The sequence below is a fragment of the Phyllostomus discolor genome, chromosome 1, assembly GCF_004126475.2.
Source record: "Phyllostomus discolor isolate MPI-MPIP mPhyDis1 chromosome 1, mPhyDis1.pri.v3, whole genome shotgun sequence".
NCBI lineage: Eukaryota > Metazoa > Chordata > Mammalia > Chiroptera > Phyllostomidae > Phyllostomus > Phyllostomus discolor.
Window position 1 is genome coordinate 206,425,604 of NC_040903.2, and position 72,089 is coordinate 206,497,692.

A 72,089-nucleotide genomic window follows, 5' to 3' on the forward strand; every position below is an offset into this window, starting at 1 on the left:
ATAACCCCTACAATTTCTATACTGGGTCACAGCATTAACACCCCTCAAAATAAACCTGATCGGGAATTCTCCAAATTAGAAGCCTGGAAGAGGTTATCTGATATTATACAGCTGAAATCTACTAGAAAATAAAACAATATAATATATATAATTTGTTACATTAAAATTAATCTATAAAGATTTTCTTTAATTCACTTCATTTGCTAATTTATTCCAGCTCCATGTATTATAAACTCTGAGTTATTGGTGGTACAGTACTTACAAGGTCATTATAAATACATGACCAAAATTTTTGTACAACTATCCAAGGAAAAAAAGTGATCATTCTGGTTAACTACTGAGTATTCTTATTGTTCTAATAATTTTCAGCCAATTGTATCAAAATGATTTCAAGTATAGTTTCACAACAGGGGACAGACAGTGGCATTGGAGTTCGACCAGCCTGGGTTTAACCCATGTGATGTAGTTTGGCCAAAGAAATTGACCCCTCTGCATTTTATTCTGTCATCGACACAGTGAGGACAATAATCTTACCCTATAGGGATATTTTAGAAACAAATTAGAGCATGAATAACAGCTGCTTGGCACGTTATAGGCCCTCAGCAATGATCAGTTTCATACCCTGCCTTTCCCATCCCCTGATACGCTTCGTTTTGTTGCCAAGATAATGGGATGTCTGCTCTGGGGATACAACATATCTTTTAGTTAAAAGGCACCATTTCTGGCCAGAAAACATATGGCCAACACACATGAGTAACTTGAATTGCATAGGCAATTTTTCTAATGAATACTTCTTCCTTGCCCAAATTACATTTTAGGCCTGTCCGGAATTCTAAACAGTTAATAGTGTGAGATCTGACTGATTTAAGGAGGTGGGTCAGAGAATGGTGCAAAGAGTATCCATCCGAATGGTATCCCATATAATCTTCAAAAAGATAAAAACAACTCTCATGCTAATATAAAATAGCCATGTGCCTAGTCATTTATTCAGCCCATTAATGAAAGCTAGAACCAGTAAGATGATAAAGGTAGTTCAAAGCATCTTAGGAATGCTGATGTATGCAGTGAGTCAGTCAAAGAAATATTGAATATGATTTGGTGATAGATGTAAAATTGATTAATGCCCTACACAGCAATAAAACTCTAACTTTTGAAATCAACTATTTTATTGGAAGACATCCTCAAGGTAGCATAACTTTTTAGTATCTGGACTCTTACCAAATAGTAAATAGTAAAATCAGACAAATTATCCTAGATAATTAAATAAACTTTGTGTGAGCCTGGTTTAAAAAAAGTCCCAACACAACATTGTAAGGACGTGGAGTCATCTTTTCTTCTTTGTTTCCATGTTGAAGATAATTTTTCTGAACAACAATAAGCCCATCCTTGATTGGCTGTAACACCTAAATATAGGTACTCACTAGCTTTATTTGGTTTATTCAAACACAATCAACCGTACACAGCACCGCTTCCAACTTTGAAATTAACTGATGCAAAATAGTCAAGTATCACGTTTACCACTCAACCCATTTTTCTGAGGACGTAACAACTACCTCTTTCTCTGCCCACCCCTTTTCTTGATCAGGAGTTCCCAATTCACTAAAAGCAAAAGAGCATATGGGCAACAGATTTTTTGAACAGTAACAGAAATTCTTCAATTTTCACAAAGTCATTAATATTAAGTGCCCCCAAGAACTGACATGTGCGAAAATTCTCACTTGTCCTCGGTGCCCACAGAAATCATTGCAAATGAAAACGAGTATATATTTTAAGTTTCCCATTCTTATAAACTAGGATTCAGACTTTAAATGACAATCAGGCTGTCAGGTAGCTACTGGGCTGGCCTGAGGCAAAACCGTAAAACCTGTGAAGTGTGGTTTCTGTGTTATTTGTATTCTTTCTGGAACCTGCCGGCTTCCCTCTGCCCCTGGTCCTTGACAGTGTTCACGCATCTCAAGTGTTCAGTCTGATCTCCCTGACACCCTGCTTCTGAGTGTCCTTTTCAGCCAATGCTTCAGATGCAGAAATACAGGGTCTGGCACAAATAGCGCCCCACATTTTATCACAAAATCATAAGCATCTAATTCTATAGTGTAACAATATCACACTCAAGCACACCATAGAACATTTTAGGTGAAATGTTCAAATTAAAACTCTACATTATTACACCTATATTATTGCCTTACCAACCACACTCAAACAGGCATTACTTCTGCCAGACCCTGTGCTCCCAATTCAGAGAATAACAAACCCCGTGCCCTCGTGTATTTACTTTATGGTACATGCAGAAATCCTTCTAGAAATGATTTCTGCTAAATGTTAGAAACTGCTTGGTGCTGATTGGTCCATTGGCTACTCAAGTAATGGTATGTGCGTATAATTTACCTAGCATCTGATGGTAAGAAGCAATTAATGACATGGCATTGTGGAGGCAGGCAGGCTTTTTCCGGGGTCCGCTCAGACCGCACCTGGAGTAGCCTTGTTGGGTGGCCCATATCAACTGACCCAGGTGGACTGTGTTCAGGTTAATGTTCCTTTCACCTTCATTATCGATGTCTTGATTCATCCCTGAGGCTATTAGGTCACGTATCCTTATTCTTTTATCTCCTCAGATATTGAAGAGTCTGAATATATGGAAAGATCTTCTTTTAGAAAAGTGGCATGAAAAGGTAATTTAAGAATGCCCTATATCTTGGGCACTCTATGAAACCAAAACCCATCACGCAGTGACATTTAACAACTAGTGCACTTATCACAGAACCACGCATGCTTAGGGGTCCGGTGCTGGCTGTGTTTGCATTTTGAAATCTTTCATGTGCTTTATTTACATCAAGTGGAAGCAAAATTCTGTTTAAATAAACTCACTACTATACCATGGGCATAAATTATTTTGAATAAAAAAGTATCTGTTGAATGCCTGCTCTGTTAGGCATTCTAGGATTTGAAAAGCACACACATATCGTGCAATATGTCAGAAGTTTCCGAACGTTCTTGGTTCAAAGCATCCATAGGCTCTGGTTAGGTTTATTTTTATTTGTTTGATAGCACTGAGTGAAAAGAAAGAAATAGTGAACAAGTTCATTTATTAAGCAGTTAGGTCCTCCTAACTGATTGACTATTTCTATCATTACAGGTTAACAGCCATTTGAAAAATAATACACAGAATATTGAGAGAAAACATAATGTGTTTTATTTTATTCGTACTTACTAACGGGATATATGTGCCTGCTGGACACAGAACATATAAGGATCAGATCAGATGCCATCACCCTCATTTCTTGCCACACGTTAACTTTTTGCACTTTATATCACTGCAATTAAAATAAAAACTGTGAACCCCCTAAAAAGGAATATAGCATGATCTAATAATACCAAATTGGGAACCTCTTCAAGCTTGTGACCAACAGATGTCAACTGTCGCTTTTTCCCTTGAACATTCAAAATGCTCTCATTACTAACAGCCTCGTGGGAAATACCAACCACTTCTCCGACTGCGTATGTTACTGTAGAAAAATCCAGAGCAGAATTTGTTTCCTTTAATAGGAACCTATCAGATTAATGAGCAAAATTTCCAAACCAGATGAACAAATTATCGTGAAGTTGAAGAGAAAAATCCTTACTCTGTTTTTATTCATTTCCCAAAGGAATCAAATTTCCCAAACTATTGCTTTCTACTTTTTGCCAAACCAAAATAAATGTGTAAGTTCTGGCATAGAAAATATTAACAATTTGTCCCAGATCTTTTAAAAGTGCTTATGTAATACTAGCAAATGTATAATCTAACAGCTGCTGGCTGATATTGTTTTAAGCTTAAATAGAAATTTTAAGCTCATATATCTAACTTATACTGAGACTTATTGGAAACCCACACAGACTAGAAACATACATGCACTGGCCAAGAAATTAAAGGAGTCCACAAATATCATAGCACTTCACTAAATATACTCCCTTTAAGGTGTTATTATCCATTCATCAACTGAACTGTAATCCACAGTAAGCATGACAAATTTATTTGTATGACTGTCTTAAATTAGGATGAAGTATTTGATGGATTAACAACTTCCAACTGATTGTACTGAAAAGATATGCATAGAAATTCCAAAACTGACATTGGGGATTCTGGCCCTAAAAACAGAAAGGTTCCACATTAGTAACAAACACTAGCATAACTAAGGTAGGTATGGATCATTTCAAATTATAAGTGTATAGCGAGATCTAATCTCTTGCCACCATTCACAAAGATCTTAGTGATTATACTCCTTTAATTGAAGAAGAAACTAAAGCTCAGAGAATTTAAGTGATGGCTGAAGACCACAGCCTATAAAAGGTACCAATAATCTAGGGCTTCTGACTCATATTTTTTATGCTTTCTAATAACTATATTACCAGAGACAAAATATATGGTAGACCCCAAGATGTGATTTGAGAGGAGGTTCTATCATGTTTTTTTAGCCAATAAATTCACCATCTCCCCCGGCTAGGAGCCCAGAGACCTGCCATTTTGGCCATTCTCTTGGGTTAAATCATTAGACACCTTTCAAAATGAAAATGTTAACTTGGTTGGAGATAATATATGTGAACGCTTTTAATACATTTCCTGACATATAGAAAGCATTAAATAAATGCTTGTTATTATTTTTTAATGAGTGTGTCCACATTCAACCTATTACTAAGGAGTCATTTGTCAAATTAACTGTCACTTAGGACAGCAGAATCAGGGACAGCAGGAAAAGGAGAGATAAATTTGGGGATGGGGATGGGGAAAAAGGTGTATCCCAAACTGAATACTGACTCTGGGACACTGGCAGATGGGTCACTGTGGTTTCAGTACTGGTGTTCTTAAAGAGAAGGGTATTGCAGGCATACTGAACTTGCATCAGAAGTTTTCACCATAATTTGTCCTTGGGGCAGCCACAAGGATTATTTTTATCTTTCTGTGCTCTCTTCAACATTCTAGGGCTGGTAATCTGCTCTTCGCTGCTGGCTAGGTATTACAGAAAGTAGAAATATCAAGGCATCGTTAAACTTGAAAGAAAACATGAGAACATAGTACTAGTGTCAAATCCCACTTCTCCATTAGATCGTCTATGGCAGCTTTCAGAGTTCCAAAATGTCGCCCTGAGAAGCCAGATGTCAAGTTCTGTGTGTTCCTGTCTTTGTTCTTCTTTTCAATCAGTGTAGCTGTATCGGCCTCCATTAACTCGCACTCAGCCCACATTTTTCAAGGGAAGTTCATAATCTGTCTTCAGCTGCAATCTCTTCCGTGGTTTGCAATTCCTCACCCCCAACTGTCAGGGCCATCTGCGCGCTCTCCATTCCCAAGGAAGGGCCCCTTGTGCCAAGTCTTCCTCTCCCCTCCCATGCCTCCCTGCATGGAAAGAACACACAGATATAACTCTGACTTGGCAGGCAACTTTAAAACACCAGAGTTTATAACAACTCTACATAAGATGTTCCAAATCTGGCTTATTTTGAATCACACAGAGCCAGAAGAACTACTGATGAGTCATATAACGCAGCACTGTGAGCTTCACCAGGCCATGTCCCCTGCAGACACAAGGCGACAGAGACGAACCTTCTAATAATGAAGGATGTGATTACCTCTGGGAGTATTACTACATCCTTCTTCAAATTCAAGTAATAAAATCCTCTTCCAAAGGGCTCGTCTCGCTGATTTTAGGACTTTTACATTCCTAGGGAATATGTCCTTTAATGTCTAAAAAATTTATTTTCAGTGCAGAATCATTAGATTTCTCTCCTTTCCATCTCGGATCCATCCCACCCCTGAGCACTTAAAATACTTACTTTATCACAGTACGATATGTGATGAGTCACAAGATGTGATGTGAGTGGGTGCACATAAAACACTAAGCTTGGTGATTTTATTTAGAAACTGAATATCTCACCTGGCAACCTCATTCTTCGCAGTGACCCTCCAGAGTTACTGAGGTATAAAGGAAAGGGAAAGTTTCCAAGTCAGAGACCAAATTTAGAGATTCTTAATATTGACTGCATATTGGGTCATCTGAGAACCTTTAAAAAATGCAAATGCTCTGGTCCCTCCCTAAAAGATTCCAGTGCAACTAGACAAGGCTGTGGCCTGCGCATATGGACTTTTACAAGCTCCTTAGTGATGCTCATACACGGCCAAGGGTTAGAGCCACCGCTTCAGAGGGAAAAACCCTGGCCATGTGTCTTTCTTCCCATGGTGGACAATGACACATATCAGACCACCATTGGCATGTTACATGTTACAAAAATGTATGTCGATTAGGATGTATACCTACTATGGGCCAGCAACTGGGCTAAGTACATTGCATTGCTTCATTTCAGTCTCAAAACCACTCTATAAAAATGGCACTAAATTGCTGTTTTCAGATAGTGAAACTAGCATGTTCCTGTCAAGAAGATGAACTAGCAACAACTATTGGTTGCTTCCCCTCAAAATCAACCCTGGACAAACGAGGGAAGCAAGAGGGGGACATGGATCTAAAGAATGAACAGTCATGGCCATTGTGGCTCAGTTGGTTGGAGCATCATCCTGCAAAGCAAAAAAGGTCACCAGTTCGATTCCCAGTCAGGGCACATGCTTGGGTTGTGGGTTCAGCCCCCAGACAGGGGACAGATAGGGATGCGTGTGAGAGGCACACAATCGATATTTGTCTCTCACGTCAATCTTTGTCTTCCTTTCTTTCTTCCTCCCCCCACTCTCTCTAAAAATAAATAAATAAATAATTTTTAAAAAAGAATTAACAACAAAACTGCCAAAAAATGTTGAGAAATCTGAAGACTCTTGTGAGCTAGAGGATGTCTAGGAAGGATAAACTGAAGGGACTGTGCTGTGGTCTGAAGCCAAGAATGGGCTGAGAAAGAGGAGGGAGGAGAGTTTGGAGTGTCTGGTTCTGCTTTTGCCTCTTTACTAAATGGTCCCCCTCCACCCACACTCAAGAGAGATGATCATTGGCTGTGCCATCACCTCAGTGATTGACAGCCACCAGAATCTGCAGAGTAACATCAGACCAGAACGAAGATTCTGTTGACCTGGCACATTGATAAAACAGATCTTGGTGGTCAGTTACTCTTGACCTTGTGTTTCTCCACCTCCAAACTTCCAGGGCTATAGAAAATGATTCTGTACCATCCATTGCCGAATCTTTTGTAGAGGTTAAATAAGCATTCCCAAACCAAGCAGATGCCCATTATCTGACAGCAAAGGGTGTCAGTAAGAGTGGCCAATGGTGACCAATATTTGGATCATTTTCTTTCCTTAAACTAAGAGTTCTTTGCCTAGAATTCAGATCCTTTCCTTCATGATGAATATGAAAGCCACAATACCATCAGCAGTACCTGTGACTTTGTCACCAATTTAATGACAGATATTTTCTTATCATATTACAGTTGCAGGTATCTTGAAATAGCCAGTATACTCATCATTCCTTCAAAGTCATGACAATTATTTATTAGGCATGTTGCTAAATTTTGACAGTGTATCAGCAAAAGCATAGTAATTGTATGTTACTATTTTTATAACTTATATTCAAAGTTATTGGTTTCCTTTGTAATCACATAAATTTAATTTTACACATTTAAAAATGATACCCTGAGAAGGGCTCCATAGATTCTCCCAGGTTTCCAAAAGGGACCATGGCCCAGAAGAATTAGAAAATCCTGCCTTAATGTCATCAAAAGGAACACAGAATGTCTTTGGGCCTTTCATGATACACGTTACTAGACGGGGGTCTACATTCAGTGTTTGTTCATGTCTCCTTCTCATTCGCCTCCCTATAACAGCAAGGCTGGAATGCTATATACTTACATTGCTTAGACTTCAGCAGAACAATTACAAAGTCATAGGATATGCATGTGAATGCATATGTGTATATTTCTACATCTCCTATCATCTGTTTCTATAATCCTCTGCTGATGCATGTGTGTGGCACATACACATACACATATATGAAGTCTGTCCAGAAGGTATTCAGCCATGTAATATGAAAATAGAGACATTTATTGAGGAAGGTATAAGATACAAGAAACATTGTACACAAGACAATGATGCCTCAGTCCCCTTCAAAGTAGGCAACTTGGGACCTCACGCAGTTCTCCCAATTGCCATCAGCTGCCCTGTTGTATTTTCTGGAATCTCATCAATGGTCTGAAATCTCTTTCCTTTCAAAGGTGATTTGAGTTTTGGGAATAGCCAGAAGTTGCAGAGCAACCAAATCTGGGCTGCAGGGAGATGAGTCACCTGAGTGATTTGATGTTTTGCAAAAAAAACTCTGCACAAGAGGTGATGCATAAGCAGCCATGTTGTCATGATAAAGCTGTCAGAGTTGCCCAGAGTTGCGGCCTTCTGAATCATCTAAATAGTTTCTGAGGAGGAATGTTCAATCATAACGCAAAATTTGATGTAGATTCATTCACTGGTCTACTCACTCAGTTATTTGGAATGTGACAGACATACAGAACAGGTTGTCGCAAAACAGCATCTACTTCCCCCACTGACTGGTACAATGAAGTTGTCATTTTTCATGCATGCACACTCCAGTCCACTCTCCTTGGCTGTCAGGTTATGCCGATGTCACGCACACTGTTCCCATTCCGTTAACAATGGCTGGACTTTTTCCTGACAGACCTTGTATATGTCTTCATGTGCGTGGACACACGTGAACACACACACTATTCTCAAAAGTGAACATATCCACCTTCCCTCCCACTGCTGATGCATGTGAGTTCTATATCCCTATCACTTGGAAATGTATGGTTTTCTAATTTCTGCCAGTCCAATGGGAGAATTGGAGGCAATTCAGATGTCTATAACTGTGGGAATGAAGCAGCAAAATATAGTAGAGGCACACAAGGGAATAAAATGTAGACTTCTATATACACAAAAGAAAGAACATTTAAAGCATAGTGTTAAGTGAAAGATACAAAAAATGAAACCTGTTGTAAAATATAAACAAAGAAATGATACATGTTTTACAAGTAAAAAAATACACATTAAATTAGTGTTTCAGTTTTCTTTGGATAAATTCCCAGAAGTGAAATTGCTGGGTCATAAAGCAGTGCCATTTTTAATTTTTTGAGGTTATCTCCACAGTGACTGCACCAGTCTGCATTCCCACTGACAGGGCAGAAGAGTTCCCCTTTCTCCACATCCTCTCCAGCACTTACTGTTTGTGGATTTATTAGTTAGTCATTCTGACTGGTACGAGGTGATATCTCATTGAGGTTTTGATTTGCGTTTCTATGATGATTAGTGACACTGAGCATCTTTTCCTACGTCTATTGGTCATCCGTTGCCCTCTTTGGAAACGTCTCTATTCAGGTTCTTTGCCCATTTTTTAATTGGGTTGTTTTTTTCTTGGTGTTGAGATTTATAAGTTCTTTATAAATGTTGGATATTAACCCCTTATCAGATGTATTAACGAACAGGTTCTCCCATTCATTGGGTTATCTTTTTATTTTGTTGATGATTTCCTTTGTTGTGCAAAAACTTGTTAGTTTGATAAAGATCCATTTGTTTATTTTTGCTTTTATTTCCCTTGCCTGAGGAGGTATATCAGATAAAAGGTTACTATGAGCAATGTCCAAGATTTTGCTGCCTGTGTTTTCTTTTAGGATTTTTATTGTTTGGGGGCTAACATTTAGGTCTTTCAAAAGAACATAAGCACACCTGTGTTCATTGCAGTGTGATTTACAATCATCAAGATACGGAAGCAAGCCCAATGGCCATCAGTAGATGAACGGATAAAACAACTATGGGACTTTTACACATTGGAATACTACTTGACCATAGAAAAAAAGAAAATTTTACCCTTTGAGATTGCATGGGTGAACTTGGAAAATGTTATGCTAAGTGAATTAAGCCAGTCAGAGAAAAACAAGTACCATATGATTTCACTCATGTGTGGAATCTAATGAACAAACTGAACAAGCAAAATAGAGACAGACTTGTAGACAGAGAGCAAGATGACAGCTCTGGGGGGCCTTAGGGGGTGAAGGGACTGAGTAAATAGGAAAAAGGACCCATGGACATGGACAACAGGGTGGTGATTGCAGGGGAAGGGAGGTATAAGGGGAACTAAATGGAAAAAATACAATAAAAATAAATTTTAGAAAAGGATACACATCAAATGCATTAAAAGCTTAACCTATGGAAAGTAAGAGTAATGGGACTGAATAATAAGGATAAAAATGAAATTAATAAACATAATTAAGGGAACCTTGCATGGACCAATGACAATAATATCCAATGAACTGGGGAGGGGCATTAGCTCAATTCTGTTCGCGTGAGCACCAGGCTCCACACAAAACAAACCAACTAACTCAAAAAGTAAGTAATTTCCCCAAATTTGTATAGATAACCTATGGTGGAGATAAGTTCAAGGACAGATCTTGCACCTCGAGCCACGTCCGGTCAGAAGGTAAGGAAGCATACATGGCACTAGATTTGCTTACATTTATTTTCTCCATTCGGTCACTGAGACTACTGCCTCAGATATGGATAAGTGCTCCTTTGGTCTAGAAGAGACCAACGAGGTTCCTAGATGTCACTTAACAAGTCACACAAGCAGGAGTTTAAGCCAAGTTTTTCTGACTTCAAAGCTCATGGTTTCTGATGTACAATATGATCTCGATGAATTCTGCCCACTGCCACATTCATTGCTCAGTTCCATTAGCATTTTATATAAGGTGTGATTTTTTTTCAAGTAGCTACACTGATAATTAAGTCTCTGCAGACCTGTAGAGGTAACGCCAGACAATAGTTGCCTATTCTCTGTTTCTAAAGTGTTCGCCAGTGGCAAGAATTCGTTGTATTCCACATTAGAAGTGAACTGTCAACTATGGTTGGAGAAACGTTTCTTTTAACTGCTATGGTGTGTTCATACATTTTGTATGGCCATTAACGTTAAAGAGCAGTCAACTACTTTTAGGCAGAGCACTCAGAGAAGGGTTTGGGGGCACTGATGCAGGAACATTCATCTTTATAAATGTAAAGTTGAAAAATCAGGCTTTTTATTACACAAAAAGTAAAAGATCAGAAGCGAATCAGAGGCCTCAAGTGCATTGTGAATAAGAAAAAAGAAGTGAGAAAAAATGAGAGGAAAGAAAAAAATTAAGTTTAATAAAATGCTTTTAACAATTAAAAATCCTCTCCAGAAACATTTATGAAGACCCGAGGGCAGGAATTTCAAAAGTAATGAGCCACTTTCTGAATTTATTGGTCTGAAGAAAGTGACATTCTGAAAGTTCCTGCTATTCCTCTGCTTGCAGAACACATTGGCTGTTATTCACGGAAGGTTTCAGAGCCTTCTAGGAAGGGACCACAAGCCACCTGGGAAAGTGAATATCCCCTCTTCTCTGATTAATGCAAAAGATACCGGCAATTTCCAAATCTTGATGGAGTAAGAACAGTTCCATTTGGCCAGAAATAGCTCTCTTCATTTTGGTGTTAAAGGAAAATAGATCCAGAAGGACTTGATTCTACTGTTACCTTCAAAGGATTTTCAAGGCAATGGATACTACCGCACTACGGAAAGAAACCAAGAGGATGTGATTTTTCCAGTCTGCTTCACCCTTCCTGATGCCTTCTGACTACTGGCCCAGTTTTCCTCTACCAGCAAAGACTCCAGAGTTTTACCGTAAATGGAGAACAGGTTGAATTTCTCCAGTTCTAAAAGGAAGATTACATTTGCTTTTCCCAGGTGATACTTCTTCCCTTCTTGGAAGAAGAGATATTTTATTTTGAGCAGATGGAAAGAGTCCAATAGCCAAATCTAGGGCATTGCAGGATCATGCCTGGCTTCTCCACAGCCTTCTTCAATGCTATTCTTAGCAGGAACCAATCCCACACTTCATTTAAACTCCCAGGAAAATAGAAACTAAAATTATTGAGATAATTAATTAAGTCCATAAATACCAAAACAATAGGTATAGATATAGTTCTTATCTTAATTGAGACTACCATCTAGCAGAAAATGAAATAATTACACAATTAAAATCTTAATAAAAATTTTAAGGTGTCTGTTTTATGCCAGAACTATATGCGAAGTACTCAAGGTCAGCTTCTTTAATTCTCAGAACAGCCATTTTGTAACAGGGTGCAGCCAAGAGGGGGGACCCCAAATAGGGATTTGGAATGGGGTCCAGAACTTGGGGTGTCCAGGAAATATTAGGATGTCCTCACCCCACTTCCCAGGTGTGGGATGGGGGAAGGGACACATGGACCACAGAGACTGAGGGCTGTTTTGCATAGCAACAGCTTTGCAACTAACCTCTGGTGTGGTCATTTAACATATCCATAACCTTTAACTGGTTGGCATAGATATGTTAAATAGCTGTGGCCATGCTCTGAGGGTGGGGGGGATGGAAGCAACTTCCCCACCAAGAAATAACCTGGGGCAGGGCAGGTCCCCCAAGTTATAGTGCCTGCGTGGGAGCTTGGAGAAGATTGCCTCCATGACATGGGGCCACGCCTGCCCAGGCTCACAATGGCAGCCCAGTAAAGCTGGAAGGATATGAGAGTGCTGGCAAGTGTAGCTGATTGTGGGAGGAGTCAGAAATGGGGCTGCAAAGGAAGATTGGCCAGGGATTTAAACCCAGACACGGCAGTGATTGGAGGGAGAACCACATGGTTTTGGCAGAGTGGGGACTCCCACGGCCATTGTGCAGAGAGGACCACTCGGCTGTGGCAATAGAAAGGAGAGCCATGTGGCAGTGGACATGTAAGAGAGCCACACAGCTTTGCCAGAGTGGGGACCCCGCAACTTTAGTAGGGGGAACCACCATTCGACTTTAGCAGAGAACCGCCACTTGGCTTTAGCAGAGATCCCAGTGACACAGCTGATGGTGCCGAAACCGAGGGAGGCCTACCAGCCGAGATGGATTACTGGGAAGAACCGGGGGCTGCCTGAGCCACAGACTTCTATTTCTTTTCCTGAGATATGGTACCCCAGACTGGGCAAAGGAGGGAAGTAAGGACTGTGTGTGTTGGTGGGTGTTTTAAAGGACTTTGGGATTTTGATGAAAACATTAGGTCACTACTTTAAGTCTATATAGCATTAAATAAACATTTCCTTTCCTTTTCACAAATCTCTGGCGTTGAGAGATGTCTTTCCTATAAGGCGGTGGACAAGAGAACCTGGGGGGTTCCTTTCGGTAACAGTACATTGCCTTTGGCCCCCCTTTTATTCTGTAACAATTTGAAATCGATACTATTTATCTACCTTACAAATAAAAAATTACAACTCAGGAAAAATAACTCATTTTTGCAAGGCTTCAAAAGTAGTAAGCAAAAGAGTCTGAAATCCTACGTGTCTGCCTGAGTCCAAAGCCTTCCCCCTTTTGAAGAGCAGTCTGTTGTCTCCACGGGCAGGGTTCTTTTATCTCTTGCCTGTGTGTTGGTTTGTTGAATTTAAGCCAGGAGGGTTTATCCCTGTAGAGTGCACCCCCCTTTTTTAGCTCACACTGTCTTAGCACTATTCTCTAAAACTCCATTTCAGTGATGGCAATTCATTCTCGCAGGCTGTCATTCCATGGTCCACCTGTAGGAGCTGTCAGAGTAGCGTGTATGCCTCTGACACAGAGGAGATTCTCTCCATCTAGAGGTAGAAACTAGCCTGCTCAATTACCATGTCGCATTATGTTCTTGGACATTATTTTATTTCCTCAGAAAAATGGTAATCTACCACTAAATGAAGACAGTATCAAGAGTTTAATTTGATCTAATACTGGGAACCTGGTTATATGGTTCTGGTAGAAATCAACTGTTATTCCTTGTAGAAAATCCAAGGATGTCAAGGATGGTCTACCATGATCTCATCTACACCATTCCAATGAGTAAAGAAAAAATACTGGTCCTTTTTTCATCCAGATGGGCAATGTAAATCGAAAAAGAGTAATGTGTCAGGGATTCAAATAAACATGCTCTCTTAAATCTGCCTTACAAATGCAAAGTTCTCTGCAGGCTTTGAACATAATCCAGCAGTGGGCAGGCCCACCCACTGCTTTTTCTCTTTGTTGATCTAGGAGAGATGACTTATCCATTGATCAAGAAAGAAACAACCATCCGTCAATGTAAGAGCTTTGGCTGCACCAAACATCAGCAAACCCAGCCCGCATGCTCACTGCATTAAAGTATTCTAGAACATTAATTTCAAACCGGCTCCCTGTAGATATATTTGGAGCAGTCTTGAGCTACTGATCTACAGACAAATAAATCACGTTTAATAGGTACTGTGAAGCACCTAATATTATCCACATATACAGTTCTTATAAATCATCATCTTGGGGCAAATATTTCAAGCACACTGAACCTGAGAAGGGAAAACAAACACATACAAAATAGCAGTGTTAGCAGTAGTGTTAATACAGTAACGTGAAACCCCAGCTGGCATAGCTCAGTGGATTGAGAGCAGGCTGTGACCCAAAGTGTCGCAGGTTCGATTCCCAGTCAGGGTACATACCTGGGTTGCAGGCCATGACCTCCAGCAACTGCACATTGATGTTTCTCTCTCTCTCTCTTTCTCCCTCCCTTCCCTCTCTAAATATGAATAAATAAAATCTTTAAAACAAAATACAGTAAGATGTACAGTTGGGAGCACCACTCAGACATTTATTTAGAAAAATCATAGACTATTAATGATGGAAAAGAACTCAGAGCTTCTTCTTACTTGTTTTCTACCCAATTCAGGATCTCCTCCTGCAGTAGTAAAACACAAAGATCACTTGGTGTCTGGTTTCACTTTCTAGAATTGGCAATAAAACTGTACTACAAGGTACTCCATTTCTTAAGAAGTCTGTCAGAAATTTCTTCTACATAATAACCCCAAACTCATCTTTACTATCTTTGATACAAAAGCTGTAGTTATGGAAGGTTACCACAATCATTACTTTGGCAATTTTTCAAGGCCTTTCTCAAGGTCACTATTACCAGAAATTCTAATGGCCTTGCTCCAAAATTTGACACTTCTAACACACTTCCTACTTCCTCCAAAATGTAGCCTCTCTTTTTCTACAGTGTTACCTGGTTTACCCAGGTTTAGGCTTAGCTTTGTTAACATACTCATCTTCCACAGCTGACAGGAATTCAGATCTCAATAGCAAGAAGAATTTTTAAAAATTATCCATTTTAAAATTTTTTCAGACTTACAAAAAGGTTTCACAAATTGCACAAAGAATCTTTTTATACTATTCATTCAGATTCTTCAAATGTTAGTATCTTACATAACTGAAGTATAATTTTCAAGTTCAGGAAATTATCATTGATGTCGTATTACTATCTAATCTACAGGCTATTTTTTCAAATTTCATCTAGTATTCTATTTCCTGTTTCTGATTCAAGAACCAATCCAGGATCATTCATTAAGTGAGGAATTTCAAAGTTCACAAATAGCCCATAGTCAGTGGAAATAATTTTATGTACCCTGCTAATACTTTTTCACTTTACCCTGTCTCAAAACAAGAACAACAAAAAAAAGAGTTCTTCAGCAAAAGTTCCGTTTAAATAAAACATCACTCTTATAATAAGAATGAGAAATTAGTCCAGAGCAACTGGCAAAGCCAAGGTGGTAGTCATGATAAGCAGCTTTTTTTATGAGAAGAAATCAAAGGCTATTTCATGAGTAAAGTCAATGTCCCCCATCGCCCCTGGAACTAATTCACACAGAGGATGCGATGTTATCATGGCTGTAGAGCAGAGCAAGGGAATTTTAAAGAAACTCCAGGCATTAATTACTGTCATTAAAATTCCCCTCTTCTACCATAATTAAAGGGGAAAGAACAGCCTTCTTTCTTTGTGTGTGCGCATCCTTGAGCCACTCCTCCACCTGAACCTACTGGGTAAGGCAGGTGTGCACAGGTAATAGTTCCATGCGTGTGCTTGAAGATGAAGTGTAGAAGGCAGGTCTTCATGCAGGACACTCTCTCAAAGGTGGGTCTCATGAAACTTCCTCTTACTTTGTTCCGTGATGAGGCCAATCCCCCTCCGCAGTCAACTGATTGAGTTACTATACTATCAAGATGTGTGGAGCGGCACCTACAACAAGATGTGATTCACATTATTTACGGCTCTCATCTAAGTCAGGACCTGGTCTCAAAAAATGATAGGGTGCGTCATTAGCTCACACCAAGCATTATAAAGGCTCCTCTAGCAACTCATCCTAAGGCAATTAATTAAAGAAAACCAATCAGTGTTTTCCACTCTCACAACTTAGATTAATTCATAATTAATAAGGCAGTAGCAATCTACTAGGCTAAAGTCATTTAATCCAGTAAAGCAGGGTAATCATAATCAAATAGTGAAGACATCTTAGTGCACAGTTTATTCACGTGACAGAAACATGGTCAGCAACCTATAGGGAGTGGATGTAGGAAATGAATTAATCTAACAGATCCTGGAAATAGAAATTTTCTTGTTTAAAAATCAAAATGGGTCTTTCTTTAGAAGGAATTGGCATCCCTATTCTTTTATATGTGAATATAGATTAATAATGAATAGCCCACTGCTGCTAATCACCATCTCGTTACCGAACACAATGATAGAATTTCTATAGTTCAGGATTTAGTGGAGGCACAATCTGTGTTACTATGAAAAAATAATTTGGGAAGAGCTGATATCCTGCAAATAAAGAATTATACAATTTTATCTGAAACTGCTGCATTTAAGAGCAGAAGGGTGATAAGGATGTCCATAAAAAAAAAGCCAAATTCACAGACACACAGAGTAGGATAGTGGTTATGAGGGTTTGAGTAGTGTGAGATGTTGGTAAAAAAGTACTAGCTTCCAGTGAGAAATGATTAAGTTCTAGGAACCTAGTGCATAGTATTGTGATTATAAATAAAAATACTATACTGTGTACTTGAAAGTTGTTTAGAGACTATATATTAAATGTTCTCACCTCTAAAGATGGTGATAATATGATTTTTGTTCCAGGCTGGAGCAAGAAAACAATTTCTCCTTTTATAATAGCTTTATTAGGATATGATTTACATACTATAAATTTCATGCAATATAAATAGGGCTTGGATTTTTAGTAAATGTATACAGTCGTACATAGCCTTCAACAAAATCTAATTTTAAAATAGTTTCATAACCCCCCAAAATTTACTTGAGCCTGCCCCCGGTCAATTCTCATTCCTTCCTCCAGCTCCAGGAAATTACTGATGTGCTTACTGTCTCTACAGATTTACTTTTTCTAGCTGTTTCATATAAATTAAATCATTGAATATGTGATCTTTCCTGTTGGCTTATTCTACTTAGCATAACAATTTTTATATTTATGCTGTAGCATATATCAGTAGTTAATTTCTTTTTATCGCTGAATAGTATTTCATTGTATAAATACACCCCATTTTGTTGATCCATTGTGGGCATTTAGATTGTTTCTGGTTTAAATCTATTATGAATAATAATGCTAGAAATATTTGCATATCAGCCTTTGTGAGAAAAATGTGTTTTCATTTTTTCTGAGTAAATTCCTAGGAGTGAAATTGTTGGGTTTTATGGTAAACTGTATTTATCATCCGCAGTTGGGAAGCCATGTACGTGAAGGGCCAGTTTAAGTTATACTCAGATTTTTAACTGCCAGCCATCGACGCCCCCAACACTCCATTGCTTAAGGGTCAGCTGTATGTGTTTAACTTTGTAAGAAACTGACAAACCGTATCTAAAGTGGTTGTATCATTTTAGTTTCCCAGCATCAATGTATGAGGCTTCCAATTTTTCCAAATACCCAAAGCCTGCCCCCGGTCAATTCTCATTCTTCAGTCTTTTCAAAAATATCATCATATCCATTTTAGAGAGTATATAGGTGAATGACATATTAGTTTTAATTTGCAAATCCTTAAATCTAATGACTTTGGGCATTGTTTTGTGTGCCTATCATCAATTTTTATCTCTTTATATCATCTTTGGTGAAGTATCTATTCAAATTATTTTGCACAATTTTTAATTGCTGGTTTATCTTCCTATTAGTGAGTATAAGCTCTTCATGTTTTACAAATACAAATTATTTTTCAGGTATACAATGTTCAAATATCTTCTCCGCATCTGTGGCTTGTTATGAATTTCCTAGGTATTTTTTTAAGGAAAGGTTTTAATTTTGCTGGTGAATTTAAATGTATCAATTTCTATTTCACGAGTGTTTTGTCAAAGAATTTTTTCCTAGGCCAAGGTCAGGAAAGTTTTACCCTATGTTTTATTCTAAACATTTTATAGTTGGTAGCTCTTATATTTAGATTTCTATTGTATTTTGAGTTAATTTTCAACAAGGTCTGATTTACAGACGAAGACTCATGTTTTTGCAACTCTGTTGAAAAAACTCATTTCTCCGTTGAAGTTTCTTTTCACCATTTTTGAAAATCCATGGACGGTCTGTGCGTGGATCTCTCTCTGGACCCCTTGTTGTGCCCCTCGGATCTATGTGTCTATGCACTGTCCAATACCACAGTCCTAAAGCGGCTTTATAGCAGATCTAGAACCGGGTCCTGTAAGTCTTCAGGGGTCCACTGCATATGCATGCAAGTTTTTCATCAGCCAGGGCTGTGTGGGCAATTTGTCTAGTCCCCAGTTACTGGGGGTAGTTAACTAATTATTTTTTAAAGATTTTATTTATTTATTTTTAGAGAGGGAAAGGGGAGAGAGAGAGAGAGAGAGAAAGAGAAACATCCATGTGCGATTGCTGAGGGCCATGGCCTGCAACCTAGGCATGTGCCCTGACTGGGAATCAAACCTGAGATGCCTGGTTCGCAGCCCACACTCAATCCACTGAGCTATGCCAACCAGGGTGATAGTTAACTAATTATTGACGAGAAAGGTGATCAAAGAGAATTTGCCATTGAGCTTAATACACTAGGGAGCTAAAACTGTTTGCTTCACCAGGAAACTACGGCATCACGCCCCAGGGAATCAGAGAGTCACTCTGCCAAGGGGATTAACGCTCTTCACTTCCCACTCTCATACCGGATTGCTGCAGGGGAAGGTGCTTGACCAGAGAGGCCTGTCATCCTGAATAGGGGGTGTGGACCCATCTAAAGCCCATGAAAGCTTGGGAAGTTGATTGGTTCTTTTCAAAAAGCACCTGGTTTGTCCTACCCCAAGCTAATAAAATCCCAGGGAAACAAAGGATCTCTCTCTCTCTCTCTCTCTCTCCCCTTCTCTCCAACCTATACTCACCCTTTCAATTGTGCAGTCTCTCACCTCTCCCATGAACACACGACCGTGTGGGTCTAGCACCTACCAGGACCTGTAGCAGACAGCATGGGCTCCAAAGGGCTAACCTTCAGCATGAAACAGAAACTCTGGACACTGGCTTTTGTTCTGGCCTTGCTGAGGACAGGTTTGGACTTGTATTGTGGTGAGATGAGGAGAGCTGGGATCTTGGAGACCCAGAGGGCAGTTTCTCTTTCCACCCAAATAAATCATTTTGCCCCAGTACAGTCTCCCTTGCGTGGATCTTTGGAATGCTTTCCTCTGGGTCCCATGGAAGAGCCTGACTTCCACCAACATTTGTCCACCGACAGCACTCCTGTAGCTCTCTCAGCTTCTGGACCTCTGTTCTTTTTGTGGTTAGTCCAGAACCCTAAGAAAGTCCACAATCTCAGGCTAACAGAGTTGTGTTTTCAGTTTTCTAACAAATTTTCTACTCTTCCAACCATAGCAGCAAGCATCACTTTTCATTCTCTGCTTCAAATAAAATTCAGCCCCAGTGGCAACAAAACTTTTTGTTTCTACAGCCCAGCCCACCCTGATAAAACTACTTTGGAAGCTGGGTTGCGAAGGAGGGAAATAAGAGGTGCCTTAAGCAATACGTCTGTAGACTCCCACACTTCTTACTCTCAATTTTAACAGCTTTTCACGAATAAACACTTTCAAATTTTTTTGTTTGCCTAAATTGATTCCTGAAGCACTGCAATGGTTATTTTTCACAAATCTATCCAGATTTATACTTATTTTGTGTGTGAAGAAGATTCACTGAACTCTTTACATTGCTATGGCTGAAAATACAAGCTGAAGAAAAATATTTTTAAGATATATTTTTTAAAATTGAACCATTTATCTAGAAGGTTTAAGGATGCTACATAGGGTTCCTGGGGCCCATTCTTGTTATATGTTCAAGGTGCAGACTGTGCTCCCCACTCAAGCAACCTAAAGTATAGCCTGATAGTATAGCAAAGGTAAGCCTTGTCTATAAAATCAACAGTGTCCCATTCATAAATAGGAACACATAATGGTTAATTGTTAAAAAGCAGCATTACAACTAGAAAGGACAAATTTATTTCAAAAATGAACAAACCAAACAACTTTCCTCAATAATAATAGAGAGGAATTAGATATGTTCTATTCACATCCCTAGAAAGGTTAGAGAAGGCACTATATTCGTGAAACAGGTTGTTATGGAAATGGACCATGTAGGGATAAAGATCTTATTGTTCGAACTCAGTAGGATAGAAAAATATCAGAACCTGAAGAAACAGGATGAAGGGAATGATAACATGACAGAAAAGCAAGAATATAAAAGACCAATGTTCATTGAATAAAGTTTCAAGAATAGAGAATGGAAGAAATGGAGGAGAGATACATAACCAAAGAAATGATAGAAGACCGTTTCCAAAGTTGAAGAAATGGATCTATCTGTTGAAAGGGCCCGTGCGGGCTGAGTGGAATAAAGGAAAACAGACCCATAAATTGTACGACATTGATAAACTTATAGAACAGAGTAGAATAAAATGTTTCTAAAAGCTTCGAAAACTAAGAGAGGGCCAGTTATCTATCTACACAAGGGGAAGAAGGAGGTTAATACCTGTTCTCTCATCAGCAGAAGACCAGATTCTGCCTCTAAGTTTCTAAAGGAAATTAATTTAAAATGTTAAAACCCAATCAAGCCACAATAAAGAGTAAAGGCAAAACACACGTCTGAACATCCAAGTGCTCAAAATTTCCTTCTGCTTTAAAGGCTCTAGGTTTGGATAGATGGCTTTGTTTTCACTGTCCACACACCCCAAAGAGGAAATCAGGAAGGTCAGCACTCAGAAGAAAATTTGTATTTGTATCCATTTTCTTCTTTTGATTCATTTCACGAATCTGGCCAATCAGTCTTTATATTTTCCATGGCCAGTTTTTCTCCGAAAATAGGAGGGAAAATACATAAAGACTTCATAAAATTCTTATTTTTAGGAATGCTGATGTGGTATTTTTTTCTCTTTTAAATTTTGTTTCAGACATCAACCAAGGATGCAATTCTGTTTCGAGGCAGAAAATAAAGGCACTAATGAAGAGGATCACTTAGAGAGCCGCACTTCATCTGGCCACTTTCAAAGCTATTGAGATTATGCTAATGGAGACCTAAAATAGCCTCGAAGTAGGAGTACAATGCAGGCCAACCTCATTTTATTGTTCTTCACTTTATTGCCCTTGCAGTTACTGCATTTTTTTTTACCAATTGTAGGTTTGTGAGCACCTGAATCTAGTAATCTGTTGGTGCCATTTTTCCAACAGCATTTGCTATTTAATGTCTCTATGTCACATCATTGTCATTCTCGCAGTAATTCAAGATTTTGTTAGTATTATAGCTGTCGTGGTGATCTATGATGTGACTATTGTAATTGTTTGGGGGCACCATGAACCACACCCATGCAATATAGCAAATGTAATCAATCAATGTGTATATTCTGACTGCTCTATTGATTGTCTCTTCCCCCATCTCCCTCCCCCTCCTTGGGCCTCCCTTTTCCCCAAGACACAATCGTGTTGAAATTAGGCCAATTAATAACTGTACAATCTCCTCTAAGTGTTCAAGTGAAAAAATTGCACTTCTCTCACTATAAATCAACATCTAAAAAATGATTTAGCTTAGCGAGGAAGGCATGTCAAAAGCTGAGACAGACCGAAATCTAGGCTGCTTCTACAAAATAGTTAGCCAAGTTGTGACTGCCGAGGAAAAGCTCCTGAAGGAAATTAGAAGTGTCGTTCCAGGGAACAAATTAATCATTAGAAAACAAAATAGCTTTATTGTTTATAGGGAGAAAGTTTTAGTGGTCTGGATAGAAGATAGAAATGTTGAAACCACCCTCAACATTTCCTTAAGCCAGAGCCTATGTCAGAACAAGCCCTAACTCTTCAATTTTATGAAGGGTGAGCAAGGCGAGGAAGATGCAGAAGACAAGATTGAAGCTAGAAGAGGTTGGTTCATGAAGTTTAAGGAAAGAAGTCACCTCTATAATACAGAAGTGCAAAATGAAGCAGCGAGGGCTGCTGTAGAAGCTGCAGCCCGTTATTCAGAAGATCTAGCTCAAATAAATAATGAAGGTGGCTACACTAAACAACCTGTTTTAAATCTAAGTGAAACTGCCTTCTATTGGAAGAAGATGTCATCTCGTACTTTCATAGCTGGAGAGAAGTCAGGCTGGTTTTGAAGATTCAAAGGGCAGGCTGACTCTGGTTACAGGTGAATGTGGCTGGTGACTTAAGTTGAAGCCAATGTTCATTTGCCATTCTGAAAATCCTAGGGCCGTTAAGAATTATGCTCATTCTATTCTGCCTGTGCTCTATGAATGGAACAACAAAACCTGAATGACAGAAAATATATTTGCAACATGGTTTATGGAATATTTTAAACCCACCGTTGAGACCTCCTAGTCAGAAAAAAATGATCCTTTCAAAATGGTACTGCTCATTGAAAATGTACCTGGTCACCCAGATGCTCTGATGGAGATATGCAATGAGATTAATGTTGCTTTAATGCCTGCCAGCACAAAAGCCATTCTGCAGCCCCATGGATCAAGGAGCGAGTTGGATTTTCTAGTCTTATTATTTAAATCATACACTTTGGAAGGTTATAGTTGCCATACATTGTGATTCCTCCAATGAATCTGTGCACAAGGAACTGAAAATTTTATGAGAAGGGTCTACCATTCTAGATGCCATTTAGAACATTCAAGAGTCTTTTGAAGAGGTCAAAATATCGACCTTAGCAGAAGTAGAATAAGTTGATTTCAGCCTTTATCAGTGACTTTTAGGGGTTCAAGACTTCATTAGAGGAAAGAACTGCAAATGTGGTGGAAACAGCAAGAGAACTTGACTTAGAAATGGAATGGGAAGATGTGACTAAATTGCTGAGATCTCATGAGAAAACTAACAAAGGACAAGTTGCTTCTTATGGGAGACAATGAAAGTGGCTTCTTGAGATGAAATCAACCCCTCATGAATATATTTTGAATGACAATAAAGGATTTAAAATATTACATAAATGTAGTTGATGAAATAGTGACAGGTTTTGAGAGGATTGGCTGCAATTTTGAAAGTTCTATTGTGGATAAAATGTTACCAAACATCATTGCATAGTACAGAAAAATAATTCATGAAAGGAAGAATTAGTTGATGAGGCAAACTTTATTATTGTTTTATGTTAAGAACTTGACACCAATTTTCAACCCAATCTTCAGCAAACACCACCCTAATCAATCAGCAGCCACTGATATTGGGGAAACACCCTCCTCCAGCAAAAATATTATACGTCCCTGAAGACTTACATGGCTATCATTTTTAGCAACAAAGTACTTTTAACTGTCACCATATATTTGGCCCCCTTTACCCGGGTACCACCCCCACCCACAGGTATAAACACTGTTTAATTAGACATAACGCTATTGTACACTTTAATAGATTCCAGTGTAAACATAATTTTATATGCACTGGAAAAGCAAAAAAGTTCTCTGAATTTCTTTATTGTGGTATTTACTTCATTGTAGTGGTCTGTGCTCTGGAACTGAACCCACAATGCCTTCAAGGTTTGCCTGTACAAAAAAGGTTTTAAAGCATCCTATTGATAAGTCATAGCCTTTGGCTCATTTGGGAGGAAATCTATGTTAACTTTATTTCATTTATTTCATTTTAGTTTCATGAGTACTTTCAAATCTGTGCAGAAATATCACCTTCACATCTGAGAGGATCATTTTTTACATTTTATATTTCAGAAATGTATTTGTAAACTGAAGTGGTTTTGCCACTTTTTAGTTGTTAGAACTTATAAAAGATCATTTTTCTTAGGGATACAAGTACAAAGGGAAAATGCTACCGAGCACCCTGAAAAAGAAACAGAAAGCAAAGATTGGTGGCACTTGGCCCTTGTCAACCTTGGATTCCCAAGAAACATGTCACTCACATTCTGAGAAACAGTTAACATCTAAACTAAAAAGAGTTTCCATTTTGAAGGTATGCAGTCAATATTCAGTAACAGTTTAATTTAATTTTGCTCTGCAAGCATCTTTCAGGCTAACATGAACCATGAGATACACATACAAAGAGTGTTCTTTGTATTTGAGGGAAAGGAAATGGAACTCCATTAGATTTACTGGAGATGGTAGAGACGGGGCTTTTCACATATGCTGGCTTAATGTCTATAACATTTCTGTCAGATAGGGCTAATGTCTTTGTATTAGTCAGGACTCTCCAGAGAAATAGAATAAGTAGCATATGGTGATCTCTAACAAAGCTCTAATTATAGATATAGATATTATAGAGAGAGTTCTTTTAAGGAATCAAGTCACACATTTGTGAAAGCTTGGTGAGTCCCAAATATGATGGAAGAGGCCAACAAGCCGGCAACTCAGGAGTTTTAGTTCAACTCCGAAAGCAGACAGAAAAAGCCAACATTGCAACTCAAGTCCAAAGGTCACTGCTGCAGAATTTCGTCTTGCTCAGGGGTGGTAGCCTTTTGTTCTAATCAGGCCTTCAAATGATTGGATAAGTCCTACCCACATTAGAGAGAGCCATTTGCTCTATTCAAAGTCCACCAATTTAAATGTTAAACTTATCCTTTCTGAATTCCACAGCCCAGCCAAGTTTCACATAAAATTAACTGTCACAATCCTATTTTATAAAAAGGAGATTAAGGATCAGGGATTTTAAGTAATGTATCAAAAGTCATTTGAGTGACAAGGTGTGAGGTCTGGAATTCATAGCGAAGCCCTGATTTCCTTGTACTATAAATCCATTTGGCCCTCCTTCTCTATTAGGTTATCAGCTGTATGAGGACGGCAGCCACTCTGTCTTATCACTGTATTACTGTGACCCAAGACAAATGCTGACTAACTGTAACCACTATATAAATGTTTGCTGAATACACGAGGAGTTGGGAGAAAACCTATAGCTCAAAATGAGATTTTATGTGTGTACTTCTGATCTTAAATATCATCTGTGTTGGTAAATTGAACACTCCGCTATAGATTAAATCATTTAATATTTCTAGAATTAACTTGTGAACTGGAAATTCCATAACAATTTAATTGGTCTGTGTGTTGGATTGTTTTGTCCCTCCATTTGTCTTCTTTGGAGAGCTTTTACAGATTGCTGACCACAGACCGGAAGAACTCCAAGTGCTCCTTCTCCTCATGTGCCCTCACTGTCCTCCCCCACCACCCTGAAGGTCACTCCATAATGTGACTGTATCTGTATTTGAGTTTTATAGAAATTGAACCAAAATGTGTACATGACTTCTTTCCAACCACACTGTGTTTGTGAAGATGGTCTATGTTGTCTATAGCAGTAGTTATAGAAGCACTGCAGTCAGTATTGTTTAGGCTTCCCCAGCTTGCATAAGCCACAATTTATTTATCCATTCTACTGTAGATAAACATTGGAGTTATTTGCAGGTTTAGCTGTTGCGAAGAGTTTTACTATGAGCAATCTTCACCTAACTTTTTATGAGCATATGTTTGCATTTCTGCAGGCATATTCTTATTATGTGGTATCTTGGGGTTATAGAGTATACATATGATCAACTTCAAAATATACTGCTATAAGTTGTCCCAAGTGATTGCTGTTAATCACTTTGGTATAATCATATTAGCCATGTATGAGAATTTGAGGTTCTCTACATATTTGTCAGCACTTAGTATTGTCAAACTTTTCAATTTAGCTATTTTATTTGGTGTATAGTGATATCTAATTATAACTTTAATTTTTATTTCCTCTATGATAAACTATGTTGAAAACATTTTATATGTTTATTGGCCATCTGAATATTTTTGTAAGTTATTTGCCTTTTTATTGACATATTGAAACCCTTTATACACTAACAAATATTTATATACTCCAAAATCATAAATATATTTGCCTTTGTTATTTATTAGAAGCTTTATTGTGGTTACATTTCCTATTTTAATCTATAATCTACTTGGAATTCCTTTTGGTATAAATGATTTCCATTTTCTTCATCTTCACACATATTTATATGAAAGTATCAAGCAGGAAGCCTGACAAGACAAATAAATAACTAAACATGAAATAAATATAAGAACCCTATGTTAGTATAACCCTGGGTCTCTAAGGGTGGATGTACAAACATGGAATATTTTTTTTAAGTCCTTACATTTTTCTCATCTGTAAAAGAGGAAATATCACCAACTGAACAAGAGACAAAAACATTAACTTATAATGACAAAAAACTTCATTGTACTCAAAAACATTTATCCAAACATATGTGCACCCTTATGTTCATTGTAGCATTATTCATGGTGGCCAAGACACAGAAACAACAAAAGTGTCCTGTAATAGAGAATTGGATAGAGAAGAAATGATACATATATACTATGGAATACCACTCAGTCATTAGGAAGGATGAAATGCTGATATTTGCAACAACATGGGTGGACCTTGAGAATATTATGCTAAGTGAATGTCAGTCAGCTAAAGCTAAGAACCACATGATTTCGCTCATATGTGGGCGAAACTGCAACTCAGAGACACAGACAACAGTATGGTGGTTACCAGAGGGAAGTGGGTGTGGGTGGTCCCAGGTAAAGGGAACCAAATATATGGTGATATAAGATGACTTGGTTTTGGGTGGTGGTCACACAATGCAATATATAAATCATGCGTCATAGAATTGTGCACTTGAAACCTATATAAGCTTATCAACCAATAGCACCCCAATACATATTTTTAAATCACATTATATAATCTTTTGTAGGAAGGCAATTATTATGTATCAATTTATATCATCAATAAACTTACAATAGAGATTGGACACAATGCCTGAGGATCTTTCTTTTTCTTTTATTCCTTTTTTAAACTATCGTTTATATTTTTATAATAAAAGTGATACAGAGCATAGTCACTTAACAAATCATAAAAATACAATTTCTAGGCTCAGTAAAATTGTTCCCCTTAGAGAAGCAGCCTGAGTTGTAAATTACAAAAAAAGGCAATTCAATATTCAACTACAGTAACACAGAGAAAGCACACCTTTGAAAGTATAATCAAACAGCTTTATCACATATGAAGAAGCCCCTTTCAAAAATAAACTAGATTCTTAGCAAAAGATGTAATGCAAAAAGTAAAACTCTTGTCCTTAGAAAGAAAAGAAAAGAGACACGTCCAATTAGCAGATGAAAATGTGTAGCTGGGAAAGGAAGACAAGCTGAGCACTCAGCCTTCTGGGAAAAGAAATCACAAACAAACAAAGTTTCGAGAGAAGATGTATTTAGCCTTTGCCTTTTAAATAATGCCTTGGTATTACACAGCATTTAGTTCTCACTGTAGAAAACTTATCTAACCCAAGTTAATTACATTTCCAATGATAGTTGTGAGAGCAATTGCCAAGATTTACTGTATAAATGACATATAAATTTAGTTGCAGAATAATTAAGTCAGAATTTGAGTCCATACATTAAGTAATGGAAGTGTAATTACATTCCGTGGAGGTTTAAAACTTGCAATTCTTTAAAAATGAGTTCAACACAGATTCAGACTACATTCGCTTTCATTTATTATTTCTTGTCTTTCAATTATAATAGAAAATAACATAACTGAGGTGGGACTTTATAAGCCACAGCACATTTTTTAATATATTGGGACATCTTTGTACATTGCACGCTCATGGCAGTTCCAAGAGGTGGCTTTGGAGTCTGAGGGGAAAGCGAAAGGTTTCAGCCTCCCAGAGAACTAACCCACCAGTGACTCCTTCTTGGCCTTCCCAAACAGCCTTTTATTTTAAAAATACATCCCTGTCACCTTAACGTGGTGGAATGATGTGTATCTTACATTTCTAACCAGATTTCTTCTCCTAAATTCCTCTTGCGTAAACAGGCAGTCAGGAGCCACCTCTAGAGTTAAGATCCCAATTAAATCTATGACTTGGCATTTCCCCCCTCATCTATCCAGAGGCTTGACTCACTTTGTTTTTTCAATTTTGCAGTTCTTACTATTATTATTATTATTATTTTCAAGATAGGAAGCTCCACTTTATATTTACCATTTTGATCCTAGAACTAGACACTGCACAGGTGGAATTCTTTTATCTCTGGTATTTCATCTTTCACAGCCTTCTGGTCCTACAAGACTGGATGGGAAACAGAGGGTTTTCATCCAAAGGAGGGGATTTTAGAGTATCCATTGACTCCTATCAGTTGGCAACCAATTAGTCTTTCATCCTCCCAAAAAAAATCTGCAGCTACTTAATTAGTGTATAACAAGATTGATTAAGCAATGCAATGTCAATTAACACAATTAATGCGGAGGAAGATGATATCTTGCACTTAATTGATATTCTGTTATTCCTAAAAGTCATATGATGAATAAGAATCAAGCTAGATAATAATTTACTTTCCTGTTCTTCTCACTTGACTACCTGACAGCTAAGTTTTCTATTTCCCCTGTGAAGTCTCATTTACTGTTTCTCCTAGCAACCAATTTACATTTAATCATGTACACGATCAGACTTACAGAGGGGAAAACATTAAGGGTGATATCTGAGTCAGAAGGAAGACAGAAAGCCCAAAACTGAATTCATGTGCTTGTTCCATATACAACTGAGTGACTTTCAGGAATTAAAGTTATTATAGCTTTGCTATTGAGAGTTGAGCCAATCCTTTTATTCATGCAGGATTCTTATTTTAAGAGTGGCCCTCAATATAGTTAGTACAGATGTCACCAGGGAGAGTCTTTGAAATGCAAAGTCTCAGACTCCACCCCAGGCCTACCAAAATATGGACTTCAATGGGATCTCCAGGAAATTCAAGGGCCCATTACATTTTGAGATACCCTCACCTGTTTGTGTCATTTTAAATGTCTTACTGTTGGGTCTTTCACCATTATCTCAAGAGGCAAAAAAAAAAAAAAAAAAAAACAAAGGACTTGATCATCATTTCCCTATCAAGAGCCAACCCACTTTGTGTCTAAACTTCAAGTCCCCAAGTACCATATGATTGCCTCACAATTTAGTCATCACAATGTGATCATTCTTTGTTTTGACATTCTCTTTGCACAATTGAAATAACAGATACTGAAGATACGACTAATTCTGGGACTACAGAAACAATGTTCGTTCCTTTGCCTTCTCCTTGATGGTCTCTGCAAAGGCACTGGATGATTCATTTCAATTTAATTTAATACTAGGGTTTAATACCAGGGTTTAATTTAAACCCTTTGGGGGAGCCTACTCTTCGCCAGGCCTTGCTCTAGTGGCCGGAGATGCTGCCCTGTGGAATTCTCTAGCTATTGTGATAATCAGCAGCCTCATCCACAAAGAATCGGGATTCAGTGAGATTAATTTGCCTGAGAAGCAGGAAAGGCTTTGCTGGAGAAGCAATATCTAAGCTGGAATTCTACAAAGCAATGAAGAGTTCAAGTAAGACTGAGAGAACATTTCAGGCAAAAAGCACTGGGCACAAAACTCCTGGGAATGTTCTGGTACCATTAAGTGCTATTAGGGTGGGGAAAGCTGTAGCTAAAGACATCAGCAAGACAAGGCCAGCCCGTGAAGATCACACGATTAATGATGTTAGGTGCCTTTGGACATTCCTCTAAGATTTTATTTTTTTCTATGTAAACAATAGCACAGAATTAAATTCTAAGCTCTTTAGATATGGCTCAGAAAGTTTTATAGTCTTCATTCCCAGAAACATCTGTGAAATCTTAGCATTGTTTGCACACTTGAAACAGTAGCTTCTGACTTTTAACCACCTTGAAATCGTTTTATTGTTAAAATGCCCTGCATGGATGTCATGTTTTTAAAGACCACTGGAGTAGAGCAAAAATACTGAACTTATTAAGCATAGCTTTTATGTCCAAACGACAGATAGTTGTGTTGCTTGCATAAGAATTTTGGAAATAATAACTGCCTTCGAAAACCACCAGGTCAGAAACCATTGATACCATCTAGTGAAATTGTCTTTGGGGTACACAATTCCCCTTTTAGCTCCTTGATCAGTTAGGAGCCTCCCTCTCTACCCCAGCTCGCTCATCCACCTCCACCGATGTGCCTGGCTGTAATTCCGAGGTTGCTCGAACATAGGCGTGTCTAGGGAAAGGGGATCGAAAGGACAGACGGTCACATAATAACATGAAGAGAAGTCGTTCAAGCAAAGAGATTCAACAAATACCTTAGTACATTTTATTTTGGTCTTTTTTATTTCATCTGGTCAGTCTCTTGCCCCAGTCATTGAGACCACTTCAAGGAAAGGTTTCTTAAGAGAAAGAATTTATTTTCGATCTATTTCTCTGTCTCTATCACTTAGCCCAGGACTTGACGGAATAACTGCTTACAACACTTGCAGTGAGTTATTTGACTAATGAAGTATACCTAGCGTTACAATTCACATCACTCTTCACTTCTGCTATAGGCATTATCGGCTAGGTTAAGTTTTTCTCTTTTTTTATGTTTGTGTCAATTTCTTATTTCCTTGAGAGAGTATGATGTTTTTATCCAAATGTATGATTAATAGTAATTCTTAGGAAAGATGCCTTTGTGTGGCCAATAAATCCAAATCCCTCAGGACCTTGCATCCTAAGAAATGGAGGCTGAGACAACAAGGAAACAGTTTCAGGTCTGGAAGAGAGATGAAACAAGAAATGCCAGGGCTCCTTTCCTACTGTGGGCAAGGGAGTGAGGCTGAACCAGGGTTCTTGGGGGAGCATGCGTCACAATGCGAAGAGGGAAGGAAAATGGGCTCTCCTGCGGGTTAAAGCATAGGGTCCAGCAGCACAATCCTGGGTTCTGCTTGGAGTTTAAGAAGGGGAATTTTAGACTGACTAAAGGAAGGCACTTTTTTGCAAAGCAAAGGTAATTTTTTTTTAATCGTTAGGCCCAGGAGGCAGGATGGGCAAAGAATATAAATAAGCTCCTGGTTTAAGATAGAGTACACATTAATAGTATTCTTCCGTTTGTGTCATGCCTCACAATCAAAATGCTTTTATGTTCATTATTTTATTTGGAACCTAAGGCTCACAAAGTATTTAGGAGATGGATATTCTTGTATTTGTTTTGCAAATGAGAAAACTTAAGCTCAAAAGAAGAAAGAAAAAAACTTCCCCCAAATTACACAACTTTTATGTGGCAAAGTCGGATGAAATTTAGTTAATTACTGTTGCATCATTTAGGAATGTTGAAAGATGTGTACAGGGAGAAGCCGTGAGCAGATCACACAGATGTGAAAAAAAAAAGAAGAACAGATTCCCATCCCACTTTCTATGATTAGTTTTGGGGAAGACGACCATTCTCAAGCTGCAAGCTAGCTCAGTGCAACCACTAGTGTCCTGGAAGATATTCACAGCGGTTCCCCTGAAAAAGTACTCTCCATCAATAATAATTATTTTAAGAAATTAAAATGATGGATTTATTAAATCATTCTCTGAAGCTTTCATATGGAAAATACAGTTTGCATCTCCAGGTGGCTGCATATACCATGGTGAGCATTTTCCAAACATTTTACTTCTGTGAATGGCTGTACACAGTTCACTATGCCCATGAAACCAGAGGAATGGGGATCTAGTGGAATGATAAATCTTAGCGTACGTGGTGTGATGCTAGAGAAAGGCGTGCAACATGGATTCAGTGGTGCTGCCCCCGCGCCAGGGTCTGCGGAGGACTGAGAAGCAGCTGCCTGCAGGATGCTCTGTGGCACAAGCTTCTCTTATTCCTTCTCTTACTGTCCAGCCCGTGGGTACTTGAGCTTGTATCAGATACCATACCTTCGACCTTCAGCCAAATCCAAATTTTCCACACTGACGGACCATACGCCCATCTATACAGTCCATGAAGGAAACAAACTATTTAACACGTCTTGCACAACTGTACAACTATCTAACGTTTATTGTGCAATGGTGAGGGAGCACTCAGAACCTCTATGCAGAGTGCTCCCTCACACACAGGAAAACCCAAGTCGGTGCGTGGATGGGTGCGTGGATGGATGGGTGATGGATGATGGGTGATGAGTGGCACTGTGGTTAAATAAGATCCAGAACAAAGTCATTAATCATTTGTGATCAGTCTACAAAGCCCAGGGTAATTTTTCTTTACTCAAAGAGGTGAAAAAGTGGCCAACAAAAAGGAAGTCACAGCTACAAGTGTAGGATGCCCCTTCACAATTCAATTTCAGTTTCATTTGTGCTTATTTTTTTGTTCATGAACAATAGCAACCAGAGACTGAGGACTGCGCATAAAAGCAGCACTCATCGGCGTCTGAAGCAGGCTCCATGCTAGTGGTGACAAGTTAGTTCACGGTCACACCCAAGACTTCGGGACTAGACCAGAGAACGTTCACCATTGGTTCTAATAGTAAAAATAGTAATGATGACCATGGCAATTATTATTGTAAGAGTAGAATCGTTTGAAGACTCACCAAATCCCAGTCACCACTCCCAGAAATATGTTATATATTAACTCATTTAATCTTCACATCAACCCTAATGAATTACTCATTCATGCCCGTATGGAGTAAAGGAAACCAGGGGTCAGAGTGGTTAAGTAATTTCCCCAAGGCCACACAGCTAGTCAGTGCAGTCCACAGGCTGATGCAGCCAGAAGCCCGATGATACAGGACAAAAAGAATCTATTACAGAGTCAGGGGACACTGGTTCTGCCTTAAGTCACCACCAACTGCTCCCAGTTTCTCTATTTGCAATGCAAAGAAGTTTCACCGGAATGCAGTCCTTAGCAATCTGAAAACCAAACAGATCTAGACTGAGGGTTCAGGACTTAATGAGTGAAAACGCAGGGGCCACCCTCATATTGAGAACTTCTGATGGGAAAAATGCAAATTTCCTCCGAGGTTTCATTTTTTATGATTATTATACTTCAGGGAGGTGGGGTTTTGTTTTCTAAGAGTCTTTTTTTTTGCAAATAAAAACAAATGAAATGTCTATTGTAACAGGTGGCCCTTTGCAGGAAAAGCTCCAAAACAGAAGTCGCAACAGCTGCGGAGGAGGGTGTTTGGAGCCACATATTAAAACGAAGCGTCATTTGTTTTCATAAAGCAATGTTTATTTTGTGATAATGGATACAATTAATAGCAACATATTCCGCAGGGTGCATACCCACCAGTAATTAATGTAGCATTAATTTAGATGCTTTTAAGAAAATGGAACAAATTTGCAAAACAACACAGCTTCGGAACTCCTCTCAAAAGTAAACTGCCTCTATTTAATCGATGGAGTCCCAGCCTTGTTTCCATATTTCACACCACACATAAGTTCTTCAGCCTGAACCTGATCCTAATAACGATGAAGAAAGTGCTTTGTGCTCCTAATTGAATAGTGTAGGCATTTTGAACAGAGATCCAAGGGAGTGAGCAGTAATTATTTAACTTCAGAACAGCTGTGAACTGACACCATTAATGTTCATCTACCTTCATTTACACCCGCAGCAATATGGCTTTTTTCAGCAAAATTTAAATGAAAGAAAACTGGATTTAAATATGAGAGTAAAGATCATTGCATGAAAAATGATGCCATAGTTGATGACAAAAGGCACATCGGAGCTGGACGAACTGGGCTTTGAAAGTGTAACTCCGCCATTTAGAGGCTACGGGGCACCCAATAACAAAATCGGGCTTGAGCAGCAACCCCAGTTTTCCCGCCAGAACCAGGAACTCACATTTGGGCTGGTGTCTACCCAGTAAACACAAAAAGCGATGTCTCTCCGCTCTGTTCTTTTCCCATTGACATTTATGTGTTACACCCAACACAAACCTTCCCTTCCCCACCACCCCAGGGCCAACTGTTCCCAGACTGCACTTGGCTGCACAAACTCAGGACTAAGAACCCCGCAGGGACTAGCCTGTATACACCCACGTCTGTTGGATCCTGTTACACTTTATACGCCTCCAGATATGCAAAGGGGACAACACGAGGTGTGGCGAGCTCTGGATTCTGAGTTGGGGAAACCAGGGGTCCTACCTTGTTCTGACCCCAGCGGTCAGTGTCTCCGGGTGGTCCCCCTCTTCAAAAGGCTGGGGCTTTATCATCTGCAGGAGGGAGAAGGAGATCCCAAGGCCTCAGAGGTCAACTTCTAGGTTGAGAAGAAATTCTATCACTTGAAGTCCAAGCAATGGACGTCTCACTGGTCTTCCCCCTCTGAGTTTTAGACTTACACCGGGGATGGGTTAATGAACACAATGCTGGACAGGGAAAGAGGAATTCTGTTCTCTACTCCCCTGATAGTCCAAGAGTGACCTGGACCAACAGCAGTGACATCACCTCAGAGCATGTTAGACATAAAGGAGCCCATCACCACCACCATCACCCGTGCCACCACCACTGAATCAGAACCCGCAAGACCCCCCCGGGGTGATCCCAGTGCACATTAAAATCAGAGCGTCACACAGGCATCTCAGCCCTGTCCCTGGCTCATGAGGAATGAGGAAGTGATACAGATCTCAAAGACACCACTGTGATGGCTAGAGGCAAGCCCTCCTGGTCTGTGCTGTCAACCAACTGAGACAACACATGTAAAAGCCCTGGAAAAACCGCACAGGGCCAGGCCATACAGGACGCAGAACTTCAGATGGGTCCAGGGATTCAACAGAGGTTAAGCCACTACAGTTGAAGCTTGATGGAAATTGACCAGTGGGGCTCGAGGAGATTTAGTAGGTTCGGTAGGTGAAGCCAGTGCCCCACTCATAGTCTCAGCGTCGTCACTACAGTGCACACTGCCCGGCTTCCACCGTCCCCAGCACCTGCCTGGCATTGCCTGAGGGCTCTCTCTGGCCACCAGAGCCAGCTTGGCCGACATATGTACCCAACGCAGAAATATGGGAACTGAGTCTTCTATACTTCAAACAGAGGCTGCCGGGAGTTGGTGTGAAGGCGCTCTGGATCCCTGGCCCTCAGTGGGACAAAGCTGGATGTGTGCTCTCTGCTGACCCCTGGATTTGCTCGGCAGGACCGAGCACCAGAGTGGTGCCCTGCCGCTGTGCTACAGAGGGGCGCATGCCTTTTCTGGGCCAGGCGCTGTGTAAGCTGCTGCAGGTGTAGGAAGTATAAGGTACAAGCACCGTTTCCAAAGAACCCAAGTTCAGCCTGGGTGACAGAGCACTATAAATGTGATACAAGGTAGCAAGGAGAGTGATCAAGGTGTGTCCAGGATGCTTGAATTCCCAGTGGGTTTTGAGAAGAAGGGGATGCTGAGGACCTCGCCAGTAACACACTAGGATCCCCAAACTCACAGTGAGCACTCACGCCTGGCACCCTCATTCCCACGTGCACCAATTGCCTGATACTAGTACAGCCACAAACAACCTGGGAAAGAATAAGGTGGGGGATTGGAAAAAATTGCTATTTTCAAAAACCCAAAGGCTCCCTGGGGAGGGGACATTCTTTTCAGGAGCAGAGAGGGAGGCAAGTTTGGGTACAATGTCAAATAGCCACCTCAGTTCCCCGTCTGCTCCGTGCAGACAGCTGGCTTAGTGCTTTCTCAGAATCAAGGCATTTGACTTATCTCAAAATTGCACTTCTATGATCAAAACAAGCTTTAGAGTCTATAAAACGTTTTTGTGGTTCAAAAAAATCAATGACCAAATCTAATATGATAGCAAATCACATCTCATTTGAGCAAATTAAATTTCTATCGAGACATTTTGAAAGAATGAAATGTTACCGTAACCTACAGCTACACACAGCCTACACCCTACAAGAAAACATAATCCAAAGGAGTCTTTTTCTTCAGCATTCAAACATCAGGAAGTGCTTCTAAAGTTATCTCAACGTGTAGTAATCATTTCTAGATTTCAGTAAGTTTCTGGCCTCCAGTGTTTGTTCTCCGTTTGTAAGTGTTCGTCAGGAAGTTTGCAAGGAGGCTAAGGACACGGAGTGGGATGGAGCTTGGGGGTGTTGTTAGTTTTCTAGGGCAAACTGAGAGGCTTGAACAATAGCTCTGGAGGCTGGAAGTCCAAAATTGGATCTATAGGCTTGGCTCCTTCTGAGGCTGGGAGGGAGAATCTGCTCCACACCTCCTCCTTAACTCCCAGGGGTCCCTGCCTCCTCGGCATTCCTTGACATGTAGGAGCAGCACCCTGCTCTTTCTTCACGTCCACATGGAACTCTGCCTGCGTGTGGGTCTGTCTCCCACTCTCCCCCTGGATAAGGACACCAGTCGTATATGGATCAGAGCCCACCATGAGGTGGTCATCTTCACTTGCTGATCTCTGCGAAGACCCTGTTTCCAAGGAGGGTTCCATTCTGAGGTGCTGGGGTTAGGGCTTCAACATGAACACTGTGGGGAGACAATTCAACCCACGGCAAGGGCAGACATTTGTTGAGAAGCTCCTCTGCGTCAGACCTGGTTCTGGTGATGCTACTGACTTTATTTTGGCAACACTCTTTGAACTATTTACATTTCATTGTTAGCATTTTGCAGTTTGACTCCTCGCTCCTTTCACAAATATTTTCCGAGCATCTGCTATGTGCCAGGAACTCTGTGGGTGAGAAAACCAGGTCTCTATGGTCTGCAGGAGGTTTATATTTTTGTACCATATTCCTTAATGCACGCTCTTATTAGCTAAAAGAGGAATGGAAAAGGTCAAATGCAAATTTGAGAGACACAAAACTTTTCCCAAGATGAACATCATCAAATGTGTAAGTTGTGGCTCCAAATCAAATCTGTGTGTAGCACCCTAAAGGCCTCTCGTGCTAGAAAACACTATGAGGACTGGAGTAGATGTGACAGTTATTAAACCCTCTTTGACTTTTCACTTGTGAGCATTAAAGATATGCTGAAAATGTGTTCATTGGAGAAGAATACCTGCAAAAAGCACTCAAATATTTTTATTTAGAAATAAAACATGAAAGTTATCTATACAGCACTTGAGTGTCTTATCATAAAAAATAATCATTTCAAACAGTAGTTGGTCAAGGCAATGAGGGGATTGTTTGATGCTGGAGTACATAGCTCTATCCAACAGACATTTTCACACGCCTTCATTTCCCACAGGAAACAGAACAAATGTCTTTTCAGAACCGATTCATTGACAAATCATTTTTTACCAATATAATGCCCACTAACATGAACTGCATATATTATCTGTTAAGTGGCAAACTATGTCCACATTTTAATAATTTAATAATTAATACTTAACATGTAATATTTTATAATGGAATAATTATATATACCATAATAAATTTTTAATGAACTGTATAATATAATATTAACATGCTAAGCCAAAATAAATATTGTTACATAAAACTACTTGACCATCAGTTATCTGAAAATACACAAGGGAATATGATGGGTAGGGTAGAGATTCAAGGGTTTTCATGTTGCTTTGAAACATTGTCTGAGTCAAAAATAGTCTTGAAAATATAAAGGAATGGAAAATCATTTTCTACATGCTACTTAGACCTGTCACCCTCCCTTGAGAGTCTTCACAAGGCCCACACCCTCTGCAGGTGAAGGGCAGGCTGCTGGGAAGACAAGGAGCCCGGTATCATGGTCTTGCCCAGTGAGCTCCTGTGTGGCTGCCTCGCACTTCTCTCCCCACACCCACATTAGCACAAGGAGTCTCCTCTGTGAAAGCCCTGATCTTCCTCATCTGCCTGCGGAATCTCCTGAAACACTCTCAAGCCTGACCTCCTCTGTTAAGCTTCTATGTGCCACCCCTCCCAATGCCTAATAAACTGATCCTTTCCTCCTCTTCCAAACAAACCCTGTGCCCAGTCCTATAAAAAATTCTACTGATACCATTGCCCTCTCTGGTCAATGCTGATCCTGCCCTGAGGTCTGGGACTCCAGACGGGAGGAAGAGAAGTCATTTTCTAGTAGCTGCTTGTCTGATTGGCCGCATCAAAGGATGCCCAAGTAACCACGTGAATGCGTGTCTCCAGTCCCTCAGCTGACAGTTAGAAATACCTCCCCTCCAAACCTCACGGGATGTGCTGAGGATGGGGGCAGAGGGTACACATAGGAATGATTGCTATCTTATTCACAAAACACTGTCCCGGTCCAACAATAATTATTTAACATGCCTGACTGCTAAGGTCTGATCACAATGTTTTGGTAAGAAAATTTTTGTTTGCCCCAGACTTTAATTGGAAAATGCTTTGAACGCTTCACAGTGTAACTACTTTTCATGTGGTCATTCCTAAAAGTTTTAGTGAGCAACTACTGTGAACCCAGAACATGGTGTCTCCCAGATGCTGGTAAACAATCCTCCCAGCCTCTCATTGAAACTGTAGCTCAGAGTAAGGTAGGCAGCTAGAAACATGGAGTTCCTCACAGGTTTATTTTTCTAATGTAACATTCTTCATTTTTTTTTCTTTGTTTGTTCAACTTTTCTCATTGGAGCCTATTTATCAGTAATGAGTTGTGCAGTGGGAGATTTGTAGTACAGCATGAATGTCTGGTAGTGTGTGCTAAATCACACATTCCCATTTTTACTGACCAAATGTGGGTTCATGGAGTCCTCATTATTCTAACTCACACTTGAGTTTCTTTAGAGAATAGCACCCACAAAACTCCAAATTAAAAAATAAAATGGGATATTTAAATAGCTGATAAGGTGAAATATGATTTTGAATTTCTTTTTATTGTTCTTGATTCCTTTGTGGCATGGAAAATTTGGAAGTATGAAATAGACTATATATTTTTAAAATCTCTTAAACAGGCTATGTCGCAGATGAGACCAGCCCAGACCTCAAGTCTCGGGGAGCATTTTATACAGATATTTAATACAAATGTCTGAGTCTCAAGGCTGATGAGTTTTTCATTTGTTTCTAATGAGCAAAATGTGCTTAACATTTCACTGCACCGTAGCCCGGAGTTTTATAAAATCTGATTAAGTGATTCAGTTACAGCGAAATAGACTAAGAGGTCAGACCAAAATCTCTGAACCTGCTTCCAGCTGTCTTAATAAGAGACTTGGCAGATTGTTTCGGCTGCATGTGAAGCCATTCAGATTCTCAGCGAGTATTTTAAATCTGTATGTGACATTATAGACCACAAGTCTAATAATTAGCCATGTGTTAAAATCCTAGTTAGGGCTTAGTTTCAGCAATAGGAGAGATGATTCTTACACGATATCAATCCTAAGTCACTGGATGAAGGGACCTATCTATCAAGAGACAAACCATGTTGGGTAAGGTCAAGGGGGAGGCAGAAATTCTCACATAAATCCATATTTACACTAGATATAGAGACAAGCTTCAAATTTTCTATCCTCATATAACTGTCTATTGTTATGTATATTCTAGTCAGTGTCTTACTGTGTCTTTTGAATGAAAACAAAAACAGGGGGCAAGGGTGATATTTTATTTTTCAAATATTGGCTACTTTTCAACAGCCTTAAATTGTTGTCTAATTGGTGAGATATTTGCGGGAGCTGACGGTTAGGATATCAATAAAAATAATGAAGAGTTTGTAGTAATTATAGGGCTTGTACTAACATACACACTTCTTTTCCTGTCTCCCAAAGATGCCTTGAAATTTTTTAGACATGAAGTGATAGAAATGATTATTAAACCTTTATTGGGGGACAAGTTATTCTCCAACTGAAAAGTGTAACAATTTTTACTCCAAACGTCCTGAAAGTGCAGCGAGCAACTGGCAGGCTAATGAGATGCAGTCAGGTGACTTACAGGCTGTACCAAATGGCGTGTCCCACCAGCCCCAAATGAGTAACTCCTCGGAGGGAACTGCCTTTCACCCTAAAGAATTCATCATGCACTGAGACATTTACGCACATACTCTTCGTGATTGAGTTGCCATGACATGGCCAGCATGGTAGCAAAGTGGGGAAACAATGAACCTGGCACCTTGTCTGCGTACTCCATGCCTTCCAGTGGAGGTAAAACATTGTTTACAGAATAAAGGAGGGCATGCAAACTGTGTGATCAAGGCAAGAGTGTCACCGGAAAAGAGAAGATGGAAGGTAAAGAGATGTCGGTGACAGCCTAGTAAGAAAAGTGATTTTTTTGAGCCTGAACTGGAAAGATGGGTAAAACCTTAGAGAAAATTAAGTGGATAATCCAGATGGGGAAGAACTGAGAAAAGCCTGTACAGTGGCCCGCCCCCCCATAGCCACAGTTGTGCTTTATGCAGTTTCGGTTACCAACTGTGGTCCAAAAATATTAAATGGAAAATTACAGAAGGAAACCATTGCTGTGTCTTGTTCTAAGTAGTGTGATGACATCTCATGCCATCCTGGTCCATTCTGCCTGGGATGTGAATCATCCCTCTTCCCAGCGTGTTTGGGCAGTGTATCATCTGCCCATTACTCATTCAGTAACCGTCTTGGTTATCAGATTGTCATGGTATCTCAGTGCTTCTGTTGCATTCACCCTTATTTTACTTAATAATGCCCCAAAGTGCAAGAGTAGTGATGCTGGCAATTCAGATATGCCCAATGGAGGCCACAGTGCTTCCTTGAAGTGAAAAAAATTGGAACTTCTCAAACTTAATGAGGAAAAAAAATGTATGCTGAAGTGGCTAAGATCTACGGGTAAGAACAAATCTTCTATCCATGAAGAAGGAAAAAGAAATTCATGCTAGTTTGCTGAGAAAGAGAGAGACCACATTCACATAAATTTTATTTTAGTTTATTGGTATAACTGTTCTATTTATTATTAGTTATAGTTGTTCATCTTTTGCTGTACCTAATTTGTAAATTAAACTATATCATATGTCTGTATGTATAGAAAAAACATAGTCTATATCTGTGGTTTGAGACATCCAGTGGGAGTCTGGGAATGTATGCCCTGGGCATAAAATCTAGGGGCAGGGTCTCCTATACTCTGAATGAGTTCAGTGTATTTTTTGGAGACAAAGCAGAGAAGCAGAAGGATATAATTTATAACAGGGGAAATTGAAAAGGGTGGAGCTGATATGTACAGTGACATAAAATTATAGAGAATTGCTCATTTCTGGGTTTTTGACATGTTATGCAATTTTCCAGGGGAAAAGCACACTAATTCTACAATGAATCTGAATGACCGAGAACAAGTACTCCAACATGACTGGGCCTCCCGCTGTGTCATGTGTACATTGGTCTGTTATCCTAAAGGCCTTTTCAGATCTCTATCTTCTGCAAAAGTCTATGAGTCTAAAATCCAAAGACTCCTACCACTTCAGCATGATATTAAGAGGACATGGATCCCAATGCAATGCAGATACTCACAGTTCTACTTGATCTGGAAGAAGCTACTGAACATCAAGAAAAAGGGAAAGAAAAGTAAGGAAATCAGGCCTAAGTTCCCTCGTTTCCATGACTCCATGGCTCTAGTTTTTCACTGTCCTCAAGACACACTGACTCCTGCCCCATGCCAGGACCATGCTGACACAACACTACCCACTTCCCCAATAACCCATTGGTGAATGCATTGCTTCAAAGCTTTGAAACATCACCATAGCTACAGCAGGCTTCACCTAACTATAAGTGAACATAATATCACCTATTTATTTACTTCTTGTCTATGGCTGCATTCATACTGCAGCATCACAGTTGAGTGGTTATAATATCATTTGCATAGCTCTGAAACCCTAAAATATTTACTATACTTTAAATAAATTTTCTGATCAATGAGCTACAGCATGAAATCCAAATTCTTATCTCACTGTTCAAGGGTCCCAATTAGCTTTTCTATTTTCTCTGTCACCATTCCCCTGAAAGAACCAACAGCTCAGGTAATGTTTTTCTTTAATTAGTCATATACAATTCCAGGCGTTCTCTGAAGAATGTGCTTTCTCATCCAGCTTCCATTCTATCCATTTATCTAAGGTTTGGTTTTATAACCTGCAAAGTTTTTTCCCAACTATCTCAACCCATAGTTTCATTCATATTGAAACTCAAAAATTGTTATCTCAAATATTAATCCATTTTGCTATTTTCCTTCTGATGTATATGTCCCATTTCTTCAACAAGGTGGTAGACTATATAGGCTCAAAAATTTTGAGGGTTCAGCACCAAGGACAGCACCTCGAGCATGCAAAGTGGGAATGTTGCGTTGCAAAGAAGAGAGCTGTATTTAAAGTTATCTTTAACCCTTACTGGTTGAACAAGGTGCTTAGCTTAACTGAGCCTCAGCTTCCTCACTTGTAAAATACACAAAATAGTCATACTGCTTTGGTCCTCATCTCTTCTTCCCTTTTTATCACACTGGCTTTACTTATTCAATGTCTGACATCCATGCAAGATAATAAGCTCAATGAAGGACCAACCACAACTAACTTGTTCTGTAAAGTATCCTCAACTCAACATAACAACTGGAATCATTTGTTCAGTGAATAGATAAAAGTGTCCATCTTCAAAGGTGTTTGACAAATGCTAGTTCTTTTCTATTTTTCCCTCTTACTTTTCTTTCTATACATCCTACAATAAGAAAATAGCCATGGTGATTTCATGCTGATTAGGATACAAGGAAACAAATAATACACAATAATTTTTAGGAAAAATTAATAAGAATATAAGGCAAAAAGCATTTAGTGCATTACATTAATGAGGATCATATACTTTGGAGTCTACAGAAGACAGAATAATCCTTTTAAAGTGTTCATACACTGGAAGTCATAAAAAGCTGTATATTTGACCTCAAAAAATAACTGGAGTTACATAAATTCTTGATATGTCAAGAAAAATGTGTTCATAACCCCAAAGTGAGGTGCCTCAGGCTTTCCAATCAAGTTTCCTTGGACTATTTCCCTGAGCTGTTATATACCAAAGAGGATGTGAGAAGGTCATTCATATTCCAAAGAAGAAGAAAAGAACAGAGGGAAACTACAAAACAGCCAGAGCAATTAAAAGAATGTCTTGGAATGCATATCTATCTATAATTACTTTAGATATAAAAGACATAGAGTGGCTGAATAGTATAATAACAATTATAATAATAATACCCATGAATATGCTGCCTATAAGAGACAGACATCAGACATAAGAACACACACAGATTGAAGGTGAAGGAATGGAAACCAAAATAAAGCTAAAGTAGCTATACTTACATCAGGAAAAAAAATAGACTTTAAAATAAACACTGTGTTTAAAGAGAAAGATGGACATTACATAGTGATAAAAGGACCCATTTGATGAGAAGGAAGATATGCTATTTTTAAATATACATATTTATATATTCAACATAGAAACATCTAAATATATAAAATGTTAACAGACTTAAAGAGATATCTACAGCAATATAATAATTGTATAGCACTTTAATACCCCACTTACATTCATGGATAGATCATCCAGACAGAAAATCAATAAGGAAATATCAGCTTTAAATGACACACTTAAAATTTGCATTGGACAACAAAAGACTCTGAATAGCCAAAGAAACTTGAGAAAGGAGGACAGGCCTGGAGGTATTGCACTTCCTGATTTCAAACTGTACTGTAAAGCTATAGAAACAAAACAATATGGCATTGGCATAAAAACAAACACACGAAATAATAGAACAGAACAGAGAGCCCAGAAATAAGCCCACACATACATGGACAATTAATTTCTGAAAAAGGAGCCAAGAACATGCAGTAGGGAAAGAATAATCTCTTTAATAAATGGTGCTGAGAAAACTGAACAATCACAGGCAAAAAAAAAAAAAAGACCACTGTCTTATTATATACAAACAGTAATTCAAAATGATTATAGAATTGAATGTAACAACTAAAACCATAAAATTTCTAGAAGAGAATATAGGAATTAAGCTCTCTAACATCTATCATAGCGCTGTTATTTTAGATATGACTTCAAAGGCAAATGAAACAAAAGCAAAAAATAAACAATGAGATTATGTCAAACTAAAAAGTTTCTGCACAGCAAAAGTAAACATCAACAAAATGAAATGGCAACCAACCCAATAGGAGAAGATATTAGCAAATAATATTTTTGATAAGGGGTTAATATTCAAAATATGTAAAGAACTCATACAACTCAACAACAAAAAGAAAAAACCTGATTAAAAATAATTGTTATTGAAACTGAATAGACACAAAGAAGTCACACAGATGGCTAACAGGCATAGTAAAAAATACTTGACATCATTTATTATCAAGGAAATGCAAATCAGAACCACAATGAGGTACCCCTAATGCCTGTTATTTCTTGTTAACAGGTGTTGTTGAACATGTGGAGAAAGGGAACTCTGGTAAATTATTGTGAAAATCTAAATTGGTGTATTCATTATGTGTTGGGAACTGCCCTGCCTGGTTTCAGAAGCTGTAATCCCCCATGGCTAAGGTTGAGTAAAGAACCTTGGGACCATAAGCCACTTAGGAGACAAAGCTTATCTTCCTTGTAGGGGCACCACCTCTGCCCACTTTCTCTTCACCCTGCTTGGCCCTGGGCAGATGACTGGTTACCCAATGACAAGTAAGATTCCTCAAAAGAGAGACAACCTAAGACAGGCATGGTCACAAAGGGGCCCTCAGGGAAAGGACTTGGGGGACTATAAAAAAAGGGGGTGATGGGCCCTCACCCCTTGGCTTTGACATAGCCTGAGTCCTCATTCTGTCTGCAAGAAGTCTCCTAATCTCTTGGCTGCCTTACTTCCTCTGCCTAACTTAAGCCTGAAACAATGCCTTAAATCTGAAGCAATGCTGGAGGTGGGTGCAGCCCTGTGCTGAAAAGGGCGGGTTCCCTGGGGTGATCAGGCCTAAGAAAGAATGCATAAAATCCTATGAAACCTACTTTGCTAATACCCTCAATTCAAATGATAGGGGTATAAGCAGGAAGTGAGTTTGTTCCCCAAAGTTTTATGGCCCTTTAACTATCTGACCCTGACTCAGAATAAGCCCTCAGAGTTCTATTGTTTAATCATTTCTGCCTGACAATGATTGATGAGCTTTACATATATACCCTGTATTCCTGTGCAAATTGAACCCAATAAAAGGTAATCAAGGCAAGGATCGAGGCGCTCTTCTCTTAAGAAGATGGCCAAGGCACTCCAAGGCTTTTCTCCTCTTGAGAGAGAAGTCCTGCCATCACTTTTCCTCCGCAGGACTCGGTAGTCCCCGTGAATTTGTCTTGTCTCATCCATGACACCTCAGACCCCAGGAGCCAGGATCCACATCAGTTATGAAAAACAGTAGCCAAGTTTCTCAACAAATTAGAATCAGAACTATCATATGATCCAATGATGTTCCACCTCTGGATATTTGTCAAAAGGAATTGAAGTTAAAATCTCAAAGAAATACCTGTACTACCATGTTTACTGCAGCATTATTCACAATAGCCAACATACAGAAAATATATAAATGTCCATCAACAGATTAATGGATTTAAGAGTGTGGCATGTAGATACAACAAAATATTATTCAGCCTTAAAAGTAGGAGGAAATCTTACCATTTGAAACAACAAGGGTGGGCCTGGAAAACATCATGTTGAGTAAAATAAGCCAGACACAGTAAAAAAAAAACCAACAACATGATCTCATTTATAAATGGAATCTAAAATATTTGACTCTTCAGTGCAGAGAGTAAAATGGCAATTACTAAAAGCCTGAGGAAATGTAAATGGGGAGATGTTGATCAAGGAATACAAATGTCCAGTTATTCAAGATAAGTTCTGGAGACCTAATCGCCATAACATGGTAACTGTAGGGTACAGTGCTGTACTGTATACTTGAAATTTGCTAAGAGCGTAAATCCTAAGTGTTATGACAACACACAAAAACATAATAACTGCATGAGGTGATGGATATGTTAATTAGCTTGATTTTAGTGATTATTTCACAACGTATATGTATATGAAATCATCAAATCGTACACCATAAGTGTAAACAAATATAAAAATAACATATACAAATATTAGGCAAGGCTTTAGTAGAAGTGACTAATTAAGAGGCTCAGTTCAACATTAAAGAAACATCAGACCAGAGGTCAAAAGCCAGAGGTGTCACCCTCATGTTGGTGCCAAAGGGCAGCTGCGCAATGATGGGCTAAGTCACTTAATGTTACTCTCTGAGTTTTTCACCTAAAAAAGTGATTGTTTTGGGCAATCTCTGGTGCTCCTTCTGGAAGCAGACAAACCCACGAGGCTGTACAAATACCTGAGGTAATTTGGATTCAAGAGTTGTATTAACCTTATTTTTCTTTTAAAAACACTGCACCCCTACACCTTTTCAGGAGAGAAAATCCAAGAGGGTGATGGCCTGCTTCCAGACAGATTTATTACTGAAGGTGGAGAATCCCAAAACCACACAAGCATCAGGAAAATCAATGTGAGGTGCTTCTGAGGGCTTTAAGAAGCAATCTCTCTCTCCTATATTTAGGTAGGAGGAATGTGTAAGTCTCTGTGCTAATAATATTAAACAATAAAGCAAATCCCTTTCCAAGCAGTGTTTTTCCCCTAATTTTCTATACTTTTTTTATAGTTGACCAATCTCCTATGGCTATTTCTCACCAGCAATAGATGCCTCTCCGAGTTCCTGTGTCAGCAACTCATTCCAAATTTTCCAATTTTCAATGCGTGGTGGCCTTGCTGCCTTGGGTGTGTCTGTCCCCCCATCTCAAGCTTTGACAGCAGTTCTTGCACATTATTGGAAGTGAACTAAGTGATATTATTCATAAATACCCAGCTCCCTCCCTTCCCCTTGTCATGTGATGACACTGGAGCTGGAACAGAGAGGGAGTCAGGTGAAGCACAAAATAATTTATTATACTTTATAATTCCTCCAAGAGCCCTTTATCTCTGCCTTCCCCCACACACATTGTATCCACACCACTGCTCTGTGGGTCACTCCAGACCCCTGAAGCCCAGTCAGACAAAGCATATATCACCCGTAAATTATCTTCGGAAGCCATGTGAACCACACAGCACGAAGGCAAAGGGTGCATCCCACGAAAAGGCTGAGCCATGTGATTAATGAATTGGAGAAATTGGAGGCAAATAAGGGAGAAAATTTTAATGAACCTCAGATCCACCTCTAAGATGAGTGAGGACGGGGCACGCAGGGCGTGATGTGAAGCAGGAGCAAGGCCCAAGGAAAAAGAAGACATTTTGATCATCCTCCTCTCAGCGAGGTATAGACAATTAGAAGCAAAGCTGGCCTTACTTTTGAAGCCATGGATTACAAAGGCTCTAACTCAAATACCCACTTATCACCAGCCTGCAGGCACAGGTGACCTCAGAAAAGCAACAATAACTCAAATTGTAATGGATTATTGTCTGTATCAACTGACACAGAAAGTCCATCATATGCAGAGCTCTCTCTCTCTCTGCCCACCCAGGCATGTCTGTGTTTCCTCAGGGATATTTTAAATGTGTTCACAAATAAATACACCACCAAATTTAATGTGGCACTGCTTCACCACATTTCGTTATGGCCCTGTTCTCCACCTGCTGCTTACCTGTCCCACCTGTTCCTCGCTGCGGCCACTACCACTCTTCTATTTACCACTGTCCATGAGTGCTCTTCCATGCCACCCAGTAGGACATGGGCCCTTCTTGTCGGTGACTGCCACTGAACCGCTGAGCTGGCAAGTCCCTGAAGCTGGCTGCTGCTCACCCACTCATTTATTCACGCAACCAATGTTTCACACCTACTGGGTTTCAACCACGCCCTGCGGTTTCAGTTACCCATGCTCACCTGCAATATGAAAACAGTAAATGAAAAACTCCAGAGAAAAACAATTCATACATTTTAAATTGCACACCATTCTAAGTAGTATGATGAAATCTCATGCCATCCCACTCAGTCCTGCTCGGGACATAAAGCATCCATCTGTCCGGCGCCTCCCTGTATCTGCTACCTGCCTGTTAGTCACTTAGCAGCCATCTCCCTTATCAGATCGACTCCCATGGTATCCTGGTCCTTTCATACAAGTAACCCTGATTTTACTTGACAATGGCCTCAAAGCCATTCCTATAACTGTTATTATAGTATATCATTATAGTTATTATAAATTAAACTTTATCATAAGTATGTCTAGGAGAAAACATAGCATATGTAGTAATCAATTCTAACAGTGGTTCCAAGCATCCACTGGGGATCTTGGGATGCATCTCCCGTGGGTGGGAGGGAGGGCTACTGTACAGTGGTAAATGAACCTTACGTTCTACTGTCAAGAATGTAGTTATATGGCTGCATGTACTTCAAAGGAGTCTGCATTCCAGGATGTCACATGCCTAACCCAGAATCTGGAGTTCAGCTTCTCTAGAGGCAAGGAGTCGATGGGTCTGAACAAGGAGCCGTCTGACTACACATCCATAAGCAAAATTTATTATTCTCCTTAACCAATGAGGAAAACAAATCAGAGAGAGAGAGAGAGAGAGAGAGAGTTACAGTACAAAAGGGGGGGCCAAGGGCAGCCGAGGCAATATACTATTACCTGAAAGGAAGCCCCCAGGTTCGTTATGTCTGCCACCAGAGGAAAGATGTCTCTCAATACCAGAGATCAGTGAAAAGGAAAGGAATTTATTATTCATCTGAAATAACACAAACTAAGTTCCCCACAAATGCACACAGGCCTCCCAGCACCCTCCACGTGGCAAAAGGGAGCACTTCCAAAGCCTCGTGGTCCTGACTCTTACCCAAGCCTCATGGTTCCAACCAAGACACCAAAGTTGCGTGGTCCTAAACAGACACGTGGTCCCAAGAAGAGAGACGCCCAATGGCTGCTGTGCCTCTGTTTAAATCCAGTGCCAATCTTCCTCTGCAGCCCCATTTCCAGCTCCTCCCACAATTGGCCACAGCTGCCAGCATTCTGGGCAGGTGTGGCCCTGTGGTATGGAGCCAATTATCTTCAAGCTCTTCTGGACCCTATTACAATCCCTATTTGGGGCTCCCCTCTTGGCTGCACCCTGTTACACCAGGGGTCCCTGATGGGACAGATGTGGGGAGTGCAGGTGACTTGAGGGTGAAGACTGTGGGGTAAGAAAAGCAGTCACAATATAACTTCTAATTTCTCTTTCATTTTCCCTTTATCATGCAAATCTTCTTTATAGTTACAAAATTAAGGAAGTACTTTCAGTGTCTTCTCCTGGAAGCTAATGTCTGGATGTTGTCTGATGTCTGGAGTGGACCAGACCAAAAACAACCCTCAAGAATACAAGGGAGCCGTGAGGACATGAACTCAGGAGTTTGCACAGATTCATGGGAAGTCTTGGTCTCGGTACATTTGTATAGTTGCAAACTAAGGGCTTCTAAACTTCTGAGGGATAGAAAGTACACTCATCCCCCTTTATCCACAGGAGATAAATTCCAAGGGCCCCAGAGGTTGCCTGAAACTATAGATAGTAATAAAACCTATACATACTATGCTTTTTCCTATACATACGTACCTATGATAAAGTTTAACCTATAAATTAGGCACAGTAAGAAAGTAACAACAATAATAAAATAGAACAATTATACTGTAGTTAAAGTTTTGCGAATGTCATCTCTCTCTCTCTCTCTCTCTCTCTCTCTCTCCTCTCTCTCTCTCTCTCAAAATGTCTTATACTCTACCCACCCTTCTTATGATGATAGGAGATGATACCGTGCCTATGTGGTGAGATTCAAGTGAGGTGAAGGCTGCAGGCATTGGGACGTAGTGTTAGGCTACTAATAGAAAAAGGGTCCTCTGTTTTGGGTGATACTGGATCATTGAGCCATGATGATGCCTATGGTTTGGGAAATTTAATATTTTGTACTAAGCCTGACCACAAGTAACCGAAGCCACAGAAAGCAAAACTACAGAAAAGGAGGGACTACCTTACCCATGAAAACTGTGAGTTTCATCAGAAAGCAAAGCACAAGGTCTACACTGATAATGGACCCAGGTGCTTGGGCATTTGGTAACTACTGTAAATTAGTTCATTGTGCAAGTTAGTGACTGCTGTGTAATATGACAAATGGTGAAGAGAGAGTATAGGAGGAAGAAATGGGTGAACAAGGCAGAAAGCTAAAATCACATACCACCTACTGTAAGCTGTGTGCACCCTGCATTTTCTCTCATTTATTCCTCACAACAACCCCTCTGAGGTGAGTTCTGTGCCGATGCAGAAATGTTGAACCTGAAACTCAGAAAAGATAAGCATCTTGCCAGGTACCACCCTGCTCGGAACGGAGGGGCTGTTTGAGAAGGGTGCATTTTGGCTTCTGACTCCAAGTTCCGATAGATCCTTGAAAACTCTTGCTCGCTTTCCAAAGCCCTCGGCAGTCCCCGAAGGTCAGACATCCCCCTCGCAGGTGACCAAGTCTCCATAACGGTGCCATAAAGCAGAGCGATAGGATTCGGCTCTTTCATCAATTGTCCGGCTTCCAGCCAACTCCAGAAGATTCAATCTTCTGGCACTAAAAATTTGAAGAAGGTGTTGAAACTTAATTGAGACTTACCACATTGTCTTCACCTGGTTCTTTCTAAAAAAAATGAAAATGTCAAGGCCAAGTAAAGCATTTAGATCCCTGGCAGCCCTGTGCCACCCACTCATCATACACGTCTCAGAATACACAAGTTCAGACCATGCCTTCCGGAAACTCGGATTCATTAGGGTTGGGTCAGGCCAGGACACGTGCATTTCTAAAGGGCTTCACAGCGGATGTTTCGTATACTTCATAGCGATTCTGACGTAAGTGCACACATGAGCCCTACCGCACTGATACAATCTATGGGACAGGAAAAGACATCTGAATTCATGAATGATCGGTTTAAGGTATTTGTAGTAAAACTTAGCTTACCACCATGTAGATTGGCAGGGATGTGAGCTATAATGTAAGATTTCAGCACTAACTACCAATAGACCAACCAGAGTAGGAGAACAGCCCCTTCATATGTGATTAGTTTAGTTCCATACAAGCCAGTGAGTTTGACCTTTTTCATCTTGTGGCACACATAAACGACTAAACTTCTGCATCACACCAAAAAAATGCATTTTTGCTATCTCACAAAACATGGGTATAATTTTGATTCATTCACACTAGATGGCTATTGTCATCTGGCTGTTGTCATTTTTATATTTGACAATCTAAACAAAAAGAGGTCCGTGCAGCTGACCAAATAGTCAGGTATTGCATGTTTTAAAACTTCTTGTGGAACACCAATTAAAAAATGCTGATGTAAACAGTAATGTTCCTTGTAAAACTTGCTCAGGAGAGGGGATGTTCACAATGTGACTTCTTCCCTTGCTGATGGCCACCAGGCCCTTTGGTAACTCCCAGCCCTGAGGCCTTGGGTCAACACTTTTCTAGTTGTGGCTCTCACCTGAAGCAACTCCTGGACTCTATGGCTGCACGGTGATACACCTTGCTGGACATGTAGTTAATGAAGTTTCGTGTTCAGCTTGCTGGTTCTCCACTCTCATTCCCCAGCCCCACTTATGGCATCTTCTTAAACTCACATCACCTGCAGGGCCATGGACATCACACATCCACAAGGCCACCTCCTCAAAACAAGATAAGTTTCCTAGCAACTGTCAGTAAGCTCTGGGATTGAGCTACTCCACAAGTTCTTTTCTTTCCTATAGAGAAGAAACTACATAAGGTTCATCATGACTGCATGGCCAAAAAGTCAAACCGGTTCTTCTTTGAGGTAAGAGAAATATTTCAGGTATATTGGCTCTGTCCTGTGCCCGTCTCATCATTTTAGGATGTGAAGAAAAACAAGATGTTTCATATCAGAGGAGAACCTGGACTGCTAAACAGCTCTGGTGAAGGATGCCCCCCCCATGCCAATTTTGATCTGCCCTATCCTCAAAGAAGTCGTGTCCGCAGAGTGGGCATCCAGAAAACAGAGAAGATAAGAAAGATGGGGATGGAGACAGAAAAGGGAGAAGAAGGAGATGAAGCAGAAAAGGCAGAGAGTGAGAAAGAGGGGGGAAAGAGGAGCAGGAGAGAAGGAGAGGAGAGCCTCTTATTCTCCTCCCCTTTTCTCTTCCTCTTTCTCCTTCCTTCTTACTTTCTCCCTCTTCCTCCTCCTCCTCGTCTTTCTTCTTCTTTTTTCTTCCCCTGTTTCCGTTCCCTCCTCTCGTCTTCTTTTTCTTCCCGTTTTTTCTCCCCTGTTTCCTTTCCCCTTCATTCTTCTCCCTCCTCCCTTCTTCCTCACAGCCTCACTTCCCTCTTACAAGTGTTCACCATTAAAACCCTGACAGCCATTCTCTATTTGGAATTATTATCTAGAATAAAAAAAAATTACTCTATCTAGGTTAAAAACTGGTCGGAGAAACTATAGAGGTTAGCCAGTGACCCTCTACTCTATTTAAGTGTTATGGAAGATGGCCATCATCAAAGCAGTTGACAGTATAACAATTTAAACAATTTTTCTGACAATATATGTAATGACCAGTTACCCCATGATATGACACTACTGATTTGCACTTGTCAGTCTGATGGAAAAGCATTTTCCTTTCCTTGCATTTTTACTTTCTTGATGGATCAAGTCTTGTTCCGGAGCGTCTGTAACAAGGTAATGAACGAACTGACTGCCCTATTCTTGCCATTACGCCATGCTTGTTTCACTGTGGTTTTTTGTCTTCTTGCTGTAAAGGATGAGCGCTTTAAGAGAACATCCTTTAAAAATGACCGACAATACACGGTGAAAATCGAACATTTTCCTTACAGGGAATAAGATAAAACAAATATCACCTACCTAGACTAGTCATCTTTGTTTTCCAAGCCTGTCTTTCCACTTCAATGTAAAGGAAAGGAGAGTGAAAATTTTGGAGAACAATTTTATTGTATACACACTTATAAATCCATGCCTCTATATAGACACATATTTATTTATACATACACATATGTACATCTGCATGTGTGTTTCGATACATACATATGGGTATATGTATTTTGTTGTATGTGCTTATATATTATACTAAAACATACTTGGGTCATTTAGAGTGTTTCTAAAGAAAAAAATATATCTCTTTAGAGAATCAAAATTATGGTCCTTTATATACATATATGTATACATATATAACGCACATGTATACTTTCTTTCCACTGCTCAAAGTACTCACCATTTGATATGCATATATATGCACATATATACACATACATATATGCATATATACACGTGTATTTGGGGGCAGACGGGAGAATGGAAGAAGCAATGTCCTACCTTGGAGCTTTCCCTGCGGTGCACGCATTCTCAATGCAGGCAATATCTCCCCCTAGAGGTTGAAAATTGGGTCTTGAGGGTAAAATGACTTCTGGCGTGTACAGTGCAGATACACCACAGTGCACAAACAGAGTGTATATTTTGGTGGCAGTGAATAGGAGAAAATGTTTACAAAGGCTGCTTAGGGGCTTATGATGAAAAAAAGGTTGAAATCACTTCTCTAATGTGAATTATGTATATTTAACAAAAAATTACAAAAATGAATATATGATTGTCACATACACTATGACCAAAAGCAAAGTTCTAAGAGTGAGTTTGTAAAAGAGATATCCTAGTCAGGAGGTCAGGGAAAACACCTCTGCATAAATGACATTTACACGGAGACCTGAAACACCAAACATGAGAAGGAATTAGCTGGAAGGGTTTCCCTGGACGGGAACCACATGAGTGAAGAAGGCCTGGAGGTGTACATTAGAGTTCTCCACAAAAATAGAACACATGGGGTGCGCGTGGTGTGTGTGTGTGTGTGCGCGCACACCTTATTAGCTAGCTAGAGATAGAGATACATATGTGTGTATGAGGTGGGGACTCACAAAAACCCAGAATTTATTTATTTAAAAAATGTGTATTTTTCTTACGTGTTTAAATTTCAGTCATCTTCAAAGTACTCACCATTTGATGCAACACACCATCAAGAGATGTTTTCCACTGCTCAAAATAGTTTTTGAACTTGTCAATTTTGATGTCTTTAGTGCTTCTGCCATTTTTTGTTTCACCTCTTCCACATTGGCAAAAACATTCTCTCTGAGGATTCATTCATGCAGGGAAACAAAAAAAAAGTCACTTGGAATGAGATCAGGTAAATAGGGAAGGTGTGGAAATGGGACATGCCACCTTTGGTCAAAAACTGCTAAACACTCAGTGCGGTGTGGGCGGGTGCGCTCATAAACCACCCATCATAAAATGGGCAAACACACTGAAGGGTCTTTAAGAAAATTCACTGAAGCCAAAAGCAGCCTCTCACACAACAGCACCAGATGGTACACTGATACAGATGGGCTCCATAAAACACTCACCTAGCAGGGGAAACCTATACTCTAAAGGGGGCCCACCCTCCAGAAGGTAATTCTGTTTTGGGGGGTCCCTCCTTATACACACATACATTTGGAGAGGGAGAGAAAGTGGTTTTAAAAGAACTGACTCACACAATTGTGGAGAGCTTATTGAGTCCAAAATCCATAGGGGAAGTCAGCAGGCTGGCAACCCAGGGAAGAAGTGATATTGCAGCTCAATTCTGAAGGATTTTTACTGGCAGAATTCCTGCTTGCTCGGGAAATGAAAGACTTGGGTCCTCTTAGTCCTCTACAACTAATTCAAGTGAGGGCCACTCATAGTATCATAATCTGCTTACTTCCAAGTACAACTGATTTAAATGTTAATCTCATTAAAAAAAAACACATCCTAACAAAAGCAAACAGAATACTGTTTGACAAAATAGCTAGGCACTATGGCCAGTCCAATCTGACACATAAAAGTGACCTTCACATCCAGTCTCAGCCTTTGGAAGGACAGAAGGAAAAGCACTTAGTTGGAGAACGAGCTAGGAGGAACAGGATGTAGCAGGGGATGTGAAGGCAGCACAGGCAGATGGGGCAAGGCTTTGTAGGCGTCATGAGGGTTAGAAGCATCGCACAGGAGTGATGGGGTGACATGGAGGAGAGGTGGTGACCCGATTTATTAGTGCTTGGATGTCACTGTAGCTATTGTTAGGAAACACTGATGGAAGCTGACAACAGTGGGTGGTGTGAGGAGCAGTCTGAACGCTTCCAGGGAAGAATTGGTGAGGGCCTGGACTAGTTGTCGGGGAGCAGAAATGCTTGGATCCCATCTATATTTGGGGGCAGAAACTGACGGGACTTGTTTATGGATTGGATAAGTGGGTGAGGGAGGAAGAATCAATGTCTGGTCCCACATTCCTGGACCCCTTCAAAAACCCCTCAAATATCACTTTTTTGGTACAGCTTTCCCCGACTTTAGTTTCTATACGCCTATTGCAAACACTTGTTTGTATGTTCCTATGCTTTTCTCATGTCCTGTTTCCCCCAACCGAATTCATTACCGCTTCAACTTATTACCTTTGTGTAATTGATTAGCATTAATACGGAGACTCTGTAACGGCCAGATAAATGTGTGACAGAGGAAGGCAGACAGGATTGAGATTGCCCACTCCTTCCCTCTTCGACCTTGACCAGAGACCTAGTAAACCACAGGGCTGCTGGCTCGCCGTCCCAGAGCTCCAGTGTCTTCTGCCACTGGAGAAAAGAATAGGCGTTCTCCACATCCTTTGTGGCTTTGCCTGTATCACATAAGATAATGCATGTGAAATGTATGAAGGGAGGTACCACTGTGTGGACAAAATTGATATTTCATCACTTAGAACATAAGCCAGCAGTATTAAGCAAATACAACAGTCTTACATTTCCACTTATTACACAGATAAGCCATTAATTCACACTCCACCAAAGACATCCTTTACAGTGTATAAAGGTCATGGAGGAAAATGAGAATCAGACTGTCACGAGATTTTCACAGCAATGAAATGCACATAAACATGAAAGGAAGAAAGTCAACAAGTGTGGGTCAATATTTCTGTTCATTAGGAACTATGCTGCTTCTGCCCAAATCAGGTGAAACACTTAAATAACAGACATAAAAACACTTAAATAATAGATATTTTGTTCATATATATAAATGCAAATATTATGCTACATATAATGTTTTCAAAGCATTTTATCTTGTTTGATTTAGATTATAAGCCACAACATGAGTAAAATAAAACATATTTCTATTTCTAATTTATTTGTTTTATTTTTAGATTTTATTTATTTTTAGAGAAGGGGAGGGAGGGAGAAAGAAAGGGAGAAAAAACATCAATGTGTGGTTCCTCTCATGTGCCCGCTGACTGGGGACCTGGCCTGCAACCCAGGCATGTGCCCTGACTGAGAATCGAACCAACAACCCTTTGATTCCCAGGCCTGCGCTCAATCCTCTGTGCCAAACCAGCCAGGGCTCTATTTCAAATTTAAAAATTAAAAAAGATCAAATACTTTCCAAAAGAGACAGGTCAATACCAGAGCTAGGATTCATAATTACCATTATACTTTTCTACATTAAATTTGACCATAACCAATATCCAGGATAAATTCTGTAACAATAAACTAATTCTTAGGCTGGCCTATCCAAAGCTAGAGTGCAAAAGTGGCATGCATGTTAAGCATTGAGGAGGAAACAGAAGATCATTTTACTTCTTCACGTTTGCTCTTGCCATGTAATAGACTCATCGAGTGAGCATCCTACAAGTTCCCATTAGAACCATGGCAGGTGTCCTGTGTTACACCTCCACACATGCCCGCTGCATGTTTGTACCCTACCATTGCTTTACATTTTTTCCTAAAGTAAGGCAACGAAGTAACTGTATAGAGTTTAGCCTAAAGGAAACCAGTAGTTGAAAAACGAGAATATCCATTCAAATTCCAAAAGCCATATATTGTCTATAAAATGTATTTATTTTAGAAGTCTAAGACTTGAATGAATCTGTCTCTTCATACTTTCTGAAAACTAAATATATTAAATTATTACATGTATTTCTCAACAACACACACATGAAAATACATATATAAACATCCTATAAACAAAGGGGAAAATCACCTAAATAATCACTTTTAAAAGTTTATTTTTAAAGCCCTCAAAATGTGCACTGCGGCCATATAGGTTTGTCATTTGTTAAAACAGTTCCAGTGTCGCAGGTTCGATTCCCAGTCAGGGTACATGCCTGGGTTGCAGGCCATGACCCCCAGCCACCTCATATGATGTTTCTCTCTCTCTGTCTTCTCCCTCCCTTCCCTCTCTAAAAATAAATAAAATCTTTTAAAAAAAATCCAAAATCTTAAAAAAAAAACAGTTCCAAATTACAAGTAAGCAAGGTGCAGTCAGGATCAGTCTTCTAAATATTCTTGGAATTCAAAGTTTTCCTAGAGATAAAAAGAACTCATGGATCCTTTGTTGTTCACATTGTTCTGTTATTGGTCACATTATCTACAGTCCAATTGGACTCTTCCATCAATGGATTACTTGAATGACATTTTTTCTCCTGTCAACCATCCAATTGAAGAAAAACATTACAGGTACAGATTAGGTCAAAACTCAGAAAAGATTTCGTATTCCCTGATGTACAAAAATAGCCCGTATATTTCTGGCATTGTTATTTATATACAGTTAGCAAAGTATGCAACACAGAAGATAACTATACCATTAGTAGGAAGCCAATGGATTTTAGTCTCTTAAAGTGAGGCACTCAGACTCCTTCAAGGACCTGGAGAGGGGGAAGGGAGCCTGACACCTGGTCGGAAGGAACCACACAGCCGCCATCTTTCTCAGACGGATCCTAGAAGGTCACAAAAAGCAATTGTTTAGTGGCCAAGATGTGGCCGTTTCCTCAAATTCTAGTTCCCTTGACACTCTCGTTTTCTATTAATAATGCCCATATATTAGGGAAGAGCTAGCGATTTTCTCTCTTTGAAGGATCAAGGACGTGACTGAGTCATCAAGTTCCTGCACGCTGATCTGGAAACCATAGTTTCCTAGCTCCCTAAACTCTCAGTAGAAACTGTGACTCCTACCAAATTAGAGTTATATTCTGTCTGATGATTCAAAAAGTACTCACAAAATATGTACTAAGATATGCATTTAAATATACAGGTATTTAAAATACATAAAGTATTTTAAAATACTTCAAGCCATCTAGGAAAAAAGTTGTCAGAACTTCAAGTGTTTTTGGAATAAGCTGTGGTAATCGTTGCTTATCAACTATCACTTCATTTCACTTCTGGAAGGTGTCCTCCCTCTTTTCATCCTTTGGAACCACCACGCTGAATAGGTTTGAGACAGTAATTGATTAGAAAACTTGAATCCTATTATCAACTCAAGGTTTTACTTCCAATTTTAGCTTATAAAGCCAAAATCAAACTCCCATTGAGCGGTGAAATTAATTAAACCTATATTCGCCTTAAGTGGCAATTATAGCACTAATGCGGAAGAAAATTCTTCCGATCATTCCTGCAGCACATTGTTAAATTGCCTATAATAGACATTGTGTTTCTTAGAGAATCACAGTGCTGCCTAGGAAATTAAATTTTTTTGTGGGTTTCTTTTTTTGTGGGGAGAGAATGGGATCAATATTGCTGACCTCTTGTTTGCAAAAGTTTACCTATTTAACTTAGTATTGGAAAAGCTGGTCAACAACAAAATATATGCAGATTCCTCACATCATTACTGAAGTCCCAGGCAGTGGGACAATGAAACGGAGGAGTCCTGGTGGGAGGTAGATTGGCCCCTCATTGTCTGTGGACTCTGCAATCAGCCAGTTCACCCAGACCAGCTTTCAGAGGAGAGGCCGTGAAAACTACAACAGGGAGGGTCTGACCCTGCAGACAGGCAAACATTTACAGTGTGTGTGTTATTATTGTTGTGTATGCACAGAGAGAAATGTCCTGGAAACAGTTTTGTTCATTCATTTATGTAGTAAAATATCTGCTGAATGTTTGTTAAATGCTAGCAGTCCAGTGTCCATGAGCTACTGCCACAAAAGGCTCCCTAACATAACACACAAAACAGATTTTTTAAACCATCATTTATGAATACACCTCAGGAGTCTGTAGATCACTGGGGGTCTGCTGACCTGGACATAACGTCAGGAGGAGAAAGGAAACTTTTCCCTTTCCTGCCCTACCTGTGAGCTGCAGAACAGCTCCAGCGAGGGTGTTCGGAAGCAGTAGAACTTGTGGTCAAGGCCACCTCCTCCACCTCTTACTCATTTTTGACATCCATTTAGAATGACAGAAATATTTGCTTAACTTTTGTCACTGTTGTTTTCTCTCTATTTGCGAAAAAATCCGATCCCACGGAGAGAAGTCTCATGGAGTTACTGCAAAGATCTTTCTTCCATTTTAGGAACCTGACAGCTCAACTAACAGAATGTAAATTCAAATTTTTATGGCATGAAACCCATGACACTTTGAGTCCTCATGCCTCTCCGTCTGCATAAGCTGAGCTCCACTCAGGAGAGCCTCCGGGGACCGCCAGTCTCTGACTCACTCACCTCAGATCACAAACTGCAAGATGCCACACAGGAGACTGCTTCATTCAGCTCCGCCATAAAGCTTTGTGCTGTGCCGACTCCATTGGGAATGAACCATGAAGCCTTACAATCCTTGAAAAGCAGAACTCCTGAGTGATTCTTTGGGAGGCTCAGCAGCTAAAGTCCTACAAGAACAGCAGAAAAAGTCACAATGGATTCAGAGCTGTGTTGTTCGCTTGAAAATCAACTGTGACTTTTGTGTTTGGGGAATGATTCCAGAATACAAAAGCTAAGCATTAACGTACTGAACAGCAAGAGGTTTATCGTAAGGATAGGCAAGTTAGCGTTTGGCCAGAGGGAGAGGAATTGTGATCCATCGATACGACCCTGGTTGCCCCACCATAGGTGGAGTTTGTTTGATGATTTAATATTCAATTGTAAGTCTGTCAAAAAATGGGTTTCCTGGGTGGCGCTTTAGCCTCTTTCCAGCATTGTGTGTTTAGCGTGTGTTTCAATAGCTAATTGAAAGGTGCTCCTGCCACACTTCACAGTGGAAAATGTCACCAGCTGGCCCTGGCTATCAAACACAAATAGGAAATTCAGCTCAGCGCACTTCTGATATTATAATTGGCATGTGTGGAAAATGAATTGCAACATGAAGTTATTCTCCGCAGCTCAACAGAAGCTGAATAAAATACTTAATGGCTTTAATAGAGCTTCTGAGACTCAGATCATGAAAAAGCAAGCACGCCACGCTATTCATTCCCTGACGTTCGGCTTGGCAGCGTGAGGCTTTCCAGAGGAAAAGATTCTGAGGGTTTCGGGTGTGGCATTCACGTATGGATTCGAGCAAAGACCTCTTGCAGCTGACAGCTTCTGTTAATAATTCCTCAGTGGAGAGGCAGGATTCGCTGGCTAGAAAGAGCTAGAGGGACTGTTGTAAAAACAGGCTAAATGCTAAGCAGTGAGCTAGTGTAGGAAGCTCTTTCATGGCAAAACACATGGATTGGGTGCATCTTTCTTCCTATGGCTAGAAAACAAAGAACAAGGCAAGTCTTCATTAAAAATTTGGGACCCTAGAATTACGAAATAAAAAATGCAAGGAATAAAAAAAAAGAGGCCTCTACTCAATGATGTTTCTCATGGCAAAAGGCTCTCAAAACACAACAAAATGTATACTTTATTTCTAAAAAAAGTCATTGTTGGTTAGACTATGAATTCATATAATTTCAAGACAACCTTTTCATGTTAAGTGAAACAAGTCAGGCAGGGAACCGGAAATCTTATATGATTGCACTTATAGGTGGACTCTACAAAGCAACATCAGTGACCAAGCAGAACAGAAACAAGCGCACAGGTACAGAGGGCATTTAACAGTTGCCAGAGGGCAGGAGGGTGAAGGCGAGAAAACTGAAGGGAAGTCAAGTGCAGCACAGGGAATATGGTCGCTAACCTCGTTATAGTCACATTTGGTGCCGCTCGAGTGCTGGACTTACCTGAGAGATCACCCTCCTAAGTAAAGCAAATATCCACCCCCAGGCTGTGCACCGGACACTATATAACATTGAATGCCCTCTGTAACTTGAAAATAAGAAGAAATTAAAAGGAAAACCTGCCTTCGCTTCTCTGTCTCTGGTCAGTAGAATAACGCCCTTCACCCCCAAGGATGTTGAAGTTTTCATAATTCCCTGGGGCCTGGTAATATGTTACTTTATATAACAAAGGAATTTGTATTGGGATTAAGTACCTGGAGATGGAAAGATTCCTGGATTATGGGAGGGGGCCAATCTAATTTTATGATCCTTGAAGGCAGAAGACCTTTCCTGGCTGGAGAGATGTGAGGAGGGGAAAACCAACCAGGGGATGATACGTGGGCTGGCCTTGGGGATGTTTTTAGCTTGCTAGGGCCTCCTTAACAAAATACCAAAGACTGGGTGATTTAACACACAAACGTATTTTCTCAGGTTCTGGAGGCTGCAAGTCCAGTTCAAGGTGCCAGCAGGTTTGGTTTCTCTCTTCTTGGCTTGCTGATGGCCACCCTCCTTTCTGTGGCCTTATATGGTCTTTTCCAGGCTCACCCACACCCCTTGGGGTCTCTTCCAGGTTATAGGACACCAGTCATATTGGATTAGGTGCCCCCTCCCCACCAAGGAGCTCACTGTCACATAACCTCCTCTTTAAAGACTTCATCTGCAAATGTGGTCGCATTAAGATACTGGGGTTGGGACTTCCAGCATGTGAATTTGAAGGGAATACAATTAAGTCCATAACAAAGATGAATAAAGGGGTTGATAAGCCAAGGAATGCAGGGTGGCCTCTGGCAGTGAGAGAAGCGAGGACTTGGATTCTGCCCTGGCACTTCAGAAAGCATGGCAGCCCAGCGGACACCTTGCTTCTCGCTCAGTGGGTAAAGGTGCCAAACGTAAAACCTAGAAAGCTGTAGGATAATTCATTTGTTTTCAGCCACTACATTTGCGGGATTTTTTACAACAGCAACAGAAAGCTAATGCAATATGCAAACTGAACCAAAAACCTAAATGTTTCTCGTGTTCCTACTATGTATCCATCATTCCGCCATGGGTGATGATTTATCCTCCAGGGGCTTGTGCCACTTTGCAATTGCTGCATAACAAAACCCCCGAAAGCACCTTGGTTTAAAATAGCACTCATTTAATAAGACTCACGGTGAGCTAAGCATTAGTCTGTTTAAAGCCAAGCTTGGCCAGGTGCCCTTACTGCAGGCTTTTGGGGCTGGAGAAGCTTTCCTTCTGCTCGCAGGTCTGCGGGTTACCCAGAAGGGCTTTGCTCCACATGCGTCTCATTTATGAAGGACCAGCAGGCTGCCAGACATGTTCTTATAGCAACGGGGGAAGCTCAAGAGAACAAATCCTTACACACTCTTAAAGCCTAGTTTCTGGGCTCAGCCTGACGCGCCGTCACTTCCAACCCCATGCCCTGAGCCAAAGCAAACCATATGGCCACGTCCAGAGTCGAAGAGTAGAGCAATATACTTTGCTCACCATGGGTCATGGCAGAGTAGGAATGCCAGGGGGAGGCGAAGGTCCAGTGTCATGACGCAATCCGCCGCAGGGCTGGAGGGCCAACTGCGGAGAGGCGGCTGACGAATGTGAGACGACACGGGTGCATCTATACAGCAGAAGGAAATATTGACAAGTATAAACTAAGACACAAAATAGAATATAACCAATACATTGCCAGTTTTTTGCTGGTGTCTAAAATTTACTTGCGTATGTATGAAAAAATAAGCACTGTATTTCACCACACGCAGAACCCATTTTTCAAAAATGGGGGATGATAATGAGGGACTTAGCAGTTCCACTTGGGAATGGAGTTGAATGCCCATTTCAAAAGAGATTCCAAATGTTCTTTGAAACAACAAAAAATAAGCAAAGTGACTGAGGCTCAGCCTCCATGAAAGAGAACAAGCTTAGAAAATTACGACCTTAAAAATTAATTTCTTCTTATAATAAAGTGCAAAATTTTCACAGAATTTTTCTAATCCTTTTTGTATGCTCCTTTCAACGTGACTTTGAAGCTTCTCCTATCCAGAAACAGAGTCTGTCTCTAACGCCCCTGGAATCTGGACTTGGCCTTGGCATTCGCCTTAACCAGCAGGACATTAGTAAATGTGAAGCAAGTAGAAGCTGTAAAAGTTCTTGCACCACATTTGGCCTTTTCCCTTCTTGCTGGGACCCCTGGCACCACTGTATGAACAAGCGTGGGCTGTTCCCGTGGAGCCGTGGAAACCACGTAGGGAGAAGTCTCAGCCATTCCACATGACCACCTTTCCCCGCTGAGGCCACAGACACACGGACAAGTATGTATGAGGCTGTCCTAGACCACTGACTCCAGCCAAGCTGGCCCAAACCAGAAGAACTAATAAAGTAACCCATAGAGGATGAGAAAAGATCTGTTCTTTTAAGTCATTAAATGTTGGGATGGCTTGGTAGCCAAATATAGTTATTGGTAAACCTTCCAGACAAGTGAGGTCTTGTCACTGGCAAGTGAAAGGAGACCTGTGTCTCAAACCCAAACCACACTTCTCCTGGATCATTCTGCAGGACAATTTCCCAGCCTAGGGACTGGGAACTCACAACAGGTGGCAGGGACTCATGTGAGAATTATTATAGACACATAAAGCATGCATTGTCTATGACCATATTGACAGTGACAATTATAATAAACAATGATAATAATATGTATCATGGTCTTGTTATGTATTGAATATCTGGAAGTGTGTTAATGATATACGTGGATTATTACATTTAATCCTGTCCACAAACCTACGAGGTAAGTCTTATCAGTATACCCATTTTACAGATAAGGAAATCCTTAGTGGTTACAAATTTACATGGTGTCAACTATCCCATACCCGAGCACACACTCTTAATGACTATCCTTCACTGAATAAAAAATGTCCTGAGTGTGTAGATTTTTGGTGAAATGTAAGTACAAAGGAATTTAATGATGTTCCTGATTATAAAATAACATTCCAATGTTATTCTATTTTACATTAAAATGGCATTCTTGTATATAATACCTTTATATGAATTACTTACTTTTCTTATATCAATACACTAGGCCAGATAACTAAGATTCATTAAACTATATATTTATATATTTATCTAACAGATAATTATTAAGCCCCTCTTATGTAAAATTATCTTTATGGAGGTCAATGTTTTTGCAGATTTTCTGATAGTCTCAAAGCACATAAGTCAGTCAAACCCTGCAAATATAAAATATAAAACACCTTTACAAAAGTATCTAATATTTATTGGGAACTTCCTGTGTGTTGAGTGCTGAACACAGGAAAAGGGCATGCACAGTGCTGAGGCCTTCACATGCATCGTCACATCTGTCCCTCCAGGCAACCCATGCGGTATGACCAAGGGCCCCATCTACCAATGAGAACACCGAGTCGCCAGAAAGTTACGTGAAATTACTCGTGGCACACCTTCAATAAGGGATGGAATTAGGAGATAAACCCAGCCAATCTGTTGCCACACTCTGGACCCCAACGTGTCTCTCAAATATTACTACTGCTGTTTCGGACACCCACTGCACTCCATCAAAGCCAGGACTGGCCCTCTATCTGCTTGTAGAATCTTGTTAGAAAAATGAGGTATTATTGTACTACCAATAATGAAACCAGAAAAGACACCGGCATTTCGGGCTGCCTGTCACTACCAAACCCAATAAGCAGAAACAGCGATTGAATCTTTATGGGCGCTTTATTCAGATGGCAGGCGATCTGAGAAGATGGTGGGTTCACACCCTAACAGACCATCTTGTCTTTTCTTTCCAGGACAAAGTTTTTACAGCAGGAAATAACAAGGTGCAGTGAGGGCTTTGAGATTCAGGGGGGTTAGGCGAAAGAAGCTGCAACATTCCTGTCCTGGGCAGTTAGCTGTTCCCCAGGGCAGTGGTTGCCTTTCTCTCCCTGGAACACAAAGGCCCGGATACCTCCACTTGTCCCCAGGCAGTGATCTCTAGCAGTGTCCCAGGAGGTCGGCTGTTTTCCCCGGCAGCCAGGATGGGCCTTATCTAACAGTTTCTGAAACAAAAGCTTTAACATACACATTACTTGCTAGGCTTATAACTTTTTACCTTAAGCTAAAATTTTCCAATTCTTGAGTCTTCTTATCAATAACAGTAACAATAATTTAAAAATTCTTTCTCTCAGGAGGAGTCTTACCAGGCATTCAGGGGAACTTCATCGTGCATTGACTATCTTTCCTTTGGTTTCACTCTTAGGTGTCAAGTTTGAGGAAACGGCTTTTGATTCCTCTAGATATTTATAGCCCGATTGGTATCCCAAACAAAATGTTCAACAAAATCTGCAGTGTTGTTTAAGAGGGCTAAAGCTAGCCGGCTGTGTTCCTCCACACATACATTCACCTCCCATCTCCATATTCTGGCTGGATTTCGTGTGTCGAACAGTTCAAACCTGTTTAATGTTTTTTCAGCCATTCCCATCTGCAGCAATTCTAACTCTTCATTCAACCTGTTACCTGAAGAACAAGCAGAAAGAAGCAAAGGGGGGCAATTCAGTGTAGATCATTTTTGTTTATTTTTTTAAGCACACAACTAGCATTTCCATTTTAACATCATGAACCTTAAACTAATGTTTTAATTACACCACTGTTATTTTCTAAGACCACATTATTAATTCCCATACAGTACTGCTGGCCAGTGGAAAAAGCGTGACAGATAATGACGACAAGTGAAGATTCTCAGGCATGACATCTCAATGCATGTAGTGTTGGAACTGAGCTAATGGAATTTTTTCTCTATTTCAGATGTTTTGAAAATAACTTTTCTATCTAAATGTGTTCTCCACAGACTCTTCTTCACAATTTGATTGGAGTGATGGACTATGGAGTATAAACTTGATGGATGTCTCCCTGTTTCCATCCTCTCACCAGATGAACTGGCCAAACATGACAGTTTTGAGAAATTGATGTATTTTATTGTTCAGATAAAACGGGGATCATCTTGTCAAGTTCTTTTGCAAAAGGAATTCCTTCCAAGATGAGATCATTGTCTGTATTTATCTTAATCAGTCCTCTACCTTAGTAGGTAAATCCAACAGTACATTAAATATAACGACAGGATTTTGTAACCCATAATGTGTCCTCATACTCCAAAGTGCTTGGGAAATAAAGTTCTAGGATGTATAGTACCTCAGGGATTCTGTAGACCAAGTGTTATGGCAAACTCCAAGAACATCATTCATGTTATTAAAAAGTCTCATTGCACTCAACACACAATGAACTCTATCCTTCTACTTGGAAACAAGTTTAAAGTTTCCTCTCCCAAGAAATGAATCTTTTTCTAACCGCCAAATGCCTACAAATAAGTTCATTCATCTCCGTTTCCTTTCATAGTGAGAGAGAGAGAGAGAGAGAGAGAAGGAAGAAGGAGAAAGAGGAGAGAGAAGGACACATTCTACTTTTTTAATTCTTCCCCAAACCTCCTGGTTTATGCCTCCATTATTCTGATAAACTTTACTCTCAACGTCACCAATAGCAAATACAATAGCCTTTCTATAGCAAATGCTTCTCCCTTCATAGAGAGAGCAGTCAAATGCCAAGGGAGCAGGCAGGGCACATGCCTGAAGGTGCAGATCTCAGGAAAACCCCAGGTCCCCTCTGACAGGATTGCAAGGCCTCCACCCAGCCTCCACCGCTGCTTGTGCACTGAAGTTGTGCATGCAGAAATAAATATTGACTTTTATAGGAAAGATTCTGATTTGATTGATATCTGTTTTAAAATGTTCTATAAACCAGGGACACACTCCCAAAGTCTCTATGGTCCAAATGTGCTGCCCACGTGTGCCTTACGTTGTAAGTCTGGCTCTCTAGTTATCCTGCTTCACCCCAGCGAATTGTATTCCCTCCTTCTTCTGAATTCATACAGCACTTCTTCATCTTGTGTGTGTGTGTTTCTCACATTCTGCCTTATTGTCTCAGAAAACTTACTCTTTATCAGCTCACTTCAGTAAGTAAGCATTCAGCCAGTAACTGGTGTGAGATTAAAGGGTATTTATTATGCATATAATAGGTAATCTTTGGTAGAACACCTCCATTTTGGTATATTTAAATTACTTAAAAATTGCAACAAGAGCCCAGGTTCTCCTCACATTTTGCTGCCTTGTTGGCTCCTCTGGGGAGAAAGTGAATACAGCATTTCCAGGCATCAAATCTAAACAATGAAAATGCCCTGCATTCCCGTGTCTCCCTTTACCAATGAAGAAATCTTTCCTAGAAGACTCTGATGCCAACCTCCCCCATGGCTCCTTGGCCAGGATTGAATCACATGACCCCCACAAACCAATCATCAGGTTTGTCATGGGAGGTTTAAACTAACTGAAATCTCACCGGAGTCATGTGATGGAGAAGGAGCCATCAGAACAAAACGCAAGTCTCTTCCAATAGAGAAAAATGGAAGTAACGCTTGCTTGGTCTTTAACCAACAGTGTCTGCAACAATCACCCACAGATGATAAGTTTCTTGGGAACGAGGACAGTATTCTTGAGTGCAACAGTACAAAACAGAGCTGATAAGGACTTAAAGTAGGGCAATAGGGATGGAGACTATGAATTAAGGCACTGCTAATGCACTTTAGTGCAGAACTTGACATCTAATAAGGACCAAATAAATATTTTATTGACTGAAAAGATTTGAGAAGCCTCTTAACAGTGGTATATCCAGTGCACAATGAGAAAAGGAAGGAAGGAAGGAAGGAAGAAATAACTTTGCCTGGGAGGGTCAGATAACTCTTCAACAGAGAGGTAATACATCAAAAGCAATAGTTATTTTGTTATTAAGTGAAATTATTAGTCTATTAAATGAATCTATCACCACTGTAGCCAGGTAGTATGATTTATATGCATGCCAAGCCTAGTACAGGTCACAGTCAGAATTTAGTATTCTTTTGTTGATTGTCATTAGGCTCCCAAAATTGGAACATATTTCTTCATCTAAAAATGATTTGGTAAGTATTAACCAGAAAACAAAGCCACCTCCCATTTATGTTACAAATATAAGGTCTTGTGATGTTAGCACTATTACAAAAAAAGGTATATCAATGTCTGTAACATTCTTAATATTTCCTAAATACCTGTCCTAATACCTACACATCTCTGAGTAGTAACATCTTTGAGATGCAGATACTTTTTGACCTTCAGAGACCAGAAATTTTTCTTATTCCTTGCCTGGAGCTCCCTTATACAACCCATTTTCTCAAAGACAGGTGTAAATAGAGATTGTCACTCTACCTCATCCTTGCATTTTTCTTCTAAAGGATACCAGTATCGACTAATTAGACCAATTTATTATCAATGTGAAGGAATTTTCTTTCCAATAAGACTCGCCAGGCTCATTGATATCCTTTGAAACCATCATAACTGACCGAGCAGAGGTAAAATGTAGAACAGGACAAAGCAGGAGGCAGTGAAAGCAGAAATCTTGCCTCCTTGTCCCTCTTGGAACACTCATGCTGTGATGGGTGTGGGTAGAGTCCCAGAGGTCTCCCTAGTCAAGTGCCAGCTAGTAAAGTGTCCCCATGAAACAAAGTGTGGACAGCCATTCAGGATGAGAGAAAACAAAACCACAACCCACCATTAGTCCCAGCTGAGCATTTAGCCGGCAGCTAGCACTAACTGCCATCTATTGGAGGGAGGACACTTTGGACCTTCCAGCCATCCAAGGACATTAGGTGACACTACTTGAAACTGAGGATGTGCTTGGTCAACCCAGAGAATCACGAGCAGTGAGCTGTTCTTGCTATCTCAAGCCAGTGTGTTTGGGGGCAGTTTGTTGCAGCGCAGCAGGCGGATGAAACAGAGAGCCTATCGGAAACTGTGGGGCTGAGGCTAAGACGGTACCTGGCCCCTTAGAGAGCTGTCCTGGTTTCTAAAACCTTCCCTTTCTAGTTTCAAGATTTGTTTAGCCTCTCAGCAACCCCCCTTTTTGTTCAAGATGGCTTCTGTTTTTTGTAAAAGCTAATGAATCAACATGAGGAAGTGTCAGTACTCAGGTGAAAATGCTCAGCTCTGGGTACTGGTTATAACCCCTGGACGGCAAAGGGAAAGCAGGCTCTATCTTACAAGGAACCTGGGTCCTGAGTAAAAGCCAGAAGAGGAGCTCAGGGCAGGGCAGAAACCCAGAGAGGCACCAGGACAGGCAAGAGAGACAACGCCACACCTAACAAGTAGGGCTGGTGGCAACTGCTCAGATGCCCCCAGCCGAAGTGCTGGGACCTGGGAGCAGGTTTGAGGCCACCTATGGAGATGCAGTGTGACCCTGGCTTGGGAAGGCAGACACACATACAACTCCAGAGGCAAACAAGGATGGATATTTCCCTTGTTTGCCGTGAGCAATATAGCTGGAGGGAGGACAAGTGGCCCAACAGAACAGTGCAGGCTCCATCTGTCAGCACCAAAACCCAAACCCTGCCCCACCCAAGCCCAGCCACAGTTCTGTGGGGAAGTACGTGTGAGTGATAAGCTTGAGCGGCAAGCAGAAAGAATGAGATGCAGGACGTGAAAGGAAAGTGGAAGAACTGAAGCCTGCTAGAGTCAGCTTGCCCAGCCTCGGCATCCTTTCAGTCCATGTCAGTTTGACAGGCTAGAGCAGCTGTTCGGAGATAAGAGCCTAAGCACAGTGAATGGGAGGAGAGGACAGACCGAGCAGGTGTGGATGTGACGGAGCATCTGCTTGTGGCCTGACTCTGCCCCTCTGACGGTTATTGGGTGGCAGAGCAACGTGGCAGGAAGCAAAGATCCACATGGGCTGATGGAGTTGTTGGCAGGTAAAAGGAACCCACCTTGGAGCTGGAATTGAGGGGCAACGCTTGTAGCAGTTGGGACGGGATGGGTTATGCTAACAAGCAAATAGAAAAATCCCTTGGCTTACAATGGAAAAGTTTACTTGTTACTCACTCCATCTCTGTCATGGCCATCCATGAACCTCTGCTCATCACAGTCACTCAAGGAGTGAATACCAGAAAGATCCATCCAGTCATGAGTTCCATAATTGCTGAGGTGGAGGGGAGGAGGATGGCGACCCACAGGTTGGAGGCCATGCTGGCAATCATACCCACTTTTGCTTATATTACATTGGCCAAAGTGTTAAGTCGAATGGCCACACGTGCATTCAGTATGAGGCAGGGCTGTGTGAGCCTCCTGTGGGGGGAGGGGCTCCAGCGAGGGTGAAGAATAAAAGCCTGCCACGGGGCCCAGGCTGTGAGAAAGAGCCAAGGCAAGGCCCTCGGCATCTGCAAGCCAAGTGCTGAGCACCCAGCCGAAGTGAAGGACCGGAGCATGAGGAGGGCTCAGGCAGATGCGGCTGAGCGAGGGTCACAGAAAACACGTGACAGCAGGGTCATGAAGTCCATGACAAAAATGAACATTGATAATAGTAAATAGTAAATATCACCTACTGGAATCCCCCTTTTTTTTGAGCCAGACATTTACATACATTACTTCATCCTTATTGTATCTATGCCCTACATCCCTTTGATACTCTCTAGAATTCTATGAGTTTAATAGTTCTACCCATATACTGTGGATAAGAGAGGAGGGGTCAAAGATTACATCACTTGACCAGTTATGGTGATGGAAAAGGGCACGGTCAGGATTTGAATCCAGCTCTGGTTGCCTCCAAAGCCCATGATCTCTCTTCTCCTTCCCATCCTAACTCTCTTGGTACAACTGCAAAATAAGAACAGCAACAAGACCTGTGTGCCCTGACCTGCCTTCAATCCTCTACAGAGATGTTGAAATTAGTGACTTCAGTGCACTGGGACTGTACGGTATTGTTGGGGGGAGAGGGAAAGGGGTGAGAGTGCACAGAGGAGCAGGTCATAGTTCATTCTTCCAAATGAACCCCACAGTACACTCCACACACACATATCAAGACCCGAATAGAGCAGAGACTGACATCTAAAGAGTTATTTGTTGGAAACCAGCACCAGACTTTTCTCTGTCATGCCTTCTGGAGAGTCCAGTGAGCCTCATAACAAAAACAAGTCCCCAAGTCAGACTGCACTGCCGAGGAGCAGCCGGGCAGGCTTCTGTCACACACAGATGACCACGTTCACCGACTTCGCAGAGGAGCTGCGGGGATGTCGCCTTGCTAGACTGTTTAAGATTCACTCGGAGCATCGTTGGGGCTGAACCGCACACCCACAATGAAGGCAGCCTCCGTCCTCCGTCTCTCCTCTGTGTCTGCTGTGCTTTGCACTTAATGTAAGTCTCCTGCCTTGTAGGGGTCCAATTAAAGTGTTATTTGTCATTAAGCACTAGAAATACTCCAGAAACAAAACATAGCAGTTACATCTGGAAAGCATCCCGTGGCTTCTGGTTCCCGGCTGAAGAAGTAAAGCCCCTCGGAGCACAGACGCTTGGCTTTGGCACGTGCCCCGGGCTTTCTCGGAGCACATCTGAATTTTGTGCTTTTTATTGCATGCTACGGGCCAAAGAGTTGGGAGAAGATTTTGGCCAGCTCTTGAGAGATATCTCTGGGAAATCAAGGAACTCTCAGAAAGTACCTCATCTCACTAAATGATGCAGAGACACTCAGCAACATTAAACAAGCATTTCTTGGGTTCCCCCTCTGCGCAAGATATTGTCCTCAGCAATAGGAAGCCAAAGGGGGAGGAGACAGCATATCTGCTCTCAAGGACTCTTCATGGAGATGCTTGGAGATACACGGACACTGTGCGCAGGACCAGTACAGGGGGCCAGAGAAACAGCAGGGGAACACCTGTATCAGGGGGGTGGTGAGGGTTACTTTTCTTCTGTAAAGTTGATAAGCCAAATGAACATGACAGCTTCCAAATACACTGGGTGGATTTTTGGTTACATGATTCCAAATAACCAGACTTTTACATTAGAGGGAGGGAATGTAGGGGAAGGAGTGTGGGTGGTCTTGAAGAGGTGGGGCAGCCAGCAAGGAAACAGAGGCCTCAGACCCACAGGCACTGAGAATGGGATTCTACCGACCTGAGTGAACCTGGAAGTAGATCCTTTCCAGAGCCTCCAGGTGGGAGCTCAGTCCGAGCAAGACTTGGGGTGTGACATGCTGAGAAGAAACCCCAGTCAAGCCTATTCAGATGTATAACTTACAGAAGTTTGAGATAATATGAGCATAGTTTTAAGGGCTGTATATGTGGTCATGATTTACAGAGC